This window comes from Neodiprion virginianus, chromosome 3 (assembly GCF_021901495.1).
Source record: "Neodiprion virginianus isolate iyNeoVirg1 chromosome 3, iyNeoVirg1.1, whole genome shotgun sequence".
Taxonomy (NCBI): domain Eukaryota; kingdom Metazoa; phylum Arthropoda; class Insecta; order Hymenoptera; family Diprionidae; genus Neodiprion; species Neodiprion virginianus.
Genome location: NC_060879.1, coordinates 23,697,430 through 23,769,518, shown reverse-complemented (window position 1 = coordinate 23,769,518; position 72,089 = coordinate 23,697,430). Strand labels below are relative to the sequence as shown.

At 40.4% G+C, this 72,089-nt stretch overlaps 1 protein-coding gene across 2 annotated transcripts; it reads right to left on the bottom strand.

Moving 5' to 3' along the window:
- Positions 1 to 18,073: 18,073 nt before the first annotated feature.
- On the bottom strand, positions 18,074 to 71,765 carry LOC124300339 (uncharacterized). Of its 2 annotated transcripts, none has more exons than XM_046754306.1 (6): positions 71,663 to 71,765; positions 58,097 to 58,438; positions 27,466 to 27,609; positions 21,568 to 21,899; positions 21,222 to 21,496; positions 18,074 to 20,033 (listed from the first exon to the last, which is right to left on the bottom strand). In XM_046754306.1, the coding sequence occupies exons 2-6, from the start codon at positions 58,407 to 58,409 to the stop codon at positions 19,304 to 19,306; spliced, it is 1,794 nt and encodes a 597-aa protein (XP_046610262.1). In that variant the 5' UTR covers positions 58,410 to 58,438; positions 71,663 to 71,765; the 3' UTR covers positions 18,074 to 19,303. The 2 variants fall into 2 exon arrangements, with proteins under 2 accessions (XP_046610262.1, XP_046610261.1); XM_046754305.1 differs by lacking the exon at positions 71,663 to 71,765 and adding an exon at positions 66,462 to 67,086.
- Positions 71,766 to 72,089: the final 324 nt, after the last annotated feature.

Below are 72,089 nucleotides of genomic sequence, written 5' to 3'. Positions count from 1 at the left end.
TTATTTGTTGATGACCCCACGTACACGTGATTTACTTTATGGACGAAATAACATTTACTGACAAAAATTTTTCGCAGTCAATGTTGTTGAATTGAAAATTGACAAATGTCTAATTACTAATTGCTTTTATAATGTTTTCATTGAAAAAAGTATGAACCTTGATATTGCTACAGTGATTCTTGATTAGAAAAAAATGGTGTCGAAATTATATCTGTAGTGGGCAATGACCAGAAAAAACTCATTTACATACTAATTACATTTGTCATTCATGCACACAGGCTATTGCATGAAGAGACTTTAATTAGACGACGAACTCTTGCGATTAGGATAAAGTGATACCAGGAAATTAAAAAAATAACAAAGATGTTCAATGGAATTTTGTTCATACGTCACACGCGTATAAATTAGTAAAATAAGTAGTGGCGGATGTTTCGTTAATTACCTCCATCAAAAATAAACGACAAATAATTTGAAAATGACAGATTGCAAAAGTATAAGTTAGTAATTGGGTTGAAAATGGATTTGCAAACTTGGACCATAACTCTTAGTTTACGGCGAAGTTGTTGATCCGTAGATGCGAGTTCATTGTTCCGCCCAAGAATTACTCACTTGCACGTGACTCCTACGAGAAGCGGAAGGACGTAAGAATAAAAATGTCAGATTAAACGCGTTTGATTCTGAACTCCTATTTTCCAGGTGTGTCCACAGTTTGAATATTTGTAGAAGCTAGTCACCGGGCACGCATTCTCCGCCCACACCGCGACGTCCAATCTGACTGTACCGAATCACTTTCTTTTTCACCTGCATTAGTGCGCTGACAAAGATAAGAGTCATTCACAACGGCGCAGGATCGAATCAGCATGTGGGTACCTTTCAAAAGTGCTTGGCAAAGACATAATCACGCCTAGTATCATTACACTCTGTGCAAATATTTCAACTTGATACTCGCGGTGCGAGAACTTTCGATATTATTGGTACGCGAATCTTGGGAAAGGGATTTGATGACTACTTAATGAAATAAAATTCGGTGTAATATCTATTCAACAACAAGTCTAGTATTTTCAGTAGTTATAATAATTTATATTACAGTGGTTTAGTGGGAATAACTACAGCAATTCGATACGCGGTTCACTCTTGATTTGTCCATGGCGCTATAAGAACGAACCATTCCTTTCCACGTTACTGTAAGTTTCATGCTTTACTTTTGATCCTTTTGTTTGTTTTTTCCGAAAATTTTTCGAAACATGTACTACGATGTAATAAATTAGTGGTATACGCTTTGATGTTCCTTTCAAACACCTATCATCGAATCATTTTAGATCTATAGAATTTAAGCGTTTGAGAATTTTAATACCACATTTGTATGCATACACCTACAGGCCAAAACATCGATCGGATAATATTTCGACACTTTTTCCATTGCAGTAGCCCGAGTAGATATTTGTTGGGATACTTTAAACCTGATTTTGGATTGGAGAACCTTATACCTTCGAGCTTGACCACGCACTGTAAAAATGTGGCGGTGTTGAAGCTGACCAAATCTTTTACCGGTGTGGACTGCTGTACAAAATTTTTTTCTACTTAATCCGTAAATTCTACATCGCACAGTATTTACAGATTGACGCCAAATTATATAGTCAATAAAAATCCTCGGTGCATTTTTCTCGCAGTACATCCTATTTATCCTCCCCCCCGCCCCCCTTTCCACCCTCGCCCTCTCTCTTGGTATCTTCACGGCTCCTACGTCCAAGCATCTCCTCTCGCGATCTGGTATGTAAGATTTGCCGATTCGGATAAGCACTACAGCCGAACTATGCCGAACGACGTAACAAACGAGTCAGCGTCTAAACGAAAGCGCACGACCGCGTCTTCACTTCAGCTTCTCCGAGACTGGATGGGGTGAGCAACCTTATTTGGCGAGGAGTGCCCTCGTCATAGTGAGAGCTTCGACCTAACCGACTAACCTAACTACACATCAGTTCAAGGAATCCTTCGTCGACTTCATTATCGATCGAGGATTTCAAGATCTATTACAACTATTATCACAGAAATGAATCTTGCTGTTTGAAGTATTTTTTCGTACTCTAAGGTGGGGATGACTTTCTTGTCACATTCCCTGCCACGGCTAGACCGCAGTCAGAGTAAAAACTGTTGCCCAAAGAATTGAGATCAACCACGGTTTAGATTTTAGATCCTTCGATTTTCAATTGTTTAGATGAGATTATTTCATGGATTGTGTAAAGTTTTGAAACGCTAATTGCGTATCTGGCATCGTACTTATGCCGAAAACAACACGACTACTCTAATCACGAGTGTTTGCTATATATCCGAGTATATGATACAAATAAAGATAGGCCTGCAAGATTTTACTTGGCTTTGAAACGGTGATCCAATTTTCTAACACAGTTATCGCCGGATCGTCGAATTTGCCAGGGAATTGTCAGCTTTTGCTTGGAAGACAAGCCTAGGAAATAATTGAGAAGTGGATTAATATCGACGACTACGATATAGTTACATACCTACAATTTCATCGAGTCCAACTTTTTAAGATACGACGGGTATACGAGTGATTCGAGTTTTCAAAATTACAACTCAAGCATATATATAACGGCTTCTGTCTTGAAACTTGCATAGATAGAAAAATTTGAAAGAATAACGGTACACTTTGTACCATATTGCAATTTGTACACTTGACGTTATAGTCAAAAAAAAAAAAAAAAACCACTATGAACTAGCTCGAGTTTACCTGGTCAGCACAAATCGCAATCAATGAATAGCATTGAAGCAAAAATCAGCAGAGACCTCATCATTTTTGAGCCACGTGCATAACCTTAATTTTAGTTTTAATTGGCCCGCGATTGCGAGAAAGATGAGCGAGTTTCAGAGAATCGGTTACCCGGCTGATCGTGAATCGCGGAGCCTCAGAGGCGAGGATTTAAGAGGATTTAAGGAGAGGACCGAAGGGCCCTGCAGAACAACCAGTTGGCGAGATTGGCAAACGTGGGCGCAATGACCACTTCACAATACCTCTAACGATCCGCGAAATTCTTGGCCGCTCCTCTCCGTCGTTGGAGCGGCGTCCCGTCGCGCTGAATCGCGTCGGGCACCCCGAAAGGATTTAAGACCGGATTTTAGTGACGGAAAGTTGAATCGTCCCCGAACGAAGGGCGATGTCTTAGCGCCCACGTAATACCGTCTCGACATTAGAGCGTTGAATGGCCGGGCACTCGGCTCTCTCGTGCTTTTCAAACCAGCTAAACGAAAAAAAAAAAAAAAAAAGAAACGGTAGATATCAACCGAGAGCGAGTTTTGCAAGCTGCCGCAGACAGTCGCAGCTTCGTTTCGCGTTCAATGCCCTCGTCGACGCGATTCTTTCAGAGATTTGGCCAGAACTTCCTCTTAAGTTTTAGAGGCCCTTGGGACCGATGACAAGAAGAGAACCGCTGTGAAATGACTAGCAATATTGTTCGCGTGTTATTCCGAAAACTACGAATGCCCGTTAATCTACATGAAAGCTCACGGATTTCGGAATTTCTCGTAATGCAGTCAACAATATTAGACTTCTCTCAAGTGGTTAACGAGTACACGTACCTCGTGTTTGCTGCAGACATTGTCTGACGCATATCGGAATATTTATAGGGGAATTAGTTTGAGGAATGGCAACACTTTGGACACTTTAAACCATAAACAAAATTGGATCCAAACTTGAAAGAATTTAGAAAGTACGTTATAGCTAGTTCAATTAATTTTAGTGGACTATGGTAAAATGCTTTTCAAAAACGAAGTCTTTTACAGACTGTCGTTATACGACTTCTGCAACGACACAATCACGTGATATTTCGAAAAATAACTGCTCTATTTTCATCTAAAATTCTGATAGCCATACAGTAAGATAATAAATGTTTGACTCAGTGAAGAAAATTCTCTAAAAGTTTGGTACAAAAATATATTATCTTTAGAAGGAGATGAAACTGGAGAGAGCCAATTAAGCCGAGCCATAAATTCAAAAACTGATACGGATAAAATAGAAATTATTTCGAGTCCCTGCATTATATTTGTCATTGCGAAAAATGCTGCTTTGACTGTTTTCTAGCTTTTCCAAAATGTATTAGAATCAAGAATTCCGGGACACCAGTGTCATCAATTTAGATGACCGTTGGATGAAACATAAGTATTGGGTGGGGACGATACATGAAACTTCTCGAGCGTCTACCATTTCCGGTTACTGACACTAATTTTTCAACAATTGTTTAATATTTTCTAAATTACAGAGAAACATCTCCACCGATTTGAACCAATTTCCAGCAGGCGTTACATCCAATATTTGGTAGATACGTGTCACGAAAGTTATGTTTCACGTAGTAAGCTATGAATTCTCAACAACGCAACGGTTCAGAATCATTTCAATAAAGTATGGAAAGCGAGTAAGCTATTTAGTGGAGATGCGACACCGATTTTTTTTAATATCTTCCGATTTTTGGTTACAAAATGGATTTAGTATAAACTTCGAAAAAAAATTTAAATTATAAAAATTGGTCACGTATTTTTTATTATACTTCACTGCTACTTACTTAGATACAACTGATTCCAAACCCTTTTGTTCGTTGTACTGTTATTTATTTACGTATCCTCGGTATCGGTCAGCAGTTCTAAATTTTTTTTTTTTTTTTTTCGTAAAATATTTTGCCCCGGTCTCCTCCATTCTTCTACATCTAACGATTTAACCCGAGCTATCGAGAGCTAGAAATGCGATCATCCAGCCATATCTATTGGAAAAAAAATGAATCTTTCTTTGTTCGTCCGGCTAGTTTTTACACCCGGTTTTCTCGGGGGATTCCCCTGCGGATTGATCGATACCAAAGTGAGTCTCGTAGCGTACTGACACACATGCAGGGAAAGCGTAGAGCCACCAGCGAACAACTAGCTATATACGGCTGCGCCGTGCAAATCAGGAGCAAACAAGGGGCAAACGGGATAAATGGAGGGGGTGAGCTCTTCGCGCATTGGCATTCTACGGCGGCGGGTTCTTCCGGTTTGTGTGCACCGGTTCCCGTTACTCCCTAAGATAGAACGCGCGTTAGACTCACGATTGTGCTAATGGGTCAAATTGCGGGTAAGACTGCCTCCTGTTAGACGATCTACGCTCGACGCGCGTGCGACTACGTGTAGCATGTTTCGAACCAAGATGCCCGCCTTTATCGACTGAGCGAACGGTGTCTACGTTGCTAAACTTCCCTTCTCAGTTACGTCACTCCGGAAGGTTTCGGTCGAGTTTTCCTAATTTTAAAACCCGGGTAATTTTTTTTATTAGCTTTGAGTCAAACTCCAGCCCTGTTCAAAGGAACTCCTTATCTGCAAACGAACTCGAGAATAAAAACTAGAGATTAGCAAGGGGATCGCGTTGTGCGAAATAATTTGTGACGATTGATGCGTAATAAATTTTAAACGAGTTACAATGTTACAAAATTTCTATTTTATATTAATCAGAGAAAAAAAAAAATAACATAATTTTTCATTCATAAAAAACATTTTTTAAATTACGTAACGTTAGTTTACACCGTGCTTGTGATTAGTACATTATGTTTACAAAATATAAAACGTTAACCAAAATTTTTTGATACCCGGCAAATGATAGCCAACAAATAGATTTTATTGGTTTTAAACCATAAATTAGAATGATTCATTCGCTTTTCATGGATGATCGTTACTTCTTGATGATTTTTTTTTTCACATGTATTCTGACGGACGAAGCCTGTCTGTGATAAAACACATCCAAAACAAATAATAACCTAGATATCATCTTGGAGAAAGGAATTGTTCTCATTTCATCGCCAACTCCTATTTTTTCCAAATTCAATCACGCGAATGTGAATATGCTAAGTGATTAAAAATAGTGGATTGCTTTTCACGTTGTAGATCCATTTAGGTAGGGTTCAGTCCTACGTGGTGAAAATATAAACTGGCCTCGAGAAGTAAGTTTAGGTCAGGAGAAATATGCTTATACTGTTAGTCTGCAAAGTCCGAAGGTGATATTTAAAGAACGCGACCAGCATGTTGAAAATTTAACTTTACGTGTCATTTGAAAGTGCAGAAGGAGAGCATTTATGTACGTATGTACATACCTACGTCCAAAATCATGGAGGCAACCGGAATGAAAACTACGATAAATCAATCACTGCTGAAAACGGATGACGAGGAGTAACGTAATAGCTTGATTACCGCATTAACATCGAAGTTAATGCACGCGGTATTTCTGTACCTACCTAATGCGCAAAAATTCTAATTTGGCGCGCAATTCAACTCTCCACTTTTATCAGCACGCCAATCTCTCGATCAATCATCGTTAATCTGCGAAATTTGTTTTCTTTTTCTCAGGAATTTTTTCTACATTTCATTTTTTCGTGCCTTATTCAGATTCGTCGTACAGCTGACGTGGGCTAAATCGCTGGATATGTGTTTGACCCAGGTCTCAATGCACAAAAACACGATGATTTTAAAGCAGTTCGACTCGTGTCGATATACGAAATTTTTTTCCCGTGCATCGTCGTTTCTTTTTATAAGAATACGGATTATATAACGTCAAACTTCGGATTCACGGAACTTCTTTAGCTGCACAAACTGTAGGCTGGACCAGACCGAACGCGTATACAGATCGATTCAGTTGAAACGATCATTGCGTTGGAAAAATAAAATGCAAATGTGATTCAGAGAGTTGACAAGTTGAAAGAAATACGTAAGACTAAAAACTGAGAAAATGACTACGATTTTCGTCTAATTTGTGAATAAGAAAAAAAAATAAAATAAAACAATCAAAAAAACTGCGCATTTTCATATTTCAGTATCATTTTCAACGATGGCAGTCAGCGTATAACATCGACACGTTTTATTAATTTTACTACGAGACAGTTGTTATACGATGAGTATTTATCGAACAACCATTTTCTTCAGCTGTCAAGATCTCTTCAAAAATACAAAAATAGAAAATACTTTAATCAAAAAACAAAAGTTAAACTTCGATGTTTCATTTCAAACCGCTTCAAAATGTTTAAAAATCTAGTAACAAGATTGGTAATTTACCGGATTTTCAACAATTTAGAAACGATTTAAAACGAAGTATCGACATCTATCTATTGATTATAAATCTAGTATAATCTATTTTGAATATTTTTATTAAGATCCCCGCAACACATACGAGTAGGTGTAACAATAGTTTATGACTATCCGGTACGACAAAAGGAATGAAAAAAGCGTCGATTTTTGGCGAACCTGCGACATCTCCTTATGATTTTGCGAGGGGCGCCATTCGCTCTTCACTTTCTTAAGATCATATTCATCTAGGCGAGAGGATGCAAAGTCCTGCATCTCTTCGAATGGACCAGTCGCTACGTACACGGACTGTAAAAGGCAAACCCGTTGTACCAGCACCGGCACCATTCGTGGTCCGCAGGCATTCCGCTCGACGCCAGCCCCCCGTCCCCTAACCACGACGTCGCCGGTCCTCCCGGAGACCCCTTCTTCCACTTCTTCTTCTTCTTCTTCTTCTTCTTCTTCTTCTTCTTCTTCTTCTTCTCCTTCTTCTTCTTCTTCGAGGGACACGCAACACAACGCAACCGCATGCAGTCACCTTATCGATGGTATCATTATCGTACTCCGTACTTTTAGAGGTGAGATATCGATTCTTCGTTACTGCAGCCGACAGAATTATCACTGATTGTGAATTAAGATATGTCTTGCACAAACCGGAGTAATTGACAATTTATTGATTTTTGCCTACAATAAAGTACAAATACGTACCATTAGGCGTAGAAACATTTCAAGGTAAATAACCGAGCATTTATCTAAAAATTGTTAAATTTTCTACGCACTCTATGGAGATAACACGATGACTGTATTTCTATTTAATCAATTATATGCTGAATAATTCCAGATGCCTGATACAAACTGCCCTACGAATGTAAAAAATTCTAAAGAACTTGTAACTATGTAACGATAAAAATAGGCGATCACCGAATGTTTGAGAAAATAATAACAATCGTAAAATTTGTGACAAATATTGACAAAAGAACTGTCGTAAAACCTAGAGGAGGTAGGATAATATTTAGATAGTTCCTGCAGGCAGTTTTCCATTTTCCGTTTGATTAATCGTAACGCTGAATACTCCGCAGTCCTTAATATCGCTAAGATGTGAAAATAATTAGCCGTTTATAGAATACATATCAATTTGAGCGTAAAGCATCTAATCACTTGGATACACCAAAAACCTCGTTTTACCGGTTTCGATAGTCTACGATAAAGCACAAATTCCGTGAATTTTCTTTCACCGATTTTCTAAAAAAATGTCAATTTGTTAATCATTCGAAGTAACTTGACCATACTTTTTGATATTCATTCTTTAATATTAATTGAACAGAATTTCCAAACAAGTTTCAAAAATTTCTATATAAAAAGTGTTCAGTATCAGTGAGCCTAACTCCGATTCCCGTATGGTAATTCATTCAATGAAGATAAGTGTGAATAAGTTCGTCAATACAGACCTGGCTTACTATGACGATCAATTCCCGACTGATTTTCTCAACACTGTTTAGTATGCATCAGGCATATCGACACGTTACGCGTGATGTAACGGAGCTTTCACGCCACGGCTTTATCCTAGAAGCCTCCACGTTGCCGAGGTTAAAATATTCCTTTTTCAAAGCTGGTAGAGGTGTATATACGATTACGGACTATGATTGATGATGATCTTTCATTCAGAATCGATTTTACGGACATTTTTTTAAACCGATACCGTATACATGTATAGGGTTCGGAGTCGTCGAGTTTCAATTTACTTATACTGATCTCGTATTATCTCGGCTGGCCTATTTTCTTTACACGGATATTGTTTCGTCAATTTTCATCGATCTTGATTACAAAATTGAATACAACATCTTCAGACCTCTGAAAAAGATTCTTAGGCAGTTGAGAATAGAAGCAAAATTGTATCTAATTGTGATGGATGAGTAATTATCCAGATTAATTAAATCCGCTATACCTATCAATCACGCTTAAAATCATTTATGTCATATGCTGTTATTGCTCGCGTCAATGAAGTTCGACTAATGATGCAGGAATTCATCATTTTTTGTTTTCTCTGCACGCTCACAAAAATAATGTTTGTTTTTGTCTTTTTTGTCTAGCCACTTAATGGGAAGCTGTCAGGCAGTTATTTAATTACAATTATTTTCAAATTTTTCATCAATCCAGGATAATATCAATGAATCTGATGTGAAAATCATTCAATAAACTGAAATAAAAATTGACAAGCATTACTACCGTAACCTATAAATGTTACAAAAATTTTAATTTTGAAAAATGTATAGATCTCAGGCTCCCGATACCCACACACAAACCAAAAGTCACGTATAACAACATATACCTCAAGAAGCGAGAATACATTCGTGGCTGAAAGGATTGACGGCCCAGCGGTTTTCGCCGCAGATCCTTGTTAGGCCAGATTGAAAGAAAGGGGGACACTCGCAGAAGGGGATTTAAAAAAAAAAAAAATAAGGAATAAAAAGTAAAGGTAAAAAAATTTCACCGAACCCAGACATTATCAAAAAGATCTTATATAAAGCGTCGAACATCTGGTGATGGTGTTGCGTTACCGGGTGAGAACGAACGTGGGTCGAGGATTTATTGTGTAGATTCTCGAGTGGAATTATACGTACACGCCTATAATATACTTTATACTCGCTGATATAACATGTCTGCTTTTGAATACGATCCCTGCATGTCATCGGCGTCTCTTACAAACCCGACGTCTCTATTGATCTTAGCTCGGGTGGAGGCGGTGCCTACTAATATTGATTGAAAAGATCTTCATGGTCCATGACCTAAAAATTTTCTCAATGAAACATTATCTTTTCAAAACCTCATATGGGTCGACGCATTCCGCGCTCCTCAAAAGGATACAATATGCATATCAATTCAGGACAAATTCTTTGTCAACTGGATCAATTCGTCTTTTGATCGAAGGAAGGTTTCGATTATTCAACTAAGTATATATACATATACCAATGAAAAGATATGGAATGGCTGAGTGCAATATTTATCTTCTCCACTGAAATCAAATGTGTGTTATTAGATATGAATTCACTAAATATAATCAAAATAATTACAATTAAAGCACAATCGATTATTGAGGAAAAAATTGTTGTCATTTCACGACCCAAGATCTTACGATTTCTTACAAAATTGATTATTTTCAAATCATCACGAAAATTGTTCATAAATCACGGCATATAGTCTCACTTTTAGTCTCGGAATTGAACATATTTTTCATACCATTCTGTATCGTTTTTTAAATAAAATTAAGAATAGTTATAAAACACAGAGAGCAAGGCTTATTTTTTTCCGACGATACCTACTGTTCAGAAACCGCTTCATTATTAAACATAAGCGTATCGAGAGTTTATTCGACTTGGTCTAAGGTCATGGAAAAATCTAATCGTCGGTTTTCATGTATTTGAATTTTAATACAACCACTGTCAATGATTTGGTGACGGCAACCACCTTAAGCCGGGATTTCCGGCATTCTTCTCGTTCATTCGCAATTACAGGGAGTAAAATACGTCCGAGTTGTAAAGATTGTTCTGGTAATAACGGCGACGGACATGCCAAAGCGGAGACACAGATCGCGTGTTATCGCGACACCTTTTCACCTCTCAAGAACAGGGAGCTTTGTAAAACCAGACCCATTGACGTCCGACTGCCTAATCCGCGAAACGTCCATAAATCTTGACCACACGTCAGATTTTAGATCGCACTAGACTAGGAGCACGCGTGAAAAGTGACAGTTTTGATTTAAGTTGTACGAATATCAGCTGCAGGTACCCACACCGTGGCATGAATGGACCTCCCAACAAAACGGTCAACGTGTGTATATAAGAACGATTAATTATAATGCGGGATGTGGTTACGTTTCTGTCACAGTAATCTAGTTTGTCGTTACGTTGTAAGAACAGTCAACTCGGCCGATGATATCAGACCTGCATTGCGGGCATAGCCCGTAAATACGCGTATAGGTGTACAGAGCTGCCTACCGGCTCGGGACAAGAGAAAGTAATGATCTGGCAAGTTTGATGTGTAGAACGTACAACGCACGTTTATTGCATATACCCACACGGGTGAGGAATTTTGCTGTCAGATGGGAGGAAAGGTGGAGTACTTCGGGCAGATACGCGGTAACCTCATAGAATGAACATTAAGGCGTTTCGTTTGGAAGTGACATTTTTTTTTCTCCCACACGAACAGCTTGTCGTAAGTAGCACAAAAAAATCCTTGCAGAACGATATCGCTTAACAAGTTTCCACCCCTTCTCTGGCAACAATGTTCATATTGTAATAAGAAATCGCATTAATTAGTTATAATGAGAACAAGTTGATGTCCAAGTTTCATGAATTAGAGGAAGCTTGATTGCGAGCAATTCCACGAAGCTCATCGTCCGCAAGAATTTACAAGGTTTCAGAACTGTTTGACAAAAGTATCTTGTATTTTATAATACCTTTTGCACTGATTTTATGATACTCATTTTACTTGGTGTGATTTTTTGAAAATCTTATCCCTATGTTTGGTCATTAATTTTTCCGCTAGTCTATTTGTTAATTTGATATTCTCGACTGGCAAACCTAGACTCCTTGGTTAGAGATATCTTTAAGGCTGTTTATCGTTGAATTGAATTTTTATTTCGAACCAATTGAACTGTAAGAAAAAACGTATTAAAATTTCGCGAGCAACGAATCTCTTGTCCAATCTTTAAAGGTCATTGTCGGCATTCGAATTGGTTTTCTTATATTTGCGGAAGTTGGTTGGTCAAAAATCGACACTCAAGTCATTTTATGCTACACATTTTCATGGATTCTACTCCCAGCATGGTGTTATACATAGGTATACATATACTATACGTATAAATACGCATTTAGGTGAGAGTTCCTGTAACCCGTTACTGGACACAGAAGTTGCACGTGACAGAGTCAATGATCGGAGGCCGAGGGATCAGACTCAGCTGGCGACGAGGAGTCTTGATCCGAGGAGATAACACGGTCGTTGTAGAGTTAAAAGAGGATAGGAAATAAGGTATAGAACAAGGCATTTTCTCCGCGTAAACGGTCCGGAGGTCAGGGGATCAGGGGCCGTGAATTAAATCACGAGAGACCTATTACGGGCAAGTCGAGGGAATTTCAATTGAACCGGTCAACAAAACCACACGAATTACATACGGATTACGAGCCAAGGAATACTCGCGTGTGATCGTCCGAGGTAAGAATAACTCTGCCTTACATACACTGGATCCAGAGACCAGAAGCCCCGGGTGGAGGCGATTTTCAGTATCAATTAGCACCACGAGAGTGCTCGATTGCGTTATATATCTGCCATTCCGTCACGGGCATTTACAGGTACACATTATACGTTCGTTGAAACCACGTCAGTACGGGAGATGTTTCGCGTGTTGAATGAAAGAAAAAAACATTCCATACCTCTCAGGCGTGCAAATTCCATGTCAATATTTTGTTTTATTTTTTTGAATCTATTCCGCGTATAAGATTGCGGTGTGATACCCGTTTAATTATTCGATAAACCGATGCATATTTGAATTCTTCATAGGTATTTTTCGCAATAACTCGCCGCTCTCGGAAACGTCATAATCGTTAAATATGTGCATATACATATAGGTATATATGTATAGACAGAGTGGATTTCTAACGGCTGCATGGTCCGTCGTCTACTAAAATTTATTAAGCACGCGCCACGATATGAGAGTGGCTTTTTTTCAGGGCAACCAACGTCAAAAATTTTGACATTTGTCGGTATTGAGCACAACTGCTAGCGACGAGTGTCAACATGTTTGAAGTTACGTTTACGACGGTTTGCCGGCCTGTTCTGATGAAGGAATCGTTCGAAAAACCGAAGCACGCTATCGATGTTTTCTATCTTATTCCGAATAATCGCGTGAGAGAAGAAAAAAAAGTTATTAAAAATAGAGCAAAGCTTACGTAGACGGAAAGGGGGATGCTCGAGTTGCGGTCGAAGACTCGAATCGTCGATCAGCCACCGGCACTGGGTTGATCGTCGATCTCCGTTCCAGTGGGGGAATTTATTTGCATTTTAATTTGCATATTAAAACAAGAGTCGTCGATCACCGAAGCAAGCTGCGAAATATGATACTCTCCCCGCTGCCGTCGCATTAACGTTGTAAAGTTGAGTTACACGACCGCAAGGAAACTCGACGGCCATGAGACGGCCACGCATGCCGATCTTGAAATATGCACCCGCGCCGCCGGATCGCCGCTGCAGACACGCTTACCAATCGGTAGGGAGAGAGAATCGGTTGATCCTCGAAGGGGGCTGGTCTCGACGATTTCGGGGCACCCTTTTTTTCGAGAGATCGCTGCTGTACCTCAAACCACAAAAGCTGAAACGCACGAGCTCAATTTTCCAACACAAGTTTCTGAACGTGTTTGAGGAGATTGGTTGGTCAAAAATCCATACTTTCAAGGAACCCTGGGTAGGTTGACCCCTCCGATTTTCATCTAGTTCATACATTTTGTAGTGCATCGAAAATCAAGAGACACGTATATTTTTTTTATCTGCTAATAAACGGTTTCGTTTAAATCCATCGAGCGTATCAAGAAATCACCCCGTTGGATGCCCATCTTTGGGGGTTGTTTTCACCCCTTCGGACTGTTTATTAGAAGATAAAAAATATACCTGTCGTTTAGTTTTCGATGCACTACAACATATTTGAACTAGATAAAAATCGAAGAAAGCCAAACTACCTAGGTTCCCCTAGTGTTAATTTTATTACGAGATCTTCGTACATTGAATATTCGTCAAATTATGATATTCACAAGCTACGAAGATTTCTTTGAAGAAATCCTTTCCTTAATGGAAGCGTAGAATTTGTTTGGTTGGCTCTGGGAATATTTTCGTAAACAGGGTGAAATTACTAAACGAATTTCTTCACCAATCGTAATTCCCTATTAAATTGATCTATATTACGTATAGACCCGGTCTGCGTTAGTTTAGATAGAAAGTGAACGATAATATATAAATAGTGACATGCCCATGGGCAAGATATAAAACGAGTGATATAATCAATTAAAAAATTGGAGTGCTTAAATCGGCTGGCTACTGGAGTGAGTAATTCGATCAGTCACGTCTGATGATAGTTAACGGGCAGGTGAACGACTTATTCAAGAAAGTTTTAGGTCCTCGGTTTCATGGAAGCCAAGGAAGGTTCGATTCCGAAAAATTTTCAAGCGATGACAAATACGGGTTCGAAACTATTGATAATTAGGGGCTGCAATATGGAGAAACAAAATTTTAATTAATTTATAACCCTTTTGAAGGTATGATTCAAAAAAAATTTCCTCATATAAATAACAGATATCTTTTTCGGAAGTACTGAGAGTGAAACATATTGCAAGGCAATTTTTGAACAAAGAAAGCAAATTCATTTCTGAGTTTGTGCTAAAAGAATCACTGAAGTTAAACCTATCAACTGTCATGCAAAGATAGCATTAGCTTCTTTTGTAATTAAATTCTGAAAGATTTCAAGGAGTTAATCAACAAAGCTAAACTTTGTTATTACTTTTTTACATAGGGATTATTGGAGGTAGTCCTAATTTGAAAGGAGATACAACTGAAATCCCTAACTGCGACATTTCTCTTTAAAATTAAACTGACTGTTCAGCCACTTGTTTTGAATCCTTCAAAAGTGCTCACAGTCGCTTTAAAAGCAAAAGAAACAAAAAAAAATTAACACGTAAAAATGTTTGTAAATTCTTGTTTCCGTTTTTGATAAGTTTCGGGTTCCTAGTGTTATTTCTTTAAACTAGAAAGATATTGGGCTGTCAGAGCAGTGGTTCCTATCGTTCTCAGCATCCGTTAGAAACACGCGATTCTAAACATTCTCATAGCATTTGAAGCGGTTGTTTTTACTTTTGCAAAACCAGAAGCAAGTAGCTAAATTAATTTCCCGGTTTAATTCTGTTGAGAAATGTCAGACTTAGCCTAAAACAATTCGAAATTTATTCCTGTCCTATCATATTCGTGAATTGAATTCTTCAACTTACGCCCTTTTTCTATCCTCGCGATTCTTATAACCCCGACACCCATTCCAGCAATATCAGTCACCCCGTAACGTCAACAAGTATTGAATGTTCTACAACGGAAGCGTGAAATTGATAATTAATCATACCACTGTCGAGTTCTTTCAAACTGAAATGACCTAAATTTCGATTTGTGGAAGCCGTTTACGAAAACGTAACACTTCATTAAAAACAAAAATAAAATAATGTACGTCGCCGGGTTCTTCAAGCTTGTTTTGATAAAATCGCGATTCAAATGCAATTATAAACGAGGTGAGCATGCAAAATTGCTCAAGTGTCGTATGATCTGAGTAGCTTGAAATACCGTCGGAAACTATATTTGACGATGAACTGGTTTATACCGTCACGTTGGAGATGCCTGGTCTCAACCGGTTGACGGACTCAAAACTCCGTTGTATTTGGGGCACTTCACGTAAACTCGACCAGATCTTGACCTCATAATCTTTAATTTAGTTCAAGCTTTTCAGATGATAGTACAAGTTCATTGAAATCCTCGATTTTCGAAATTTTATCTTATTTTAAGTAAAGCAGACGAAAAACTACCAATGAAATCACGAGATTTTGCGCATACGCATTTGGCTGTTCAGTTTGCTGACACTGTCACGACAGAATAAACATGTTGAAATTAAGCCAATGGTGAAATTAATTTTTTCACTATCACTTATCGGAATAATGATAAGTTTATTCATCATCAATATCGCTTTCATCATACATATTACAACATGTTTCTCATGGAATTGTCAATATTGCAAAAGTTCTCTCAACCTGCGCCAATATTTTACTTCAACACGGTTAATCCTTCACTTTCATGCAACTGTAATCGTATGCTGGTGCGGAACCGCAGTTCAGCAGCCATGAAGTTTCGAGAGTTTTTCGTAAGGTAATGACAACAATAATCTAATCTCTGGTGTCCCCAATTGACAATTTTATGTCAGAACCTAAGGACAACAATGCAAGGAAAACGTTTGGACTTCGGGAGGGGTAATAATTTCGAACATTAGTTACGCTGACGCCTGACAACTTATATCTATTCTTTTTACTTTTTATTCCCCCTTTCTTACCGCCAAAATTCACCATTATAATGTATAAACGGTAGTTTACGGTTCTTATAAATTTCTCCTTGGCATATATATATATGCAACGTGAGCGGGCAACAGAGTAATACCGGAGCTGCACGAGAGGCGTTAGTAGGTACAAGAATAATGACTTAGGATTAGCTTTCCTCAAATTAGTGTCACACGTCCGGGGTATTTATCCAGAGTTACGTGGTTAAACACCGAGGACAATCTAGTTAAATCACAACGTGTACCGAGTGTAACTCGTGCAAACAAACAGCTATGTGCCTCCCGGATATGTTTGCTTCTAGGTTGGTGTTGAGGCGTTGCGGGAAAACGAGAAAGATTGCGACCGAAAGGGTATAGTGGAATTGGAGTATTACTATTATTGCTGTTATTGTATTATTATTATTATTATTATTATTATTATTATTATTGCCGCCGATAGGCGGCGCTGATTGTATGGCTAAAAAATTGTGAACTTTCAACATTATAGATTCAACGTTTTTCCGTTTACGGAAGTGTTTTATAAAGTCTCATAAAAGCGCCTAAATCTTTGAGATTATAGAAAATCGGAAACTGAATTATGACTCGCAGAGCGGTTTTGTAGATTCAGGGGTTCAGGCTACAGGCGAAAAGATGCGTACGTTACGCGGGGTGGCGATTTTCAGACGCACGATGAATTTTAAGCGTGACTTCATTAAAGGACGGTGAAAGCATAGATTCGGGTTCTATTACAGGCGGAAATAAGTTTAAATAGAATAGTAAAAAATGGACAAACGATGTCCAGTATTTTTATTTTTAAATCTGGGTAAACTCTCCAATTCGCATATCCTTCTGATCCTGCATACTAACTGGAACGCGTTTAGATACGAGGTTTGTGTGGAATTTTTTAATCAAGTCAGCTGATTATCGGATCGCAACGAATGTATTTGACTAATTCGGTAGTCCGACATGTACACAAAGAGTCGTAACGCGTCGAGGCTGCAGATCTGCCGCCTCGGGCGGGGCTTTTTAGTAAAAAATAACATTTTGACGGGGCTGATCAGCCGCTAGATCTGCTGAGATAACAGTGAAATCCGAAACGTGTTTAATCGCTCGGCGAAATCTCGTAGCCATGAATCTCTCGCCGAGAGAAGTTCTTTGCCAAGCTGACCGGGAGTCACAAATTACGCTACGCCTAGGCCGACACACCGCGACCACCTGTGTATGTGTAATATGTATATGTATATGTATGTGTATATACCTACGACTCGGAGTAATTGAGACTCGGTTGCGAATAAAATTAAGCTACTTTGCTCAACCTTATCTAGATTCTCCCCACACGCGAGCCTGCGAACTGGGTATAGCAATATTATTTACTGCGGACATCCACTATGTACGATGATGAGGAAAATAACCGTGGTGAAAAGCCTGAAAAAAGTTAGAAAAAATCTGCTCGTAAGCTTGGTTTTTTCACGATTTTTTCAGACAACACGGCAAAGTATTTTTCTTCATCGGTTCCAATACTTGATCCACGAATCATTTTGTTTCTCAATTCGATGAGAATTAAGAATACCTATAGGCACGATTTTTTTGTGCTTTCTATATTACTGTGCATGTTATGCGAAGTAATGTTACGTTTACTCACCGGATGCTCTTTGAACCGTGGCGACGATATTTCCTAGCGAACGTAATCGCGTTAATTGATATATGTCAATATTCGTGGATTATAGAAGATTGAATAATTTTATTTCACAACTTTGTCTTTGAATATACACATAATATACAAATATTACAATTTCTATAAAACGACAATAAGATAAGATTATTAAAGAAGTTTTCCGATTGTTTCTCATTTACGAAATATAATGACTGCTGGATAATAAGTGATTGTTATACGAACGTTTTATTCAACTTATCATAACGTAAACCTGAATTTGAAAGATCGTACGTACTAAATATACTATTCATTAGTTGGTTAATCTAGAGTTTTTATCTCGATCCGTTTTGTTTATTTTTTAAGCTTGTTTTTGTTTTCGTTTTCGCTGATGTGATTTTATTGCAGAACTTTTTTCTCGACAAGTTACATCATATAATGTCTTCGTACCGATCACACGGCCGAATCATCGTTCAGGATATTACGATACATCAATCGTGCAGCTCGAAATGGAATTCGCTCGTACAGATTTTTATTATAGATATACACGTTACTCGCGGTAAGTCACGGACTTTAGACGATGACTTAAGCTTTAACTCTAACGCCCATGTGTGCGTGTGGATCCGAAGGAAAAAATTGAGGAGCAAAATTTTTCAATGGCACCGTCATATTACGTACATTATATGTAGAATATTCCTATGTGTACTTACGTACGTCGTTGCCATGGAGTTACGTGAGAACTTTGAAGCACAGTAACACATTTTCGTTTGATACGTATTTTTTTTAACTTTAAAATATCGCCCTTCGTCGCGTTAATGAAATTTGACGAGTGCACTGTTCAGTTTGTGAAACAACGTTTGGAATATGCAGAGAGTAATGTTATCATTTCGACCAAACAAGGACGGTTATATTTTGAGAAATGTTATTTAAATTTACTTTGTAAATAAAATTTGTGTTACAAAGAGTCAAGGGAATTTCCGAGCCGGTCTCGACGAGGCTGCGATGAAGACAAAAAAAAAAAAAAGACACAGGAAAAAAGATGAACCATGGCCGCTGGGTTGATAAACCTACAACAAGCCACTCTCGGCAACTGGTACGTTATACATACATATAATACCTATCAGCGTGGAAATCTTCGGTACACATCCGTGCTTCTAAGGTAGAAATCAATTCATCCGTGGGACCGTAATCTCGTTCTGCCAGGCGGATCGCACGAATGTGAGCGTAAGTAGATGCAAGTGTGAGTGCGAGTACGAGGCGAGCTGGACACGCGTAATTATACCTGAACGCATTGCGTGGATATAAGAGGGAAGAGGGCACTCCTCTAAGCGCCGTTACCTGGTCGCGCCCAATTACCGGGGCGTTTCTTCTGCTCCGCCGTGGAGTTACGCAGCGATCCCTTCAATGACTAATCACAGTGGCGTAATTTCATTGTCACAAACGTACGGGTAAAAGGTCGTTCAACAGACGGTGTTGTATATCGCCTCCTCATCCTCGGCGCTCCCCGAGGTCTCGGAGATCGCCGAATGCGAGGCGAGCTTGACGTACCCTCGGTCCCGCTCCTTGGTCCCCTTAGCCTCCTTCTTCCCTCCGGATCCGTGCAGCTTATCCCTTCCGACTACCTGCAAAGCTACGCTACCCGTCGGCTCGCATATCTCGGCGTAAATGTCCTCCGCCTTCGGCGGCGGCGTCGCCGGAAGCGGAGTGAGGCTGTCCCTGACCCTCGAGTAGGGCGGGTCGAGGTCCGGATGGTTCTGCACCTCGAGGACGCTCGTCGACACGGACCTCTGGACCTGCTGTCTGCCGGCCGCGGCCCCTGGGAGGAGGGAGGTCGCCTCGGACTCAAGGCTCGCGTACCGTTCCGGCGACCGCATCCCGATTTCCGGTCGAACGGCGAAGGTGAAGGAGGCGGACTTCTTCGCGGGGTTCCGGCTCCGCCCGCCGTGAGCTATCCTCGATATCCGGTCGAGGAAACCACTTCCGTTGCTGCTCTGCCGTGACTGGCTGCTTCGGTCCCTGATAGTCGTCTTCTTCATGTGCTCCAGACCCTCCTTCAAGCTCTGGAGGATCGGCTTCGTCTCCGGCTTCGACTTTATCTCCTTCAAGTGGAGCTCCTTCAGCTCCAGGTTCGTCCCTGCTGGCTTCGGCGGTGCCACCCTCGGCTCCGTCGCTCTCTGGTCCAAAGCTCGCCTGCGAAATGATTTCAACGGGTTTCAGGCCTTGAGGAACGGGAGTTCGAGATAAGGTACGTAGCTTCGGACTAGGGCTCTGCGATTGATGGATTAATCCTGGACTTCGATTAATTGTTTTTTCAGTTAGTCGATTTGATCGAAATTTCGATGTTAAAAATACGATTAATCAAATTCTATGATTAATCGATTAGTGGCATAGTCCTACTACGCGTGGAACCTCCAAGGAAGACACGTTGCGGCTCGGATATTCACTGCTGCAGGATTAAGCTTTTAATCAATCATGTACGAATTTTTGACGATGTCTGAATATTGTGTGAGGCAGGAAAAGAAATCAATGATTCTGAAAATGGGGCGCTGTATTAATCGACCACCAAATTGTAACCGTAAATTGACCTTTATCATACGAGATGAATACTGTAATTAGTTTCTCACCTAAAATTAATCATCAAGATGCCTTTACTTACATATATACTGTAGTAACATATTGACATTGTCCAGTAAATGAATACCGTTCATTCATCGAATCAAGAAATGCCTGCACGACGACACGTTCATCACCAAATTACGCATTGAAGAAAAGCATCATCGTTATCAAAGTGCAGATAAGAGACCATGCCTTCAAGTTGTGTTATGATTGACGACCTTCGTCGTCTAGGGTAATCATCGATATTCAGAATACAGCATATTATTAATCAAAATTATACGTATGCACGTGTAATTAATGGATTTCATCACTTAGTGCACTTTTGTAAACATTTTTCGGTATAGTTTTTTTCATTCGTAGTTTTTTCAGGAATGAATATAACATCGGACTATCAAGAAAAAAAAAGGTAATTTCACGGAGCATTTCCTGAAATGAAGCTGCGGGCACAGAATATGGATGCGATAATTATCTTCAGCCTATAACATTACGTACGTACCCGAAGTCACTGCTGTAGCAAAGGTCAGTCATATCGAAAATTATTGTGGAAAATATCATGCTATTTTAGATGATTCCATGGAAACATTGTCAAATTTTGCAGTATTTTTTACAAATCTCTTTTGGAATATCAGGAATATCAGGTGATTTACAAAAATTTCATGAGGTCCAAAACACGGGTGTAAATTTTACATACCTACAACGATCCAACGTTCCGTTTCTAGCAACCTTGCCTTAACCCTAACTGTCCACTATCGAAGTTCTCACCTGCAGGCCGATAACAGTCGTTGCATCTTCGGCGAGGCCAATAACCTGGCCTCAGACGGACACCCCAGCCTGGCCCTTTTGACACGAGGCGCAGTTGGCCCGGTAGCGAGAAGCTCCAAGAGTTCCGGGATCGTGGATCCCGGCAGAGGTCTCTCGGGCAGCAGCGGTACCGCACAACCTAGGACGATGGGGCCCCGAGTAGTTTCCTCGAGCTGCATGAGACCCGTGTAGTCCCGAGGGAGCGGAATCGGCAGAGGTCCAGCTACGAGGCGAACCTGTGCCAACAGACCAAACAGACGCGACCATCTCTAGCGCTGCGGCGAAAGGGGTTCGTTCCTCCTCTTACCTTCAAGGGTAGGTCCCTCCTGGCTAGCTGGTGCACCCTGTAAAGAACGGCGTCGCTGTCCGTGTTGAGGTTTCCGCTTTGGCAAGTCGCATAGAACTCGCCCCTGCTCGACAAGGGAGCGAACAACTCGTGACCATGAGAGTCCAAACACTGGGCGTACTGGTCCCGCTCCGAAGACCTCGAGCTCTTGCCCTCCGGCATGTTGCCGATCACGCCGGACACCCCGGTGGATATCGGAGCCCTCCTCGTGTCCTGGAAAACGGCTGCAAGTCGAAGCACCTCCCCGGCTCGAACGGTGGTTTTGGTGTAGTGTGCTCGGAGGTTGCCGTTTTCTGTCAAAGAGAATATCATCAGACCGGGTCACGTCAGGTCAAAGGTTAAACGACTCGGTCGCTCGCTCGCTTGCTCGCATTTGTATTCAAGCCGTCCGAGGTGCCGTTCGGATTCAAATCTGGTGATCAAAGATAGTCCGAAGACGAGATACCGATCTCCGTGTGCCAGAGGAGCTGTTCGTCGTTCGGTACCGAGCTGTATATACCTTCGTACATAGGTAGGTACGTACTCCGCAGTGCGGAGAAGGCATGTGCGCGGAGGCCGGTGTATTAATCATGCGGGCTGTCCCATTTGAATATGTCGCCACAAATATCTGACTAGCGATCAACCGGCTATGCGGCCACGCCGTATCTACGAGTATGCTTCGACCGGAGCGGAATGACGCATTACAGAGGGCGCTACCTCACTCTGTACCGACTACGTGCATCGGCTATGAGGCGACGTACTCGGACCTCGGACCCCACGAGAGAACATCGAGCTGAGAATCATTCGTCTTCAGGCACTGTTTCAGGAATCCCAATTAAGTGAAATTCAAGCTTTGTCATTAATATGCATCGTGCTCTGAAGCGTCATACCCTTGCGAGTATGTTACGTTTGGATTTTTCTACGCTGAAAGCGCACCAAGTGAATAACTGATCGTACACGGTATTCACCATTTTTTCTACAAAGGTTGCGGTTGAAGTGTGTAATCCTTCAACCCTCAAACCATACGCATCTCAAGCCGTAGTGAACTCCGCAACTTCCAGATTGCATCACGCCCCTCATGCTCGACTGACAATGTGTTCATAGAAAGGGAATTAAATATATTTTATGAGGATGTAAAATGAACGTTGGCGTGTCGTAAAATGAGTATCAATGTAAGCTGAAGAACAATAAACATGTAAAACGTAGTAGAACGGTCATCGATAAATTATTTTTTGTGAGGTTGTCCGGACCCCAATTTACCGTTGTGGGATTAGATAATTCTTTGTAAGGCTGTTGCGGAACCAAATTTTACTACCATGTACGTTTATTTATGTACCGGTATTGAATATTCAAGAAACATGGTGAAGAAACTTTGGCTAATGGCGATTATTTCGAAACAAAATTTTTTGAACTGCGTCTTGACTTCCGCGGTGAGCCTATTTGTCATACTGATGTTATTATTACAGAAAGAATATTTTAAGAGTAATCGCAATTTGGGTTTAAACCATTCACGAAATTATGCCTAACGGAGTAGTTCCCACATCAATTTTCGCTTCCCTGCATGACTATCCATACCAGCCGCTGTATCTATTGATACATATTTATTTCCACCTACAATATGAGAATCTACGACGCTACACAATTTCCGTTCCCTGCTGCCTGACAACCAATAATTATGATGTCTTAAACTAAGAATGTTACGTTACCTGAGCTAAAAACTACGGTCTCTACATCATGTTATGTACATTATATTAGCCGTACGTGACCGGTCACGTTAAATATAACAAGACATGATTATGGGGGGCTGCTTTTCTACTTTGTTGGTTTTGCGGTACTAGTTTATGAAACGCCTTCGGAATTTCTGGCAGTATTCACACCTTGCGGTGATGCAATGACTACCGAAGGTACAGTTCGAATCATTGGCTACCGAAGATCCCATTCACAAACAAGCAGATAAAGAATGTACTTAAAATCTGATTTTTTTACGCCTACCTATAATCATTTATCGAGCATTTCGTGAATCGGATCACTGATGCAGAGGCACTCGTTGGAACGGTAACGAAAACGTAACATATACCCTTACCAGTCCAACAACAATAGTACTGTACAGGTTCTCAGACGGCACTTTTAGTTTTGCATAAACGATGAAAATAAAACCGGTATATTTTGTATTCTGCAACAGCGGACGAGGGACACTGATGTCAGATTTATTCGAATAGCCATATTTGTCATCGCGACAACGGTTTAGCATCCAAAAGCATTACTATTTCCCAGTCCAAACGAATTTCGCACGCGACCGGTACCCTATTCTTCTCAAGTAATCGTCCATCTCGCTTCACGCAACACTTCGTCACCCACGACGTGTCATTGGCCTTTGATGCATACGCTCAGGTCCGCCTCTACAGGTACGTACGAAGCCGCAAGCTTTTGCGACAGCTATTAGGTTACGCACGGTTCGCATCCGCGGATCTACGTGTACCTGCATCAACTTTCGTGTCACGGGCAAGCACGCTGCTCCTAGCCGCAGCAATGCAGGAATATTGCGCAGCGCGTGACTGTCCGTGCATCGAATAAAGGCGCACGGTGTGCGCGTATTATCCTCGGGCGAAATTTTCCTACGTGCTTAAGTCCCGCTTGATAAGTGTAGCCTTGGTACTCATGGAACCGCCCCCTGCGACGCGACAGATTATTGTAATTTTTATATCGAGTTTCAATATAATACGTTACGTTGCTTTTCTTGTAGGTAATTTGAATTTTAAACGTGGCCTCGCGTTTTAAAATTTATGTTTTCGATAAGCGATGTAATTATTTTTTTAGACTCGTTTCAGGAATAGGTATTTTCAAATTATAAAGGTCATCTTGCCAAGAGTAGTCGCTTCAACCATTTTCTTACCAGACTAGAAAATTCGACTCACTTGCACTTTTTTTTGTGTACGGTGCTGTTCTGAGCCATCGGTTGCTGTACCGGATTGACCAATTTCAAATGGCTGTAATTCGTAAACGACAAATTTCCCATTCAAAGTGAAAAACATATCGTGTTAAGAAATTTTCGTCTCTTCAAGCACCAGTAAGAATATAATGTGTGGGTAAAACGTTTACATCTGAAATTCTTGCTTCTTGATGGGAAGCCACGTAAGACAAGCAAAGCCGTCTAATGAATGATATGCGGATGTGCAAATCATTTTTTTACGAGAAGAATATTGTTGAAATAATGTAAAATTCGAAAATTTGGTGATCCGTCGTTAATTTTTCAAAATCACCAAATTTTCGAATTTTACATTCTTTCTAAAAAACATATTATTTATTAATATGGGCGGCGAAAATACATATGGGGAATACCATGTGAATTTACCCAGCGTCTGACCCACGTCATTTTTGATTGTGTTAAAAAAATTTTCCGCAATTTTCCCAAATCCGATACAGTACCTCGAATTTCTTCAGATTTTTCCTCAAAATGTTTAAATATTTACAAATATTGAGAGTGATTTCCAAAAGGACCTTTTTCAAAATTCTCAAAAACTGAATTTTCTATTCCAAACATTCCAAGACTGGGCCGATGATGGGTCGATTTTTAAAAAAAATTTCCAGAATTATTAATTTTTTCGATCAACTAAAACATTATTCAAACGCTCTGATAGAATTCCCAAAAGTTGAATGTGCCAAAAAAATAGTCCAGAGTACCTAGTTGAGAGTGAAAACTTCAAGTTCACAAAATTTTTTGCTGCACAACTGTCATTAAAACGCGGTTCTAGATCAGCACAACAATACCGAAATTTTACAACAACCGATTTAAGTTCCGATAACAAGAGTATTACTAGTAAAAATCTCCATACATCTGGGCTCGATTAACCATTCAACATTTTGTCAACAGTCACGACGCGATTGCGGGATTCAGGACCAATTTTTAAGCGAACGCGTTAAGGTTGTATCCAAGAAATTGCACGTTTTACGAAATAATTTTCCCCTGCAGATATAACTCTTCGTTGCCGTCACATCGTCCCTCTTTCACGCGCGTTAATCCCAGTGACCTTGGTCGATCGTAACGCTCTTCGTTCGCTGCACTTAACGCCAAGCCTAAATTACTGAGATCTTGATCGTCGAGCCAATTTCTGAGAGGTGAGAGGTGAGGCCCGTGTATCTCGCACGAACACCTCTGCGCCGTGGTGGCGTTGCGATACCAGCCTTACCGCATAGTAATAAGTGCAGCGGACGGCGGCAGCCGTCGTCCCTCCCGCAGGTTCGAAGGGTTCGCCCTCGAGACGAATGACGCAATTAACGCGACCTGCCCGCGCGGACGCTTGCGTGCCGTTTATGGCGAGCCGATCCAGGGAAACCCTTGACGCCCAGGCGACGATGTTGCCTCAACTCGTAAACGAAGCCGTTAAAACGTATGTAAAATAAGATAGCACTAAGGCTTACGGGTGAACCTTACTGTCCGACATTTTTTCATTCGACGGTAGAGCGAACTGGTGGTCGATATAGAAACTTTCTACGTCAGGAGCGTACGTAAATGCAAAATTATTTTTGGTGCCTATCGAGCTTCAAATATATGAAATTTATTGTTCTTACGCGAATATATACTATAATGTCAAATCTTGGAAAGCATAGAAGGTTTCGCAATAAGTTGTAATATATGTAAGTATTGTTGTTTTGCTAACTAACTGATGTTATTGCAGCTACGTGTTATTGCAACGACTTAATACTGCTATTGTATTTATTTTCAGACTCAAACCAGTTATAATGGTCATGCTCATACTAAACGGATCTGTGAAATTTCAATTCAATTGGCTGTTTTATTTCATAGTTACGTGATAGTAAAATTTCAAGATCTCAGCATAGGTTCTCACGGAGAAATTAAAATTTAAACCAAAATTTCCGTGATTAATACAAACGAGTCTTTCGAACTTTGTGTAAAAACATAATCTCGGCAACGAAATGAATGTTACTACTGAATTTGAAAAACGATACGCTCATAAATTATATACTACAGGCACTATGACGCTGAAGAGTAATATTGAAATGAGTTCTAATTACTTGCGATAAAAATGAATTGTGATCAAAGAGTCCAAGTGTCCCTTAATCAACGAGAGACGTTTCACAAGCTGTACATGTTTTTGAATTTTATTCATCAAACATCTTTCAATGTCACTATCTTTTGATAGGTATGAAATGACCGAAACATCCTCATGCATCACCTGGATGCCGCATTCGTTAGGAAGCGACTATCTCACGTTTTCACCGTCAATCAGCAGGCTTTACTTATTGATAATAACAAAAGACGTGCATTACTCATTTCTCGAGTAAGTCCTGAGAAAAGTAGTCATGATCGGAACACAGAGAACTTGAATTCTCCAAGTTTGCCAACTCTCGAAAAGGTCGGTATTTTTTTTTTTTTTTTGTTTTTGTTTTCCGGAAACGTATCGGTGGAGGCTGTTTTTCCGTTTCAAACCTTACTTGGGACTTGGCTGATTCAGATTGCAATATGCTTCTTGCATATATCCAACGCGTCGCAAGGTGTCGGTGAAGTCGTTGGTACCGCTCTAGTCGTTCGTCAAGCTTTGAATAGAAATTTAACGAGTCGGTTTCCACAATGATTACAGTTCAAATCGCGTCTTAATGTCGGGTGCATTTAGAAAAGAGAATAGCGCAGTGACAATAGCAGCGTGAGTCATTGCAGCGTCTGAGAGGAAATTGCGCACTCACCTTATAAGCGACCAGGGACTGCAGTCTTCGCGAGTTCTGAATTTGAGTGGGCAGGGCGAGGTGAGCGGATATAATAGGGAATAAATACAATACTGCATACACGGAGCTAGTTGAAAACTGTCAAAGCAGACGGAGCTCCATATTCAGACAGAATACAATTTACTAGCGGACACTTACCCATTTTTGAATGTGTCAGGGTGTAAGCTCGAAGCGGTTTTGCCAGAAGGAACGCCGGGACTCCGGCTCGAACCAGAGCGCCGACTCTTCTGTAAACTCTCGCACTTCCGGTTCCGCTACCTGGCGATACCACGGAAAACCAACCTGAAACACAAGGAAGAAAGTTGGTCAAAATAATTTGTGTAGTGAGGTTTGACGTGATACTGTTGAAGATCGTATTTTTAAATTTGAAATACTTTGGTTACGTTATCAAACACACCCACGATGTTCAGCATCAAGGAATAAAATATGTTGCAAAACTGAATCTGATTGAACGTGTAAATTATTCAATGGTGTACATCACTGATTAGAATATAAAAACAATGATTATAATTAAGAGTTAATTAAGAGTTATTAAGCAATTGCCTTCGAGTGACTCGGCATGACTTCGACTTGACTTTTTCCGTTCTGATAAAATCAATTGCCATTGATTTCGTGGTACGAATATTTGTAAATTTTCGTCAAGTTTGCGGTTTAATACACTTTTCCAGGAATCTCTACAGCACAGAAATACGAAAATTAACTTTAGAAACGTGTTAATTTCAATGACAATATTAAATGTACACACGATTCATCTGAAATGGGGTATATAAGTGAAGTGAATAGGCAAATAATATAACCACGGTGTAAATAAGGGTCGTATTGATAGAACGTCGAGATTCCTTGGATCGTCGTTAAAACGTAAGGGTATGGGCGGGTATAACATACATCTACCTAAAACATCACCGATGGTACATACCTGCGGTAATTTAAATAAGAAATTTACTACCGACGCAGCACAACTGAGACAGAACAGGTCAAGATAATCGCGAAGTAATTTACAATCGGGGTTACACATCCGTTTCTTGTCATTGCTATTTACTATTTACTAGTAGTATTCACTGGGGCTAAGGCTAGGCGGGCCAGGGGACGCAAGGTATATTACTTCGAGTCCGATCAGCAAGCCAGCTTGCGGTTTATGGTACGCTTACGCTGCCTCTGCCACGCCGCTCGATTGACTTACGACGCCGATCGAAAGGCCATGTTACTTTTATTGGAGTTCAGAAATTTGTCATCGATACTACCAAGTCCAGCTGCAACTATATTACTTGTCCACGGATTGAGCGTTAGACTTCGCATGCGCGAGCTTTTTTGGACCTTCGTGCACGGCAAGTTCGCCACCTCAAATTTCAGCTGTTAAACACGTTTCGTGAAGGTTGTGTAAGAATTCTCTTTGGTTAAGCAGATATTGAATAGCTAATTTTAGGGTTTAGGAAGGGCTTGTAAAACTTTTGTTATCAAATGACCGACGACTGGTGACTCCTGCGAATCGTCACAACGCCATAATTTCAATTCGCCACTTGGCTCGGGAGATTTTGACACTACCTACGAGTAAGTTGGCCCCCCTTGCTTTTCACATTAAAATATTATCGCGTTATGATTTTACCGACCTTAAAAGTTCAACTATCTTGCGCGTGCGCTATTCGTTAATCAGCCTTCCAAAGTTCACCGTTTACATACGGTAAGGCTTTATGCTCGATTACAAAAGACACTGGAAACAATGAAGATGATCACGAAGCCAAAGTAGAAGAAAAAAAAAAAAGGAGAAAATCTAATCAAAAAGAAAACACGCAAAGTGAAAAGTAGTTATCCTGGTTGAATGCCCTGGCAGACTAATACAACCCACCATTCAGCCTTTTCGGATGCCTCAGGGAATACCGCGAGGTCTGTCGATGAAATCTAGGGGAATCCTCAATCAGTTGATACAAGAATTTGTGAACGCATCCTCCAGATTTGCGATATCGGTATTTACGAAAGCCGTGCTTTATTATGTTCAACCATATTTCACACCATTATACATATACCCGTGTACGTTGGGTGAGGGCCTCTGTAATTTGATTACAAGGCATTATTACCATGAAACCACGTTGCGCGATCATAATTTTTTTTTATTATTAAACTCGATTACAATTTTTTTTTCTAATTCGCGTACCTCCATGATCAGAGAGTTTAACTCTGTAGGCTGGCGATTGTAGTGAGGGATAACGAATATTGGCGGTAAATTGCCGCTGCTCGCTCGTGAAACTGCCGATCAAATTTCATCCTCCTTGCGCACCGTCCAATAGTATTAATTTGAATGTTTATTAGCAACGCAAGGTCCGGCCATCAGTCGGCGTGTGATAAAATTTTTCCCATGGTAGGTGAAGAAAGACTTCAAGTCCTATCGCTCGGCCTTGCAGAAGAAAGTATAAACAATGGAATTGATGATCACTATTTTATAGTCAGGTTCGAAGTTTCTACAAAGGTTCGCCATTCGGTCGACAATAACACGTCTATTAATCAACAAAAATCTTTATTCCAATTTTATATTCTGTTTTATTTCCCTAATTTTGTAATACGTTTAATTGTTAACCATTAGAATTTCAAATGTAATTAAATTAACTTTGATAATAATCCGAGGTAACGTGCAACCGAGTAATAACAATTTCGTTAGATTCGTGGTTAGAATTCCAGAAGTCTCGTCGCGTTCAACTATTCTCAAGCGGTCAAGTATCAAAGGTGCTCTGAAAATGCCAAATTGTTCACAGGCATAAATCGATTTTCAAACGGTAGCTTTTTCTCCTATTTTTAACGAATTCCAATACATTTTTACAATTTCATTCTTAATTTTCCAAATGTTCAATTCGAACAGTTTTCTCTCAAAAAATAAACCGTCTATTTGCTTAAAATCGCCTGTATCACGCCAAAGCACATCCACCTTACGGCATCGCTTATGCAACAAAAATATTGACCCGGATCTTCCTTCGGGCAGGAAAGGGCTGAGCATGATCGGCACGACGCGAGTCGAGCTGTCGAAACGATTGTTTCATCCCCCGGGGTTGGAAGTTGGCGTGACTTTAACGGTGGTAGTTTGCAATTGATGCAATTGCTCGGAGGTCGATTCACCTCGACTTCGCGGTCTCGCAGGGATGGTGGAGAAGGTCAGCGAAGGTACAGAACGACGGCCCCAGCTCGAGTCTTGAGGGAAATTTTTATGCGGTCGCTAACAAGCTGTTATAAATTTTATACAATCTCAGTGTTTATAGCCCGCAAAGTTGCCTTTACGAGGCTCGAACTTTGCTATTATTTATTTTTACGACTGGACGTACGCCGCAAGGCTTGAAACGATATGCTATGCCTTACGGTACACGGATAGGTAATCCCGAGAATTTCGAGCGCGGGCGGATGAGGTGCCGTATGGCTATTAGCCGCGGTATTAACCAGGGCTCGAGATATCGTGACGGGATCGGATTCGCGGTGGATTTAAAGATCGGAGATCAATCACACGTCACAAGCCGTGTTCGTTACCTCTCGGAACGAGATTAGAGCTGCCCACGCGGGACGGGAAACGAACTCGAGTAGGTGGCTATTGGCGATCAAATTGCGATTCCGACTCTTAACGGACCCTGGAAGAAACCCATTAAATCTGCCAAGACCTCGTAGCTACTCAACTAAACAATATTTCAACTCGGCGGCTGACAGCCGGGAACGAAATTAAAAGACAATGAAATTATACGCACAGACCAATAACAGGGGGGGGGGGAGGGATTTTTGTCTCGTGACTGATTAATATCTGAGGTAAAATTTTTCGCGGGCGATTCTAGTCCTTCGTTTCACGTTTCCTTTGTGTCGCGGATGTTGGCACAGAAATTTGCAAACTTTTTTTGTATCACCATTTGGGGCGCCTTGACCCGGATTCGGGTAACTCAATTTGGCCCACTTGAAAAACAAGTCTTAGAATAGATTAGTGCGTATTTTAGAAATTGAAGAGTAAAGGTTAATTGGATATTATCAGAGTCGCGGTAAGATATTCAAAAATTGCCTAGTGGAATGAAGAATTATTGATTTCTGAGTCTATTTCACTAACCAGTTTGCGTTCTTGAATATTGATTTGTATCCAATCAAGATATTCATAGATTTTCAAGAATAAAACTAAAAAATTAATAGAGAATTGCGTGTACTTCGACAAGCCACGCACGCCGCATCTTGAAGTCATCGCCGTTCAATATTGTCGAAGTATAAACAACCTGGAAGCAGTTTACATTCCAATTTTAAACATTAACAGTTGAAGCATCGAGATGGATGAAGCAAAGAGAACATTAATAGCCAAGTTTGTAAATATCTTGTTTCAAGTTTCGTAAATAGAGAAAAAAATATCCGATATCAACTGAAATGGCTGGATCAAAAGTAGCAAATTACTTCAGCAGTTTTTTATATTATCTTCATTCCATATGAAGATTAATTTTTCCACCGATCTGCATACGCACGAATCAAAACACATCACAATTAGAGAGACACAATATTTCATAGCAATAATGTATGCAAGAGAACGCATTTTTTTATTACCGTTCTCAACACGATAAAAAAAACGAACTATAAAGCAAACAAAAGTGAGACGTATATATGGCGCTTGGCGACTCTTCGCAGCAATTAAAATATTTCGAGAATATTGACCGCATAAAAATGTTGAAAATAGTCAAAAACCTGTACTCCGACATTGATGAAAACAAAAAATAACAGTCGAGTCGTATCATAAATTCTGAAACACGTATTTCGGCACGGTTTGCAGTACCTACGTGATATATCGTTAACGCAAAACTATCGGGAATATATTGCCGTATGGTATTTATGTAAGCACATAGGCGATAGAGAGTCGACGGCTCGTAGGCAGTTGACTTTTCAATCACGGTAACACAATGAGATACAAGAATCTGGGTCATTAAGTAATACCTACTGGTTGGTTTTTTTCGACTACCGGCCACAGCTCTTGGTCTAACACGTATTCCTATCCGCGTCTATATTACGCTCCGTATAGCCCATAGCTTCACGTGAAGTACAGTGGCGTTCACACATGGGTGGATCCCGAGCGAAGTCGGCTTCTTGGGTAACGGCGTTGGCGTGTAATTGGTTAATTGTAACTCGTCTAATAAGTTTGCAGTAACGGAGTCTCGATCCTTCCGTGAAAATAAATAACGCCGACAGAGAGCACAGAAGCACAGTTTGGAATGTAATACTATATTCTCACTGTATCGATAACGTACATGACTATCACAAAGTCCGAACGATAAGAGCGATGCACGAGAGAATTGAGAATTTCGAATCTTAAATTTCTAATTTAAATCTCTAATTTCAAATCTTTGTATATAATTTGAAGTAAACGGACAGTGATTCTTGATATTTGAACACAGTTTCTTTTTTATCGATTAACTCGCAAAAACGACTAGTCAACAAAGTAGGAACTCTTCGAGTATCCGTCTGACCATTGTCCGCGGTAAATTGATTTATAAGAAGAATGGCTACTCTGGCGGCAAGAGTTCATAATGCGTGCGATCAGTAGCCCGCGTGATGCAGCGGATTCGATGCTTTTATTCTTTACGACTCTTAGTTAAGTATTAGCAACACTTAGATGTTGCTATACGGCTGTGACAATGGTTCAACTTTCTCTGGCTCGTCAATTGATTCTGATTCACTTTCTGAACAGAACAGTTACTCGGTTGTAAAAAAGAAAAGTATAAATTAGATTCGTAATACGGATCTGCAGGGATTCTGTTTAGTCATCGCGGATCGAAAGAAATCACTGCAGAATCCCGTCGATGTAATAAATAAGGGTCAAGTAACCGTTCGGCACATGCTGATAATAAAAATATCTTCCGCTTCTTCTTTCCGGTCTTTCTATCATCCCGCTTCGTTTATACGTAGTTTCTCCCCACGTCGAAGGTTTGGAGGCATATGAAAATTGCTCAGGCAAGATTATACCTGTATATATTTTCACAAAGATCATTATTTTTGGTTGAGCCTTATGATGGTCAAATTATACGTATTAATGTCAATTTGATTTTGCATACCTCCGGCGGACAAGGCTATTTTATTTTTTCACGGATACAACCTGTTTCCCAACGTATTAATAGATTGCGCAACAAATCGGACTAAAAAATATAACGCAGCACGGTGAGGTCGAAATTTAATTCGCTTGTAAATGTCGACGCAAGCGATACCATTAATCAAGAGTATAATATAGCACCGGATGACGAAACGAAAATGATAACACTTTGTTTTATAACTTTTCATACGTTGCATCGATGTATGAATAACATACGCGCGATCGCGCGGAGCACAATCTATCCGATGATCATGTGTAATATATTCATGCAGGTATAAGATGTAAGTGCAAAGATACCTATAGGTGAAATTCTCAGCAGCAGTCTGACGGCATCTGTCGTAACCTTCGAGGGTCTTAAGATTAACCGGTAAGTGGACGAAAATAAATCACGCTTTCTTACAATATACCGCATGTATTTTAGCATGCCTTTGTAAATGTAAATCGACCCGTGGTCAACGGGTATAGGTTGGCGATGCCAAATTTGCGATTGTAATTCTTACGAAAGAAGCGACAGCACCGCTGTCCGTTTGCAACCGGACCGGTGCCGAAATGGCAATATGGGTCTTGGCTCTTCCAGGTATGGATGTGCAAACACGTAACGCGATACCTCCTCAGTCGCCGTATCAAACCTGTCCAATGTGACCGAAATATTACCGCGCATGATGTTCGCCGTATGGGTGATAATTATCACCAGGGGTTGATTACTGTTGAAATAAGGTGGACGGTTGGGAAAAGATCTTTTCAATTCATACGTATCCTTTCAAAGTCTATTGTACTCGTGAAATTCACTTAAGGTTATCAGATGTCGTTTAAGTTTACGCGAAGTCACGCAGTCACGCGTAGGTATAACCTAATTGAAATTCATGGCGTCGTTTTGAGTGATTCGAAGCCTTTCAAAATACTTTCAAGCATCAAAATCTTTCAATACTACGTGTTTCACTATAGGTAACGAATTCTTTGGATTACATTAAAATACTCTAAATGTCTTTTGAAGTCTTTTGAGATATATCAGTTTTGAAATCTATTAAAGTCATTCGAAGTGTGTTCGAATCTTCTGCAATATTTGATATCGTATAGACGGTATCTTAAAATCACTTCCTGTTACATAGTCACTTGAAACAATTTAACGTCACTTAAAGTCGTTTGAAGTCAGTTCAAGTTCTTCGACGTCTTGTAAAGTGCGTTGTCATACCTTTGAAAGTATTTGAAAAGCACTAAGAATCTCTGAACGTCAAAGTTTTGAAATCTTTGATGATAATTCAAAGTGTTTCACGGGTTTAGAAAGTCTTTAGACACAAATTATGGGTGACGTATGAAGTAGGCGTCTCGTATTTTTTGAAGTCTCCTTAAATGTTCGTAATTCACGAACTTCAAAGTCATTCCAAGCTGTTTATAATCGAATAGAAGTTATTTTGACGTGCATTCAAAACGAGTTCCAAATCTTTAGAAGTAATTGGAGGTGATTAAATGGCCTGATATTCTACAATTTCGAATTCAAGTACCTGCAACTAGGTGTAATGGTTAACCGCTGAAAATATGAGCTAGGATAGTAGTCAGTCGGTAGCTTAGGAGATCCCCGTTATTCCACGATGCTTAGGCGATGGAGGTAATGTTGGGCCAATGGGACCAACCGATAAGCGATGTAACCACACCGCCTGAGTGTTTCATACGTGTAAAAGATACAGCGATGCAGGCCGCGCGTGTGCTGCAGCCAGCCTACCGGTGAAATACAGTTACCGTTACAGTTTGCCATTAATATGCGATTAAGTATCGCGTCTCGAAGCATAAGAAGCATAAGAAGTCACGGTAAGATCGTATGCTCGTGGTGCATATAACGCATCGCCAAGATACCCACAATAATAGCACCATACCGGTTTTGAAATTGGAAACGGAAGACGCTCGCGACACGCAGGAAGTAGTGCACGATGTCGCGGTCTTACTTTCAACGACATAAACACGTGTCAGAGCTTCGGTCAACGGGACAGCACGAGTTACTCAACGGGGACCAGGACAACAAAAAGCAGCCAGCATGGCTCGTTAAATGATTCCTTGAAGAGAACGATGTGTCCATTAAATCGCTGGAGCGAGGAGGTCAGGGCGATTGGCAGCAAGACTAAATTCCTTCCTTCACTTTCTCGTTGGGCAATCGCAGCGTAATATCGTCTATAGGTAGGCGGTTATACCGCACAACGCGTAAGTGAGATTCGTTCAAGCCCCGTATAGCACACGCTCTACGATCAGCCGCGGTCTGGCACCAGTTGTACTCTACAGGACTCCATTTCGTTCGCATGAACTTGAAAAAGTGAACGACTCGAAAATCGCGTCACATTTCGGGCGGCGACGGAGCCGGGCGTCAAAGTTGATGCAATTACGGTGCATCCACTGTTGCGCCACATTCACCGCGGATTTTATCAGCATTTTCAACCGGTTGCAGGTGAGCGCGTCACGCCGAGGTAGGGCTGGCGCAACAGTGAAAATTGTACGTTGTGAGCACTGAACGATTGGTAAAATGGTACGGAAAGAGGTCCTGCTAGTTCGCCGCCTCGTTAAACGATCGCCAGCTAGCTGAAACAATTTCTTCTAACACAGCTCTGCAGATATTACGTCGAGACCTGCCCACTGTTCCAATGGTACATTGCGCAAGACTATAATGAGTCTCTCTATCTATCCGTCTCTCGCTTTCGCAGACTTTGGCTCTCTTGTTCTGCTCCTTTCCTCCTCTATTTGTCCCCAAGCGATTTGAGCTACTCGCGATTACAGTACAAGCAATTTGGTATGCTAATTTTGATTTAGAGGGAAAAAAAAACACGCCCGAAGGCGAGCGGAACAACCTTGGAATTTTATGATGCGGCACGCAGGTTGTACGCTTTATAGCTTGTTAAACTCTTTCGAATGAGAACATACGGGTGTAATACGCTTGTGGTGCAAAACTGGTGGAAAGGCAGATTGCAGCTGGGCTAGTAGGCAAGTAACGGGGACAGGGCGACGGCGTCTTGTCGTATAACGTACGCCTTTCGAGAATTAGCGGTAAAGGTGCACTTCACTCTGTAGAGGAAACACACGCAATAGCTACAGACTAGAGCCATTGACCTAATTTTAATTGAAAGTGGTTCGGCGATCAGAAGACTCCTGGAAAATGATACGAGTTTAATATAAAATCGAAGGTAAACAGAGGTAAACGAACATAGAGTCGACACGGGATCGAGAACGTGCTCCGACTGGATAAAAAATAAAAATGTACATACGAAAGACGGACAAAGTGTTTTAAAAAGTCCTCGAACGAAATTCTTCAGTATAATTGATCGAACATCATAGCCTGCATCTTGATTCGCATTCCGATTCGTTTGTGCCGTGGTAAATACGTCATCTGCTGATACAAGGACATCAGAAAGTGATAGTCTTCGTCAAGGTGCATAACCTCGCTATCCGAATTCATTCTTAGTCCAACGGGTTTGCGTACTTCTAAAATTTCAACTTCAGGTAGCTCAGGACCGTAGAGAAAAATGATTTCGTCATTCTCTTCGACGTTAGGATCCACCTCCGAAAACGTTTGGGAATAGTTTGCATTTTCTTGAGTAGTTGTGTCCTTCTCGCAGTTTACACGGTTCACAAGGTGACTCTGATTCACGTAACTTTCGTCTCGAGAGATAGAAGCATTCGGTGGGTTCAGTGCGTTTGCATAAAGATTTTCTGTAAAGTTTGAAAATATTTCCAACCTCGCTTGGCGCGACAAGCCTGGAAATTTATCGTCCTGAAAATCTGCATTCATGCAGCATACCGTTTTCTTGAATCCAGCTGACTTCAAAAATTCCAAAGTTTCACTGTTATATTGGTTACTACTGAATAACACAAGTAATTTTTGTTTTAAAAAACAAACCAGCTCGATAATTGTCTTCATCCTGGATGAAAAATCTTCTACAGTAGTGTTGCTGGTCTGGAAATTCAACATTTCTTCAAAATTTGGTAGTTTTTGTTTCAAGCCAGTGCTTTTTGAATCCTCTGAAAAATGTGTGTGACAAAAATCTAGTATACGTCGTTTCTCATTCAACCAGTCTGGTTTTGACGAAGTGTTTTCTGCAGTCAGTCGTTTCGTCAGAGGTGATCGGGAATTTGTACGCAAAACAGTACGAGTACTCTTTTTTCTCGTAAATTTTGAAGTGGCTTCCTTTGGCATAGCCTCGACGTTTGTTGCCGATACTGACTGCCAGGATCGAAGTCGTCGGTGAAAATTTTCTGAATCGGCTTTAAATCCACTGCTTGAAGCCTGGTGATCAGTTTTCATAGAGTTTTTTTCACCAGACCGTCTCAGGAAAAACTCTGACGAGGAATCGATGACTTTACGTCGTACATTTTCTCTGAGTCGGATCGGAGTCTGCAATCTGCGATAAGATCGCTGTCCAGAAGAATCTACTCCAGGTTCCAGCACGGAATCATTACCAGATCGCAGCGACGTTTGTCTATCCACACTCAAATTGGAAGTTGAACATGTCGTGGGTCTCAGCGAAGTGCAATCCAAAAATAAGGAACCAGGACATGTGTAAGGCCGACGTGCGTCGATCCATCGGTGATCTTCAACTGCATTCTTGTCAACGTGTCTCGTCGACCGGCAAGAGAGGGTCCTCGCCTTCGGTGGATTTTTGTAAGGGCAGAAATCAAGCGCCTCGTTCACCGTAGGATGATTATTGTTCTCTGATGGGCTTCCGGATGCGAGTTCAAAAAAGAAGGGTCTATGCACCGATGAGGCTGATCGCGTGTTACGAGAAACAGTGTCTTGGGAGTAATTCGAATGTGTTTCAAGGGTACTTTGACCTCTTTCCAAATTTTTCGACATCTCAACGACTTCTCGGTGATTAAACCAGGTTGAACCGAACCCGGATGAGCCTTGGTTTTCAGTCTTGGTCACCGGTAAGAAACTGTTACGTCTGTAGAAACTTGGCCGGGGGATAAGGTCACGACTGCTCATTCCCCTCAGAGACTCCTTCCTGGCCCACCACGCTGGATAATTTTTACGAAAGTACAGAATGCTCTCTGACAATGAAGTCTGAGAACCAGTGTGCCGTTGAGCCGACTCCCGTTTCGGTCTTCGCAGTCTGGAACCTTCGCGTAGAAACGCCAGGTTTCGGTAGTATCGCCAGCTCGATCTACGCCGGAATTTTTTTGAGAATCTGTACTCTCTGCTGTGCGAATTACGGATACGGTTCCAACTATTCCTCATCAGTTCCGCTACAACAGAGTAGTACAAGCACATTCATCATAAGACGTCGGTACAATGGGGAAGAAACATTGCAATGGTGCGCGGAACGGAGTGAACTGCGCCCGTTACCTGGCTGGTTCAAAGTCTTAGCGATATCCGTCCAGGTGTTATCGCGAATCGTGCGCCTTTTGTAATCCACGTGAGTAGGATCCCACAGTAAATTTCTTTCCCTAACCTTTTCAATGAGGTCACGGTTTTCCTTTGGGGTTAAAAATCCAGTCATATCGGACTGTCGCCAATTTAAAACACTCCGCGATAATGTCAGGCACGAACCGAAGCTTGCCGTCGGAGAGTGACAATCGAATTCGTGCATCTCTTCTGTTTGGCCCGAGCATCATACGTAACCTTGGCGAGCATCCATCACTGATATTGAACGGTCCTTTTTCGTTCCCTTTAACGTGTCTCGAAGAGCGGAGTCATGGTGGCGATGCAGGCAAGCGCTGTAGTAAAGATCGTAGGAAAAATACTCGCACCGTCATTTGTCAACGTTGGTTGGAACCGGGTTAATTGCAGTGTCAAGACTACAGGCGGCGTTTACCAGCTACGTCACGCTAGCGTCACGCGAGCCGTATCTCAAAGTTGCTTGCATCTTCGCCGCGGAGGAGTCGCTCCTATACATTATACGTGTACCGACTAACAAAAGCTCGATTGTAAAAACCAGCACAATATCATCGGTTACCATAGGCAGAGATCGACTATACATACACTGTACAATAATGCCTATAAAAAGATACTGCCCGTTGCGGCATGCTGCTTCTTGCTCGCGCATGCAGGGCGTTTCGACTTCTCGCGTTCCAGGATTGATGCACGCTACGTGACACGGGGCGTGCTTATTCAATTGCATAACTCACGTTACACGTTCGCACGCACACCCCAAAGACTTCCTCGTTAACCTCTCATCACCTTGAGAGATTTCCGAGTGAGCGCATTGTGCGTACCATTTCTCCGCTGTGTGGGCGCAATAAGTCCCATCGTATTTATAAACGCAACGTGCAACGAACGAGCAACGAACGTCAGCTGCAGCGTTGAATAGTTTCGGACTCAATTATCATTTCAGCATCAGCGTGAAAATATCGGTTCGAGTCAGCAATGGGAGAAGACATATCCAACTACTTTTGATAGTCTCAAATTTCCGATTCAACGAACAAAATTAACATTCTACGTTAATGTTAACTGTTACAAAGACTTTAGTTCGCGAAAAATGAAGTACTTGTGATGTAAACAACAAAAAATTTTAATAACGCTTTCTCATTAGTACACTCGACACATCAAATGAGACTGAAATCGAATTGAAAGATTAAAAAATATGTATATTTTCTATCTTGAAATATCAGTTATCTTTAATGTCACCGACGTAAATTGTTAATGGCCAGAAAACTAAAACCAGTTTCACAGTACCCAAAATTCTAATTCCATGGTTTCTGTCTCATTGGTTTAAGTCATCAGGTTTTGCATGGAACGATCAAAACAAAGCCTTTCATACCGGTCCCCTTAAATTTCCACCAGTTTCAACCAGTCCTATGTGAGGTCTAGATCTAGTTCAAGGAACTTTAAGTAAAAAGAAGAGGCTCTCTTAGCGACTTGACTCGCGCTGACCCAAAACTCCGTCCTAACGGCCCGCCTCACTATCGTTTCTACCTCTTCAACGGGCATGACCACGACACGTTGGAGTGCTCGTGAGCGGTGGTCGTCGTGGTATCCAAGCTGTTCATGCTGGTGGAACAAATAGCCGTCGGTGCCCGTGACATAACGTTGTGATCGGCGGTTACGAGGTAAAGATTTTTATCGAGTCGTCGGTAACCGATCGACGAACGGCGAACACGCCAAACATACTTTCTCCCTCGTGGAGCGTGGCCTGGAGGCTCACGAGGCTTACGGAATGACCTTGTGCCTTCTCCGCACCTCTCGTTGCGCCACTTTCCATTTCTTCCGGGTACAAGCCGATCGATCGCTCTTCGTTCTCTTCTCAACTCACCGGGCCGTGCAACACCTTCGACCGACGCCCGTTCACCTGGCGAATCTTCGACTTGCTCCCAAAGACCCCCGTGTTTCTTTCCAACTTTCATTTCAGCGCGTCCTAGAGTACGCTTACGGACTATACCGATTCTGCCCTGAACGGGCGAAGCCCTGGGCGCATGCCGGCATTCCTTAGAAAGCAAGCCGGACAGTGCCCGGTTACGCACGAACAATGACCAGCGCCCGGGGCCGATCTCTCGAACGTTGCCTCCCCGGTGCACTGCCCCCCCCCCCCCCCTCCCCCGCCTTTTGCCGGTGGCGATCCGGACACACTCTTCCGTTCCCCTCGACCGAGGACCCGTTTGGTCTTAATCCGGTCTGGATCCCGATCGGTTCTTGGCCGATTACGAATGCGATGCCCCGGGAGAGCACGACGTGGTCAGGTTGGTTCGAGCTGGCTGCATTTACATTTCGATTATACCACTGCAGGTACGTAGAACACTGGTCCAGCCCGGATCCTCGAGATCCTGTGGCATTCTGTATACTTAATACCAGCTGCAGATCGCTTGCTCAACTACCCTGCACTCCTTCCCGTGACTCGATACCATGGACTTATCTGCACGATACCACTCAAATTTTCTCAAGCAATGATAGACTAGCTCGGTTTGTGCCTTATACATATCTCGTAAGCGCCAGATGAAACGATCTTTTCAGATCGCGATCTGTGATACAGAAGCCTTCAACAATGCTCATTTCGAGCACCTTCGAGGAGTACTGTGCTCTTCAAGGATCATCCGTCGAGACAAACAGAGCGATGTATACGGCTCCTGAGTACGCAGCGAAACCCTCGATTATAAGTTCCCGCGAACGTGGGCGCCGCCGTTTTTTGAAACCGAGTGGTAAACAGTGCGTAGATCTTCACGCTGCGGATCTACCACTTTGGAAAGAGTCGAGCGTCGAGAAGTAACGTTACTTTGCGTGGTCCCCGTGCCACGCTTCTTGGAGAAGAGCTAAACCGGAGGCGACAACTCACCGATGCCTTGGCTGACGTGTTACGCTTGTACGCAGTGTTCCGCTTCCTTCTACAACTTGGCTTTGCACCGTCTTCGCGACGATCAAGAAACAGTCAGAGTTTAGATACGCGTTTTAGAGTCGTTGCTCTTCACGTTGACATGGTAATTATCTAAGGTTGAATTCCAGTAGCAATTGCGCTTCACTGTTATACAAACCAATCATTTTTTGATCAAGCGACTCCTTTGTCGGACTTGGATGGCTCAATTTAATCGGGCATTGATGGATTGTCGACACGCGAGGCAAACTCAAATTATGGCTATACACGAATCATATCGTCACCTTGGCTCCTGCATGGCTAAACAAACCTCTTGTTCAGCGAATCATATATTGATAAAAACTCCGGTCACGTTCTCATTATTCTAAGCCCGACTTTGATAGGTTAAAAAATCGTTCGCCATAATGACACGTGACTTTAAGTATTCAGGACAGACGATTCGTTTATATATTTGACCTCGGATTGCTGCAGGAATCAACGGACAAGAATTATGTGTGCAAGATCTTATGAAAATGGAAGGATACGTTACATTTATTTTTTGTTAACGGAAAAGAAAAAATTGGGGCCGCGAACAGGGTGCTTTTTCTCCATCAGAAATAATCTATGAAACTTCGTGCACTTCAGGGTGAAATAGCCGACAGGGATAAAAAGTTGTGGGAATGATACGGGACCGTATAGATTTCGTGCCTGTGTTACAAACATTATGGTACCTTTGCACGAGTCACGATCGACGAATGTAATGCACGAATTACCATAACCACTCCCTTTGCCATGACATAGGGCGTGACCAAAGTAAATTGAAGTTGCCTAACTTCGGTCCATTAATCGATTCGTTTTTCTCTTTCACGATTACAAACGCTGAAGACCTCGTGCCAAGAAGCGGGGTATTATTAAACCTGGCCAAAACACTCCACGCCCAAATAATTTACGTGAATATAACCGGAAGAAGTGTCGTTAGAGCGAGACCCAACATCGTTGAGTATATTATGAATATCATGATGCGTAGGTAGTTTTTTTTCACCACGTAATACGATCTTAAAAATCGATCGATGGCTGAAGCAGCGCGGAATAGAACTTGGAAAGAAGAAGCAGTGCCCAGTAAAAGGTGAAGAAGACGTTTCCGATTAATCCTCGAAAATCGCCCAAAAACTAACCGATAATTGAAGGTCATCGAACAATTGTATAAATATCTGTAACTTTGGAAGATCGGTTAGCGTCAAAGGAAAAATCGGAGTTCGAGGTCACCGTTGATCTTCGGGTATTTCAAGTCTCGGTCGATAATTATACTCACAACCTAGTTCCGAGTATTTCTCGAGCAGAATCAGTTTTTGCGTAACCCTTAGCTGCCACCGCGTTCTTGAAGCGGGAACCATCGCGCCAGCTTCGATCTCCTCTTCCAAAGAGTCAAAAGAAGTTGCTGTCCTTGTGGACGTGAGCACCGGAGGAGCGGACTCCTTTGTCTGTAGGTCAACCATTGTCTCCCAGTATCAAATTGGCCAGTCTTTTCTTACATCACAGCGTCGAATAAATATGAGAGAAGCCAACTAGACGGAGGCTTCTTAATTGAATTAGATTCTTTTTCGCCTATTTCTTCGGCCACAACGGTACCGTCTCTTCATACAGATTTACTTCTGAGATATCCGCGTTAAAGTCCGTTTAGACAGTGGCCAGTTGATTTTCCCGGGTTTTAAATGAACCGGGATATAACTTGTAACTTTGACAATCTAACGATGCCATGTTTTGGACTCGTGTAATTTATCTTGTCGAGCAATTCCGGTTTCCGAAAGTGTCTCCTTAAATGAAATCCTGAAACTTGTGGAACCCTCGGTGCGATCCAAGGTCCAATCAGGTTCCTACACGAGTTGTGCGTAGTTTGGCGTGAATCACGGACCATTTCAGCCGGCCTCGGATGAAGAAAATGACGGAATATGGAGGCATGTTTACGCGTGGCATGCCTGCCGCTCGGATGACTTTTTGCACAACTTCACAAACCGAACGAACCGACGCCTTACCGCAGAACGAGCCTCTGCGCTACGAGCTGCTCAGTGTGCTCGGTAAATAAATTATTATGTAGAACATTAAAGGTGCGGCTGAGTTGCGCAACAACAACAGGCAATTCCTGCTCCTGAGCCGTTTTAGCGGCCGCAGTTCCACCGGGAGGTAAAGCTTTTTATTGCGTACTTAGGACTGAGCTGCTACGCCAAAATTTAAAACAAACGGACGTTGGCGGTAGACTTGGCCACCATTTTGAATCTCGATGCTGAACAAAAAGATTTCTACAAATTGTTCACCCGGATTATACGAACAAATCATGCGCGTCGAATATAACAGAATCTACAACAAACTTGACGTAGTTTGGAGTGAATCAACACGTACAATTAACTCTCATGGAACATTCGCCGAAATGCGAACGATTCATCGCATTGCAGTTGATAATTTTTCACGACTACCGTAGTTCGCGGTACGATTTTAACCCAAATCACGATAACTTTATAGATTTTACAGGATTTGGGCTATATTAAAAACAAAGAAAATACCGCCTGAAACGTAAGGTGATACAAGTTTGAAAAGACTTTGCGCATTCGGTACCCTCAAATTTCGGCGAAATATTCAACATCTTAATCTGTATCAATCTATTTTCAACAAATTTCACCCGGATTTAGCAAAAAGTGAGAAAAGTTTTGTAGTCGATGAGTTCGAACAACATTCCAGGGTCATCGGAATGGCGGATAAAAAATCCGTCTTCGGATGTCTTGTTTCATGGAATCTCGAAATCGTCCCTTTTGGCTGGAAATATGCTGGGCACCTTAAGAAACGGTGCAGCTGGATTGGATACAAATTATATTCCGCAGGGTTCCGGAGAGTCATATAGCATTCGTTTATGTGTCAAGTCGTGCTAACCGGGTGAGAGAACCGCGTCTGGATGCATAACGCAGGTTATTTCTCGGGCGTATTCGCAACAGATGTAAATACCTTCAGGGCATAAGCCATCTCCTATTAAATATACGTTATCGTACCCGACAAATTGCTCGGGTTGGTTAGAATAATTAGCATGGGGGCCGAAGCGGCCCGCCGCGCATAATGTGCATGTGTATAATATGTATGTATTTATGTATGTACATGCCCACGTGTAAATGCATGCGCGTACCGAGTCGCATAAGAGCGCATGATGATCCTCTTATTGTGTTACCCAACACAGCTACATTTAATCAACGCACTGACTTAATATATTAGCATGGCTTGTTAAGAATGTAATTTAATATGTGACGTTTGCATGCCAGCTTCTGACAGCCTCCGCTGCCTGTACGTGAGCAAAGTCTCACATGGCTTAAAAGGCTCGAGTAGGTATTCAGTGCTCGATGCTCGTGAGCTTTGCGTCATTTAGAAAATAGTTTCAGACAGATCAATTTCCAATTTTATACCATACAAGATGTCCTGTAACTCCTTGACAGTCATTTTCTTAGCGGTGTTGCGCATAAAAAATGGAAAACGTGGTGGTTTGAGTGAATTCGGTGTATACGTTTCGCCGTACTATGAATCTATAGGCTCAAAATTCGGAAATTTCAAATTGCGGAACCATTACGGTGAACGAGAAATGGAAAAAGTTATACTTGCTTTCGGAGAAATTTTGGTACCCGTGGTGGGAGTTATTGAGGTCACTGATTACGAATGTGAAATAAAAATTCAGAAATTCGGAATAACTCGACCCGTTGTTTGAGAGTTCGTTTCAAAGTTCAGACACGTAATCAGCGTTTTCAAAAACCTCCGGATACCAAATTTCGTCGAATCCGTTATTTCGACATCTCAAATGTTTAATTCAGATTTATAATTGCCATTGCAATTATTATACTTTGAGAGATACTCGTTTTTCGAGATATTACTGCCTACTGCCAACACATGTCCTATCGCTATTGCCTTTAATTAGTTATCGATGTTACTTTTACGGTTATTTATTCAACTACGAGACTTCTATGAATAAAGCCGTTTTCAGTCTGCTATTTCCTCTTCTATGCCTACTGCAATCGCCATTATAATAATGATACGGCTGATGATGTCATCGCCATTGCCACTGCTATTTCTATATTTCTCTTCCTGTGCCTGTTCCTGTTGCTAATAATATCGCTTTCGCTATTATCATGATTACCTTATTTCATGCGGTGAAGCTATTTCTGCACTATCACGAACGCGTTTAGTCCAAGGATGCGTGTATACGTCAAAAGATGCGGTGCAATTAAACTCTTCCAACAATTCAGGAATTCATTCACTACAGCTACTCTGCATTCTCGGATAAAACGTACGTATAACGTAGATCGATCGATCAGACCAAGATGAGAAAAAACGTCTCATGCACGCCATCCAAGAGCGACTGCATTACAACAGCTAGCTGATCCCTGCAAGATGGCTCAGCTCCGTGCCATTAAGAAACTAATCGTGCAGTAAGATAGATTAAATTCACAAAAACCAACAATAATTTCAATAATTTTATCGCAAAGTTCATTTGCCATTTGCGCAATGGATAGTTCGAACCTAAAATAAACACAAATAGGAAAAAAGAAACAGAAATTGGTTGATACTGGGCGGGGAACTGTTCTTAATGCGATTTTAATTATGAGTTAACTATAAGCGATTAGTTTTGGTGAATTTTGTGGGCTAAATTCTCAGCCTTGAAAATTTAGTCCACTGTATTAACGCATACTTCAATTCATTTTACTATCATTTTGTTTTGCTTGAAATACTACTTACAATTAGCAGCTACACCGAGTTCCCAAAATTGAGCCTTGAGCCGAAATTAAAGTACCAGGGTCTTAACAGTGGCCATGTTTTGCACCAGGGTTTAATTCACCTGTCGAACACCTCTTCTGTTTAATACTCTGGCGAATAATCCACGCCGAATATCGTCATCCACGAGATTGTTTTTGAACTAATCACTCGAAAAATACCGAATCGTTGTCGAAAATGTATATCTCGAAATATACTTGTACGTGCGTAAAAGTGTTGGCGAACAGGAGCAGCAAACGAGATTGATAATTCAAAAATCAATACGGTTTCCCTTATTTATCACAAGTCACACTTTAGGGATTTATCAAATCCGTATATTTGTGTGAAGCGAAGATTTCCCAAAATATGCAGCAAAAAAAAAAAAAAAAAAAACTAACGAAGTGTAAGGATTAGATCTCGACTTTTTGTTTCAAATGACTTCATAATGTTTGAAATATCAAATTGACGAACAGAAGAAAATCTGTTCCAGTTAATTTGCGATAAATAGTTTTTCCAAGAAAATAAGCCGTTGTGAAATAAAATCGAACGAATCTGCTAGATTTTGAACTATCTTTGAAAGAGAGAACGGGCAATCTATATTTGGAAAAAAACTTTAGTTTTGCAATTTCAGTATTTCGCCCACAGTTTTCCATTACACAAATCTATTAAAATCTCAATGTTCGACCATATCGTTTTGAAATCAACGAAAAGACATTGAATTTCGACTCACCAACAGGACCGCCTGAATTTGTCCGATCGCGAGCATCGCAGCGATCGATTAAAAAAGTGGTTTACCATCTGATAGCGAGAATATCAGTGCGCGCCTTGGGGCGAATAGAAGTAAGACGACTCGATGATCGGGAAACTGTTTCGGCCACCCAGAAGAAGTTCGGAGTTATAGGAAGAAGGCGAGCAGCTTGAGAATCAAGTTGTGCAACGGGCCGAGAAATAGCTCCGCCGAGACTCCGCGGGTGATGGAACGCCGTCCGTAGCAAGCACTGCAGCTAGAGGGGCATTCGATATAGATGCAAATCGGTACCGAATACAGGTGAAAATGCAGCGCAGCTCGGCCGATCGTAACTCAAACCCTGCTCGCTCATTGCGTCCGCTTTGGCTCATCGGCCGGGGCTGGGCGTCCTTTTCCCTACCAGCGATCCTCGTAAAAGTCCGCCTGGATGGCGAGAGACTTTCGATTTCGTGCGCCGCGCGCTCTTAGAGACCGGAGAAACGGCGAGGATTTATATGCGAATCTGCTCGAGCATTCGACGCGATTTTAACACGCCGCGCTCTCCTACAGGCGCTGCGCTCGGCGCGCAGGCGTCAGGTGCGCCGGCTGAGAATCGCGATACGCGCTCGCTTCTGCGCATGTGCGTGCGCTACGACGCGCGAGGAGAACCGAAGGGCTGAGCTCCGCGTATCTGGCTGTAAATCAAGGGTTTATGCATTGAAGGAACCGAGCGAAACCACTTCCGTTGTATTCTCGTGGTTTCAACGTCGTTTTCACCCATCGCTGAGCCTGTAACCAATTTTCAACGCGCTTTTGCTAAACATATTAACTTCTGAACTGCACAAATAATCATGGTCGATACTGCAAATTTTTCTTTGGAAGACAGAAAAATCCGCCAGAGAATGTTTCACACCAGTGTTAAGAGCCCGTTGAATGAATTTTTTCTCAACTTTGGCTGCGAGTTTATGCATTCGGAATTAACAATTTAGACGTATTTTCACATTTCTTTTCCAGGATCTTTGAGGTTCTTTTTAACTTTAATCTTACTTTTCATATACGTGATTCTAATTATACATAAATTGCTCTCAAATATGATGATGCTTTTCAGTTCTCGGTCATATTATATCAAAAATCCACACCAGCAAATTCAAACCTATCTAAAACATTGATGTAATTGTAATTTTTCTACATACGAATAGTTGACTTGTTGACAAAAACTAAAAGTCGGTAAAACCAAATCGTCAGATTAATTCACGCGCCTCGACAACTGATACGAAAATGGATTCAGTCGAATTTCATAACATTATTTGTATTAATGAGTTTTTAGTACATGTCTACTCATTACATACAGTTAATCGAAGAGTTTTCAGCAACGGTAAGAATCAATGCAAATATACCTTCAAACGAACTCCATGTTTTCGCATATGACGGAAGAAATCCGAATACACATAAGATTTGAATTTCACGATAACAATATTTCAAAAAAAAAAAAAATATATATATATATTTACGGTGGAAAATGTGTAGTAAAATCTGTAAAATTCTCTCCAAAAGATGCAAATCCTGTGAAGAAAACTGTAATCCACGAAGAATTTCTTTTAATATTTCTTCGATTTTTATTCTTAACAGATTGTAGTCATAATTCACAGACTTTTAAAAGGATATTTTGATGAGACACGCAGATTGATTTGCACAGTGAGAAATATTTTGTTGACTTGATTACTGTGTCGACTAAGAATTTCCGTTAGAACCTGGAATAATAACTACCTGACATAGTTAGGACGAGTGTGTAATTTAGTAACGGGATGTAGGCCGTAAAAATGTAGTAACACTGATGCTGCCGCGTTCTGGTAAATTATTTGAGTAAACACACGATAGTGAAAGTAACTTCATACTATCCAGTTATTGCATCCAATTATGTTTATTACAGTTACTGGCATAGAATTTTACCAAAAAAAAAAAAATAACTCGCAAGTTTGCCGAATAAGAATGTCAAAGAATTTGAAAGATCGTAAAGTGGCAAAACCAATAAACTCCGGTAATCCTAATCGTAAATGTATTAGCATTCAAAATTACGTTGATCGTTACTGATCTATTCTTAAAGATATTTTTACCATTTTACTGTAAGATTGGCAAAGTGAATTCGATCTATAAGTCAAGTCTACTTTCAACCTTTAATCAAGGCAAAAATGTTTGTAAGCAAAAACATGATTAAACAAATGTTTAAAGCGTGCAATTGACGCTGATAAAATTAAATCTAGTAACAAAAAGTCCTGGTGGGTGGAAAAAAAAAATGTAAAACACTAAATCTCAACTGTCTAAACGTCGAGTTAATGATAACATCATAGGCAAACGGAAAAATCAATATATAGTTTTTACTATTCTAATAAAACATAGCTAATTTTATACGCCCACATGAATTCCCTGTAAATCGTCTGAGATGGATTTGTTATCGAGCACGTCGGTAAAACACGATATTTACAATCCTTATAATTTCCAGATGATAAATATGTGATTCAGCAAGCAATACATATTATTATTGCTAACCAAAATCTAACTCAGAAAATTTGCGCAGAATTCATTTTCAAATAAGACAAAGTATTGTTTATCAAAATCGGACAATCTGTGGTTTCTTCGACGAAAAAATGGTGGAGTAATGCAATTTGGTTTTTAATGGTTTAAAATGGTTTTATTAACTGTTTTTAAATTTCTTCGCGTAACACGGAGACTTTTTCCACAGTTATATCTGACTAGGTTAGTTTCACTGAAACTTTGAAACACTCGCTTTATCACGGCTCTACCGTAAGCCCGATCGAGGTAAGTTTCACAATTACTTTTGTCTGGAACCTGATTTATGGCATTTTATTGTAATTTCAATTTTGCTATTAATATCATTGGCGAGTGCAGATTATCTTAGACATCAAATAGGTCAGAGTCCGAACAGTCACGAGGCTTCGACCAAGTTCTAGACCGAAGCGCGTGCACGCTTAATTTTACACCTGTCTCTCTGCACAATATTCTGCCCTTGATTTGCATCAATCTTATATTATACTACGAGCAGCTATTGCAGCACCACTTTCAGATGGCGTGATCAAACCAGCGTAAAGAATTTGCACCTTTCATTCCTCCTTTATGGTATATCTACGATCAAATTGTAGAGCAGCCACGATCTCGCCGTTTCAAATTATTCAATTATCCGCTATCTCTATGATTAACGACCACACGACATTATCCCATTACCGCGAGTAGAGAATAATTCACCATTCACATATTGTGTGCGGTTTTTTCCCTGTGCGCGTGCATGTGATCGTGTCTATTATTAAATCTTCATGAATAATTTTGTTCGTCCATGTGTAAAGCGTATGGTAAGAAATTTCAATCATGATTCAAGTTCAAGAGCATAAATTAATATTCTATCGTACGTTGCACTATTTGCAAATCAGCTAAATAAACATGCGAAAAAAAGCGTACGAATTAATGAACTTGGTTATTAAAAATTGTGCGAAAAAAAGAAAGGCTGAGTGAAATACTTCCAAGCGATACTCCGATGTTTACAGTAAAAACTTTGGATTACGAGTTCAATTAAATTAAAAACGTAAGCAGATGGTAAAATGACAAAAAGAATGTCATTTCCAATCGCGTCACTCGTCTTACAATCGGTGGACGGAAGAAAATTTCGGAAAAGTATCCGGTCTCGACTGTTCTGTGTAAATTACAACTCGGATCGGAAGTTTCTTATATTTTTCGTCTCATCCCTCACGCACGAATATATCGGCGAATTGAATTGGACGAGAATTACAGTCAGCCTGACCGAGACGAGGGGAGAATACAGGCCTCACAATCAGAGGTGAATACCGTCCGGGTTATTTGACGTGGGAGATGTGCGTGCGTCATTAAAGAGATCTCTGCAACGGCGGTGAATTGCCTTGGGCAAACTTCTGTTATACACGTGAACTTGGATAAGTACCTGGCAAACTGGTCTATCTGTTGCGAGTCGACGTCACGCCTGGTGACCTGTCGAGGTCTGACGTTGAATCAACCTAAGGAGGTGAATCGCTCTGGTAATGCAAATTTCCGGACTCCAGGCGAACTCTGATTCGTATATAAGTTGCGTGCGTTATGCGGAGGCTTCGTCGCTTGTTTCCAGTAGATTTGTTGAACCTAGCTTCTCTCCACGGACTTGTAATACGGAAGCTGACTAGGGCCCGCCGTTTAAAACACTCGCCGCGAGACGTGGCAAAAAATTTTTAACCTTTGACCAAATTGGGTAACCTACTTCCGGATTTTTACTCGCGTTTCAAACTCGGGATTTTTTTACTTTGAAAATGAATGGGACCGACAATAATATAAAGTTGAAAACGATTGAAGAATTCTATTTGAAAAGTCTGCGGTAACGATTGGAAACACAAATGCAACATTCTTACTATTGAATTGAGAGAAGATCTTGAAATTGGAACGTTTAAAACGGTAGGTCTTAAAGTTGGATAGTTAAAGAAAAGCGTGCACATTACGGTGGGTCAAAAAAAATCAATTTTTTTTTTTTGGATCCGACACACGAAAACTAGTTCCTAGGTACCTCTAGAAAGTACTCACCAAGTATGAGCTCTTAATATTAACGGGAAGATTATGCTCATCATAGTTTTCCATTTTCAATTTAGTATCATACAAAAATGGTCATATCTTATCAACAATAGATAGTTTAACCAATCGCAAAGTCAATATTACTATTATTAGGAAATTGAACGCTCTACAAAAATGGTCTCTTATACTTTTTTCATTAATCCAACCATTTAGAAGAAGGCTTTTATTTAAGAAATATCATTTAACATGTCGGGAGAAAAAAAATTTTATATGATACTAAATTGAAAATGGAAAACTATGATGAGCATAATCTTCCCGTTAATATTAAGAGCTCATACTTGGTGAGTACTTTCTAGAGGTACCTAGGAACTAGTTTTCGTGTGTCGGATCCAAAAAAAAAAAAAAAAATACTTGATTTTTTTGACCCACCCTAGTGCACATGAAACGAAAATAGAAAAGCCTAATAGCCGGTCGGAGCATCCCGCCGCTATCCTAATACCTGCAATAAAGATAAGGGAATGCTCCAGCAATGCCCAAGTCTAGCTAATGTAAGTACCAACATAAAGTGCCTAGAACACCCGATAGAAGAGCCCCGGACGATAAGATTCATCGCATGTAGTAGACTTTCATGTATGCAGTTATGTGTATTATAGCGCCCGTGGAAAGTGTTTAGGAAACGGTGGGTAAGGTCGTGGTATCTTTTTCTCCTCCTTGTCCCATTTTTTCTTACATCCACGCGTCGCGTTCACACAGAGAAATTGTTGTCTCGGGTCAGGAAACAACATTTCGCACTTGCGGTGAAGTCGGCGATCCCTTTTGCAAACACTGTGAAGGTAGAGTAATGTTTATAAGGAACATCTAGATTCTAGACTGTGCTATAAACGTTTAAACGGGGAGTTAAACTCGAGAAGAAACGAACAACTTTCTCAACTGCTTGGACAATTTACTTAAATGCGGGCGTGCAACACGGACTCGTTTCTTTCTTCATTGATACAATCATCCTACGCGACGATCTATTAAAATATGAAGAAGACGTTATCGCGACGAATGATTTTTCAACGGTCCTACTTTTTCGAATGAACTGCATTTTCGGGAAAAGTACAAAATATCAATCACCCCGATGATCCAAACTATAATTTGAAGTTATGCAATGAAAGTAAGAATATACAGTACAAGTATACACAATAAATCTCGTTGCCTCGCCAAATTTTGTTGAACTTTATTGCAATTGACACTATTGTGATCGGTCAATTGGTCAACGAAAATGAGCACGACGTTTTCCACATTTTGTAGAAATTCTTCTTTGTATGCACATTTCTTTTCCCATACTTTCTGTAGTTTTTACGAAATTTTACTTCCCATCGAACGAATATCAATCATTTCAACAGATTCGAATGAAAAGTCGACATTAGGCTCTAGTTTACAATCTTTATATTCTCATTTCCCTAAACTTTTAGAAAAAAAATTGGTAGCTTGCGAATACGTGGATTCGACATATCTTAAATGTGCAACTGTCGCGTACCAAAATAAGCCTAAAAATACGTATCCTTGCCTAATCGACTCCATTAAAACTGAAGTCAGAAGTCCGAATCAAACCAGCACGATTGTATAATACAGTACAAAAGTTTAGGACAAGATGTATCGATCGAAAAAATAAAAAACGCAAATTTTTCTCGGTCACACGGCAGTGCGTAATAAATTGATTGAACGAGAAATATGTTATAGGAATGAATGGGTTTCTGAACGGTGTTCACAGAAACATGTAGAAACAAATATAATTCGAACACCCACTTCCGGGGCCGCCTCGAGTGATTTACGTTTCATTCATTGTCATTCAGGCATTCACCACCCCGCGTACATATCCATGTAATCGCCTGCGTGAGCGTCGGTGTAAACGCGATGGTAATATGGTGGCTTATCCCCCTTATCCTTTACCCATATGTCACTGACCACCTACCACGTACTTCCACGCGGCTAAACAGCGAATTGCTAAGGGAAGATATATAGTGATGCCGAGTCTTGGGAATTCACTGTATCAACGTACACGCGAGTCGACAATGCTCGTTCTGATATTAAATTATAATTCACGACACGCTCGCTCACCTTACCTCATACTTTCCTTCTCTATTTATAGATACGCGCGTGCGTGTGTGTGCACACGCATAAAACACATGCGACTGCTGTTGATACCATGGGCATTTTCATAGCAACTTAGACGAACCTGTAGTGGCGATGGTCGCGAACAAAGATCCCTTTTTCGATAAGAAAATGGGGATGAGTTAACTTCTAAGGTGACTTCGAAAAGGCAAATTCAATTACTTTCCAATAGACGTAATTTTTCAGTCTGATAGCACAACAATCTCTTGCTTTGAAACTCTCTTTCATTATTTGACCATCAGACATTTGTATTAATTGTTGCACGGCAATACTCGAGTTACAATTTTTTTAGCGAGCATTTACTGTAAAATTTACCATTTGTGAAGAGATAATTTTTTTACACGACCAGTTTTGATGGGGCTGTTCCCAAAAGAAGCCCAAAAATACTTTTCAATCTTTCAATTCAAATTGCAATACCGTTGTCGAGAAAATTATCATCAACGTCGCCTCTGATCCAAGAGATTGAAATCTTGGAGAAGTCTTAGAATCATATGAAATTATCTGAAATCACGTAGAAATATTTTAGGAAATATCATCGTGAACGTACGTGAAATCCTTTTAAATATCTTCGAGTCTATATGGATATCACATGAAGTTGCTTATAATTTTCTCTAACGGGTCGAAATACTGAGCTGGAACATGTTTCAAAGGTAGTTTAAATCTTTCGTAATACATGAAAACTTGTACAAGAATCTACTGGAATGCAATTAAGTTATTTGGAGTATCAAGAATGACGCAGCTTTGTAATCCTCGAATCCTTAAGCCCGATATACGCAATTTACAAATCACCAATCTCTCGCTCTGATCATATTGTACAAGGTGAATCATCAACTTCCGTTTAACCATCACCGATCTTTGATGATTACTGACCCATCACTTTGTCATTAAATATTTCTTCGGATGTTGCGATTATCAATATATTTTTTGTGATCTATATATTTCTACGATTTCAAAGGGTCTATTAGTTGTTTATTTACCTAATTTTTTCGACAACTGACCCTGAAATTTCGTTCACATAAAGTACTGTACTATTTGATTAAGTCTTTAAAAAGAGAGACATACCGTAAGCCAGTCGAGTAGCGGAAGAACCACCTTAAAATAGCGATCCTTCAGCTCGGCGTCAGTTTTCCGTCCAATCTATCACCCACGATCAGTGCTCTAACGTATCACACAATTGACTTCCGCTCTTTATCAATGAAACTTAGCGTAGCTCACGGTAGTGTGGGAATGAAACGTATACAGACAGTCGATCTCAAATTCTGCACCGATGAAAACCTCGTTCCAACATCTTTTTTACCTTTCCGAACCAATTTAGCCTAATGACGATTGAAAAATCGCCAAAGACCAAGTCAAAACGCGTGGGCAGAACTGGCAAACGAGGTTTGGACGCTCCTGGGGTAAGAAATAGACAGACAGAGTGGATATAAGGAGCCGATAGATTTCAGTTGAAACGCGGAAGGTGGACGTGAATTATTACAGAGCCTGAATCGACGCAGTCCGCATGGCTTCACGCAGCTCTTATCTTTTGATCGTGATCGCGCGGCGCTCCTTTTCCTCGCTGGCTGTTAGCCGCTTGTTCGTTTATCCGTTTGTTCATTCCGCCGTTCGGCGTATATTTCATTACACGGCAAACCCTCCGTATTCTACTCCCACGTCCTTTTGTCCGTCCGTGGCATCTGTTACCGACTACTTTCGTTGGACCGCCGCATGTTGACTTAGGTTAAATCACAGCGACAACCAAGCGCACATAGTAGGTACCTACTTATAATTTACCGGTTGTGTACAAGCCGCGCAGAGCATGTGAATCCATCTTCGCTGGATCCTCAGAACGGCGATTATAAGTGTCTGCGATTCGAGGGGTGCGTTAAGTACACTTGGCGTTAGAGATTCTAATTGTCAGGCGGCTAATTTCGTGGACAAGTCGGTTAGGTTGGCAGTACAGAATCATATCGCAGCTGAGTATACAAGTTGAAGTTGAGTGTAAGAAGTTGAAAAAAAAACACTAAAAACATCTGGTTTTTTGATGAAAATTGGTACTCGTCGGTTCGTCGAGTGGCTGACCGCGTATCTGAAGTCAGATTGCGAAATCGGAAATGGTGATCTAATATGGTGGAAAGAATCTAAAAATATTTCAATTTTGGTAGAAATTGATATTCAAAGGTTCTTTGGAGCACCGATAACGAACCCAAGGTCAGACTTGCAAAATTTGCAACGGTGGACCCATTACAGTGGTTCGAAATTAAAAAAAATCATCATATTTTCAGCGTTAATCACGAATCTGAATTTGTAGTTCAAAATTCGAATTGGATATCATTCTTTTTTCTCTCTGTAAACTTGAAGCCTGCAGCTTGTGAGAACGAAAAGTTCAAGGGCTGGCTCATGGCCGGTCTAAAGCCGTTTGTTTTTACAAGAAGTTTTTCAACTAGTGATAAAAAAAAAAAACGTTAAGCTTCCAAACGAAACACCATAACGGAGACACGCGTCTTGTAGAAAGGCCGATTCATTTGTGATCGGTTTTCTGCCGACCAGATTTTGATCGAATACGTGCCTTCGGTGCCGCCCGTACGTGGCCAAAAACGTTGCTCGTTGTAATTACTATTTGTCGAAGCTTTGGCTATCTGGAATTTGATCTGAAAAAAGTATCATATAGAGGAGGTTACGCAACCGGCAGCTGGTTTATACACACGCCGGACCAAAAGAGCGTTTCTCGGTGATCGGCGCAGAATGGATCGGGAGCGAATAAACCGTTAATAAATGGTCCTTCTACGGTATTAGTTTTTTGAACACGACAGCTCTATTCATCTCCAACTGTCTCGCAGCCGCCTCTGTAAGACGACTTTTATACCCGCCCGATTTGCTGTACGGTTACTTAACACGGAGTCGCGGGGCGACGATCGCTCTTCGTTCGATGCGGATCTACGGGGTTGCGTTATAATACACGTCGGAAAGATGTCGGTGCGTTGCTAATTTTTCGAATAAAAACGGATCGAGCAGCCTTCCGAAGTGATGAAAAAAAAAACAAATTTCCTATTTTCACCTGTCAACCGTATAAATTGCTTGCATTCGTTATTTACCCTTTTTTTGTTACAACGTTTATTCGTATATTCATCTTTTTGCGCCGCGGACTCGATATTCGGCATAATCGATCAAGATTTATCGAGTCTGAAAAATCCGATGGCAGGTACGAAACGCCAGCTGGAACAGTCTTCGAAACGCATGATCATCGTTCGAAATGAAAAAAAAAAAAAGATACGAATAAATCCCTGCATTGTTTCCTTAACGGTCACGTTACACGTTTTGTACTTTATTTTTTCAGTCAATTCGATTTGTATACTTATATGTTTTCAGCTGAATTTCGATGTATAGTCATTACATTTTTCTACGACTTTGATTAATCGCTGTTTCTTATCTCATTTTACTCGGCTGCCTCTTTGAATCGACTTGCGATTTGCTGCCGTCACACCGCTTAACACAATCGTATGCTTATAGAATTTTTTATAATAATCGATCTGCGTTTACTTTTTTAAAGACGTATAAAACATGATAGATACAACGGAAATTTTTCTCATGCTTTTTGCAAATCAAACTGAACTTTGGATCGACCGATTAGGTTGTCGAAGGACTCAAATACAGTCGTTAATATTAAACTCTCATCACAAGTTTCAGCGGTGTTATTGGAAACTTGTTAAACTATCCATCCAACAGCAAGAAATGGTAAATTTTAACCAGTCCGTGTATTACCTAAACTTTGTCAATGAAGCTCGACCGATCAAAACTTAAAGAAGAAAAAGACTGAAGAGTATGAAATACGATTTGTGACGAAATTGCAGTTATTTGTACCGTTGTTCTAGGACAAATCATTATTAACTCTTTCAGTCATGCATTTTCAGACTCGATATCATAACCTGAATTTTGTCATCCGACCTCGGATTTGAAGTCGGAAATTGATCATTTCAATATCCAAGATGTTGGATCAAACCATCAAAATTCGATTATTCGTGCCGGAACTTGTTACTCGGAGGTTTTTCGCTAGGACATTGAAATTTTTGTGGTGGAACGCTTAGCATCCCACCGTGACTAAAGGGTTAACAATCCCCTAGTAGCCGTGCAGGTGTTTCTCACACTCTACCGAGTCTAATGCGAAAAAACGCGTTGCGGAACGAACTTTATCGTTAAAAAATGACGACTCACCGGGATATCCTTCGGGGATGACAATTTCGGGTCCAACTTTGACCTCATGGCGGTATCGGTGCATCAGCAGGGTTGCGGTGACTCTCAGGGAGCGCTGCTGCTGCTTGTAGAGTAGAATTGGCCTTGTCCCAGCGCCTTCGATCCTGACAACTCTCGGCAGGGAGAATCTGTCGAGGAACTCGCGCAGGGGAACGTAGCCTCCTCCAGAGCCAGCAGCCTCGGCTGTAGCTTCCCTCGAGCTTGGCAATGAATCGTCGCCCGTGCCGGTCGCCTCGCCGCTCGAAAGGGTTGAAAACTCCCCGCTCGACGACATCTCTCGAGTAGATTTAGCCCCCGTTCAGACTGTGTGTCGAATAAGGAGATTTGGTGAATTTTAGTCATTTTTGTCATTTTCCTATTTCACGTTTCAAGTAGTTTAGAGAAAAATAATTTGACCATACATTTTATTTTAACGAATTTTTAACAACGTTTGAAACAAATACGAGATGTTGAAAGACGGTGAAACTCTATTGTCCACAACTTCTGCGACTATCAGTTTTAACCGAAATCAAAAAATATGGACTAATTATTTTTTTCAAATACTCTTATTACACTTTATGCACGTATAAGAAACCGGCGTTTTTTGCCATGAAACTTTACTGTTAATCGATTTCATGGATTGTGCGCGTGGTTTCTCATGTGCTTGCGTTATGTATACTGGGCTATAGACTGTTTCAAATTAGGGGAATGTTACTTTTTTTTTTTTTTACTTTAAGGAGGTCGAACATTATTTATTGCTGTACGAAAAATCATACTGTAGCATAGGATTTTTAGCTCACGTCGAATAAGTGCATTGCAACACGTGACTTTTTCCCATACATGTCAATATCAAATGTAGAGAAAAAAAAAAAAACAAACAAACAAACAAACAAAGAAAAAAAACACTTATTCCAGTTTCTTCACAGAATCTTGCAAAATAATCGCGAGCACGGTCTTACACGAATGTAATGTGTGATGATAACGTATCTTCATGTTAGAGCTAACAAAAACCGAGTATTAGCAAAACAAGGACTGTCTGTACCTTTGTTCAAAATGGCGGACTGAATCCAATCTTCCATGGTCGACAAAAATTACTGTATGATTATGTATCTTAAAATAAAGCCAGTCTATCTGTCAAACCATGAGATAAAATTATTTTTGCAAGTTCCGCGAAGAAACTGATGTGACTATACTTTCTTACACAAGATATGTAAATGTCAAGGAATCACGTGGTGTATGGGCCGAAAAATATCTATTCAGAGAGATATTATATTATGAGCTTTTATGTTCGTTCTTATGTTGAAAATGCAAAACAACAAAAAAAAAATGCAGTATAGACAACTATATTACAGTTATTTCCTTACGGTTCCAACAGTATTCACAGAATTATCATAACGATGCCCATTTGACTATCATTTTTTTAAAGTGCACTAAGAGGCACTGGTAAAAAAAAAATCTTCGTGTGAATTATTGCAGAATTTTAAATCCCGCCGATTACAGAGTGCAAATTTTGTAATTTGACAAGTGCTAATAAGACCAAAACTTTTTCGTCACTATATGTTTCTTTTCTACAACCTGCACGGTCATTTATCGGTTATTGAACACTTGAGCCGTGAGCGAGCGAGAGCTACTTAAATATGAGTAACAGGTAAAATCAGTAGCGTTAGTCGCGTGTTCAACAACCGATAAATGACCCTGTATTTTTTGAGTTGCCTTTAGTTGAAAACAAAAACAAGTATATTATTTTCCAAACAATTGAATTCATAAAATCTCAAACAATTCACATAAAGTATTACCCACTAATTCTACTGGCAAGGTTTGAGAAAAATTCACGTGATGAACGAAAAAAAAGTGAATTAGTTCAACGAGAATTATGCTTCGCATACAAAGTTCTTATCGATACCCAAACGAGCATCACCGGTTCGCCAGGAAACGAGAAGGTCTTTCGGTTATTAACATTATAATACAAAAATCGTGTTACGCGAGCATTCAGCCGTTGTTGCTCGAACAAATGAAGTGATTTGTCGAGGAACAAAAACGTTAAATATTAATTAGATTCAGAGCGTTTTTTTCGTAACAAGCTGCACGGTATACAAATTTATAAACAATGAGAACGTGTAAAATTACGTTTCCAGGATAGCAGCATAGAGATTTTCAAGGTTTGCCCGCGGTCTGCAAACCCAAATGTACCGAACGTGAAATCGCATGTACTTAGAGGTATAATTTATACGCAGTACCGAGCGTTGCGTAACGTGTATATTCGCGATTGAAATCGAATACTTGCGTCGATTTGTACCAGAAAGCCTCTGTTGATCTTATCTTACGACGGATCAAAAAATTGCGTAGACATGGAGAAGCGCTAGTTGTTAAAAAGGCATGCTCGTTCCGAGTCTAGGTAGTTACATCGTTCGATCAATGATTGTAACTCGGTACAGCCAAGTTGGACCAACAATTTTATCATTAATCATTTCGCCCTCGACATAATCACTTTCACCTGCAATTGTTGATTTCGGCAATGTATAACTTGTACGCGCATTTTATACGTACAACCAATTTCGCCATCGCCGTTAATTTTGCTTGGGTGTAAAAGGTATGCGTAATATACGTAGGTATACTTCGGTTGATCGGATTTAACCTGTCGATGTTTGCTTTTTTTTTTTTTGCCATCGCAATGAGCGCAAAAGTAACGCGTGTACGAAAGCAAAAACGGGGCTACACGAAATATCGAACAACTCGTTTCTTTAAAGTCGTGTTTTCTTTTCTCTTGTTATTATTGATTTGCACACGCGTGCGATATCCCTGCACAGTTTTCACTTGTCGACTTGAGCCCAAAAATTGATCGCGTCCTTTACAATGCAAGGTACTCGTCAAAGTGTAATTTTGGATCATACATTAATCACTCAGTTCTTATTGTTAACAATTTTCTCGAAAAATTAACAGAATTTGCAAAGATTATTTGGAGGTCGAACATTACTTGGTTTATAAAGCCGTAGATCTGAACCAGTTAGTGGAAATTTGATAAAAACTACTAGACCGAACCCGAATTCATTAATTTTGGCACACCGTGTGTAATTTTTATTCGAATTTTCATTCCATACAATTGACGTATTCGTCATTTCGATTTATCGAACTCGTTCGCTTATTTGAGTAACGCTGTACTCCGAATGCGGATCGATTTTCATCGCACGAATAACAATTCACGTTCAAAACTCTACTTAGAACTTGAAAGTGGGTTAATATTCCAATTTGATAACCCCTAATCTTGTTGCACATTTTTCAAACGCGTTTCTATGACTTTGCTGTGAATCAAAGCTGAAAATTCGCTTCAACGGTGTTGAAAGAAAATTTTGTTAAAGAAGAAGAGAGGAAAGATCGGTAAACTGCTTCGCTTATCGGTAAAGTTCCGGTTACAGGCCGAAATAAAAATGTTTCAGTTTTACCGAGAACACAGTTTGTAAGATTTTACTATATTTTCTCAAATACAATATCGCTCTACTTTCAACTACATATCGGCAAATCGCGTCATATAGTTTTCTTTTAATTCCGATCACCAAAGAGGCGTGCATTGACTCATTGCGAAAGTGGACATTGTCGGAACTTTGAAGAGAAGTGACGGCGATCAATGTTAATTTCATATTTGGTATACCAAAAACTGTTGGACCCGATTGCGCGTGACGAAATAAGCAAATCAGTTAAAATCCGACGTTCAGAGGGCTCCGGAATTCAAGCGTATCTGGCCGAGCTTTCACTCCACAGAGCAACTTGTTATATTCTCCGTGAAGCCGAATGAAGAGAGTATGAAATTCCAATATACATATATTCAAGTATTCAGGTCTCCTTTTCACTCGGCAAAAGCGAACCCCTTACAGCTGTCCATAAAAAAGCACAATTCGCCTTTGTTACAATGCCAGACTCTCCGAAACTCGGCTTCGTTTATTTTCCCTCGTAGGTACTCGAAAACTTCTGTCTCGTTTCGAGTTTAGGAAACCCGGCTCCTCACAATCAGTTATAACCCTGTTTTGTATTCGTCCCGTTCATCGTCAGACTCGTAGTTACGAGCAGCCCGAAACCTCGCCGTTCGTCAACCACATTCACATTTTATGTCGTATACGGATTTCAAATACTGGATTACGAGAAGAAGAAAATGAAGAAGAAAAAAAAAAAATGTTTCAAGCCGGGCAATGCGAAGCAAACACGATGCGTTTAGGTATTATAATATTTACGGAATATGCGGCAATAATCCACGTGCAGGCAATGTTTGCCTTTAGATTTGAAAAAGAGAAGAAAAAGTTTCTCATGCTTCTGACGTATAATATAGTTACCCAAAAATCCCTCACATTTACGCTCTCATATGCTAATGCGTGCGTGACCAGGATGGAAAAAGCTAGAATCAATATTATATGCTTCAAAATTTCAAGTGATCCTCATTTCGGTCGTGTCATACTTTTATGGGACAGTTTGTGGTACGGTTATGACGTGTATACCAAGACAAACTACACTGCTAATACAGAATTTGTAATACCGGCATTCCGCTAAGGTCAACGTTTATGCCGATTAGCTTATAAAATTGAAATTCAAAGTATAAGATATTTTCCCCGGCCCAAAATTTCGTCTCATTCAATCCCGATAGGAGCCGTAAGTGATTCGTAATACTGTTATATGAATTACTTGTCCTTTTCTGAATCTTCGTAAACTTTATCACGTAACTTTATTATGGTGGTAATGACGAGAAATTATTCAAACATTCTTTGCATTCACGTGTCAAGATCAAGGCTGCAAAACTTGATTTAAACGAAAAAATGAAGTTCGCGTGTTGTATTTTTACGAAAAAGTGTAGACAAATGATACAGATAAATTATAATTCATGCGGCTAATGGAGGGTCTGTTTTTATACTGAATAAAAATACAAATACGTATTTGCTGTTCGAAATTACCATTTAAATATAGATTCGTTCGATTTTACTCCACGATGGCTCATTTTATCGGGAAGAGTATCTTCCACAAATGCAGTGGACCAGATTTTTTATGGTCGGTAGTGAATTTGCTATGGCTATTTTTTTTTTTTTTTTAATAAAAATCAATACCTGCAATCCTGCAAATGTAAACGTGATTAAAAAAAGTGTCTCAGTGACACTTTATATAATATTTTTATTCAATAAAATAATCAATCATAGAATGAAATCGAATTTATCAAATTTTTCATCATTCTAAAGTAATTTTAAGTTAAAAATCGACATCTGAACTCTATATTGTAATTTCGGTTTTTTTTTCTTATACCTACATTGAGCGAAATATTCGTAGCTTGAGAATTCGTGAATTTGATAAATCTGTGATGATTCTTGACTCGCAAAATTCCTTAAATTGTGAAAAATTTCATAAGTAACCTTGTATCAAAAAGTGTGTATAAAAAAAAAACACTGGCGAGAAGTGAAAAAAAGGTACTCGATCATAAACAGAGAATTTAAAAAACAATCCGACGTAACCTCTGCTACAACAGAAAGATAAAGATAAAACAAATACACTAGAAGACGAGAAAGATGGTAATTGATATTTGAAGTAAAACAGAGGGAGGAAATGTACGGTCTAGATTGAATTGTGGTCGAGGTTAGGTATGAAAAATGTGCCCTCTAGGCAAGATCTAGCTCACTGGCAAGATCGGCAGCTGCCTTGGTCATTGGCCACTTTTTATCATCCACTCGGTCCTGCCCGGAGGGGATTTGTACCCTAAAGAACCGAGAACTCACTTTCCATTTATACATATAATTCAAACTTCCATGAAGGAGCAAAAAACTCGCCCCGAGTTATACGATCAACCGGTGAAATAAAACTCCGGAGAAGAGATGAGAAACGTTCACGTACAGTATCAGTGTACACAACTTCGCAGGTAATAATTATCATTCTCATATAAATATTCCCGGAATGAAACAAAATGCGAACAAGAAATAGGACTAACGATAAGAAGATAAGAAGAAAACTCGCTCGCTTCGGAGCTTTTCAAAGTCCTCGCTACTCGGCCCGTATCGCCTTTGTTTACTCAAAATTCCCGATGTTTATCTACAAGCACTTCGCTACCCGTGAAATCATCTCAAACAAGTCGCGCTGTTGTATAAAAAATGAAAATATCAAGACAAAAAAGGTTCAAGAGGCTCAGATCCAAGCTTAATCGAATTCGATATCATAGTTTAAATAATAATTTCATGACACGGAACCTATTTTTTTACAACTGCAGTCTGGAATCGCAATGGCTCGATGATCGGTATCTTTAAAAGTTTCAAATTTTACCATTGCGTCGCTACGTGCATCCGATTTAACGAGGCATAGCTAATTTTGATCGCTTGTGTGTTTTTTGAGAACCGCCTGAAATGAATTTTGAACAATTTCTGACGATTTCCAAATTTTTCACGATTTTTTCTCATCACCTGACAAGCTTCAGAGCAAAATGTATCCTTACGATTTTCAGAGAGTTCATTCGCGAATAAAAGGATCACCGACGTGGTTTGCGAAAATTGGAAAATCGGTTCGTTTATAATTTAACATATTTAGTAAGAGTCCGTAAGTTTGAAGCGATTTTCGTTTTGAGGAGACACTGTTGTAAATAAATTAAAGTCACCGAGAACGCGCTGTTGCAATAATTTGTTCATTTTTACACTTGAAATTGTATCAACATTCCCACCAGAATGTTTTGGAATCCCGAACCCAGAGTCTTATAATATCTGAATTCATGTATTGCATAACATATGGAAATTAGAAAGAAATTCAAAGTGTTTGGATCCAATTTTACAACAAATCACTTTCCTAATCTACCTCGAAGCACTTAATGATCAGATTCGTATATTACTAATTAACAGCTATAAACGTAATTTGCTAGAGAGGCACATTGGCCGAGGTAATCGACATTCTCTTTCATTCATTTATATGCAGTCATCATGATACTTATTTACCGGCTTCGATAGACCTCACATTCACAAAACGAAGACATTTTTTGTTTGCTTTTGAATAACAACGCACGTTATGCGATGAATAATTAATGCCGGTGAATATGTAATCATCGATCGTTTCATTTATTTAGTATCTCGTTTCAAGAAACCATCAATGTTGAACACATTTTTTGTTTTTTCTTTTTTCGAAATTAAACGCCATTCTTAGAGTCAAGTTCTACGAGTTGTCACTCGTCTCGAAACTGGATACACCCGAAGAGAACAGCTGTGTATATGTACAGTCGCCGCGTGAATTTCGATCAGAATTGTGATTTATACGGTACTTGGAAAAGTTTTTTTTTTGTCAATTTTAAAAGGAGACCGTAATTTTCCTAGTTTTTACTTCTTCACGGCGATAAAGTTTACCTTCAAAGTATACAACGTGTGCTTTTTTCATCAAAGTACCGTAGGTCAATTTCTTTCTATTGCAGACAATTTGTTTCTCAGGAATTCGAGGCAAACTGAGGACGATCCGAAGTTGGAACAGCGAAATTTTCACCACTTTTACCGACCGCAGATGAAGACTTTTACGCAATCTTACGCTCGGAGCGATCGTTCGACTGCAGGAATATTTCCCGAGATACTCGAGTTCTCGGAACTTGTCCGACCAACAAGGCAGCGGCAGGTGATTCCACGATTTCGCAAAGTGGATGACGATATAACCGCAATTTGCGAAAATGCGTAACGCCGATGTAACAAAGGTTGCGCCGATCAATTTCGCGAATACCTCAGCGACTGGGGAAGATTAACGAATACACGTACAAACGCTCCCAGCCATCGACAAGTTACTGAAAATTTGCATAATACCGCAATGAAGGAAAATCGGAAAAATGAATAGCCGATTAAGCGCGAAATCGGCCCGAATTGCTTCAATGAAACAATTACGCACGACTTCCTCTTACCGCATTAGCGGAGCGGTATCCGCACTGTTTGCGGTTAAAAAACAAATGTGGCGAGCGTAGTTGAGAATGGACGGAAAAAGATGCAGGGAGAAAGACTGCGGTGAGTGTAAATAGTGTTTTCCTTGTACCGACGTTTACGGAAAGCCATAAACTGCATTTTTACGAGCCTGTGGCTGTCAGCCGTCGAGGCAACCCGAGCACGAACGCTTCTGACGTAATAAATCGGCATTGCGCGTCAATTATCCGTATGAAAAGTTGGCCATATTAGTATAACCGTTTCCAGGCAAACCCCAATTAAAAAAGTCTCCGCGAGTATTTACAATTCGATCCGTTACACGAACGGCACTCTCTTCATTTACGAAGCTCCAGGTACCGGTGCCATCACCGTTCAAGTAAAACAATTTCATTATTGGCATTTATTTGCGATTTTGGTTTTACACCGCAATTTCATTCCTTTCATTCCATTACCTTGATATCTCTCACATCCTTGATAAAAGTGTATATTGCAGTCATTCGTAGCACGCATTACTAATTATTATATGTTTTAACGATCAAGAATCCTCATTCGTGCACTTGTACCTTTACATTTGTTTATCAACCACTCCGAAACGTACGAACGTGATGAAACGAACTCAAATGAAAGAAAGCAAAAAAAAAAAAAATGAAAAGAAAAGAAACAACAACGCAGGTACGACAATTAACTTGACTATTTAAACGCGTGTCCGATTAAAAATTTCCAATTAATCAAACTGCACAAATACAATTCAATAATAATATCTCCGTAAGATCCTCGGTTGATACAGAAAATTGTGATACAATTTTCCCCACGACGTTCGTTATTTTATTTTATTTTCTATTCATTTTATCAGAAGTAAAGTAATTTCACGCACGACCCGTCAAACCGTCTACAATTAATTCGGATTTTAGGAGCACATCAACGTCGAGCTGCTAATTATTCTCGGCGATTTAATTCATCAGCGAGGGACTTTCGAGCACCACCGCGGCACTTGATATGCGCACGTCAAGCGTGAGTTTTCCTCGTCGGGGAAAGCGCGTGTTGGACCGCGACGTCGGGCGCCTCGACGCCCGGGACGAGATTGTGCGACTGAGCTTAGAAGCCGCGCGTCGCCGTGACTACTTCCACTCCCCCTCCCACCCCCCCCCCCCCCTCCCTTACTCTCCTACACGTTTCAACGAGCCGAAGCGTGATGTTCGTAGTCACGTGTGCTGCACGCATATTCAACGCGTGTACTCTTACGCGTGACTGCGTTAAATCAACGGCGACTAGGAAATCACGGGGATTAGTTCAATTCGATGACGTTGATATTCGGAGTGATTTCTCTGTGACTTTTATCCCCCGATTTTAGGGGATTTCCAGCCTGACGAGTCATTTCCATGTATTTACGACGTTATCCGTGATTTCCGGGTTCGATGGAATCACAGGAAATCAGAAGAAATCAATGGAAATTCATCGCGGGGAAAACTTATTCTATGGAGCAGCAAATTTTAGCGTCCGATGCATATTGAGAAAAGTAGAATCTTAGCTTTTGAATCAAAAATTTTGCAAGTTAGTCGACTGCAGTTTTCAATGCGGTAAACCCGTTAGTTAAACTCCGAAAAAGCAAAATTCTAGCTTTTGTAACAAATGTTTGTGCGGAATAATTGATTACCGCGATGAAAAGGTGTCAACAAATAGAAAATCAACGAATGTGCTCGATAAGAGAAAAGTTAATAGGATGTCAATATTTGCACGATGATGCTCATGATTTTAATCGGTTCGATTGAACTCCAGTTATCCTTTGACACTGTGATTTTCAACATTTGAATTTGTGACTTGCTTCACCGGATAATCTCATCACATGTACTTAGGCAGGAAAATTGAGGTGCGAGTCCGTGATGTAAAAAGTTGCACAAAACAAACGATGCAAACTTTGTTTTGGGAACTGTTTAACTTAAAATGGAAACTAATTGTTAGTAATCAAATTTACTCCAAAAATAGTAGTCCTTACTATTTTTCTATGATTTTAATTTGAACGAAAGGAAAATATGAAATCTGCCGACTCAAAATTTCTGTCAACCGATAATAAACATAACTGTGGGCGCAAGAATTATTATTTCGGTAGATCAGTTAAACCTGAACTTTGGTACGGAATATGCGATGAAAAAAATAAACGTATGGTTATGTTATCTAGTCACGACTGGAGATACGGAATGTAAAAAAAGAAAACGTGGTTACAATCAACTAACTGATCAATGAATCAAAATTAGCTGATCCGGGTGTTTCTTTTGGAGCAGGTATAAGAAACTGGCTTAATTGGATGCAGGAATTGACGGAGTAGCCAATCATCTATGCATGTCGTCGGCAATTAAGAAAAATGAGACAAACGATCCAACCGTGTCTCGATTATTATTTAATATACATATTAATTACATCGTGCAAAAAAACATGTCAGACATTTTTTCTATAAATAACGAATGGCCATACATTATTTTTTAGAAAATGCTATTCGAGTCTCTTGTCAACCGGAATACCAAAAGTTCAAAAGCTCACAATATCACACCTTGTAAGATATTCAAACTTTAAAATTCCTACAAACTACAAAATAAACATAAGTTAACGTGTCAATAGGTTTTTGTCGAACCGTTTTGGAATTATGCCAGACTTCGAACCGTCTACGCGACTCATCATCTTGCCTATAAATTACAAAAATTCAGGTTCAGTTAATTTCTCGAAAAATCGTTCAATAAATTGCGTACTGAATTATTTCAACAACCGCATGATAAGTCTATCGGTAAGTTTTGAAACTATTCGAAGTTCCGTAAATCCTTGGTGTATAAGTTTTGTTCAGTAAAACTCGTCGGCCGCATTTGGTCACCGTTTAACATTCGATCGTCGCGATTAAAACAGATGGACGATCTCTGAGAGTACATGATTTTTTGTCCAAAGAACTCGGCAGGGTTTTGAAGAATTTGTACCGCCAAATTCGCAAGGTGAGTTTCAAACAAAGTCTCTCTGTGTCCGAGATGTGGCGTAAGTACCGGAGGACTGAAATCCGTGACGGATTATCAGATAAGTCGATTGGAGCGACCGCATCCTTTTGCGCCTTCTGCATCCGAGCTCCACCAGCTGTCGGATACCGAAACGAAGCGAAGCGTGTCGGTCCCTGACCTGACACACCGCGTCGAAATGCAAAGCTCAGATATAATGACACATTTCAACATAGTCCAGGCTCGTGCCTGCGGGATAATCTGCACTCGGCGAGTAGAGGTGTAATCAACGAGACGATACAACAATGTACCCAGCCTTACCCCCGATCACTGACATTATTATTCCGTTCTTACATTTCTCCATTAATTGTCAGGAATTATGGGGACGGATCGACCACCGTTAATTAGAGAATACCTGCAGACCTCTGGTACGTAGCTCTGTTATTACAGGATTAAACGTGCAGGCGCGTCTAGCTGCAGTCCCCTTGTTTTCGGACGAATGGGACTCACGGAGAACAAATCGTAAGTTAGGTAAAGAGAAATGACCATCAGCCAAGCCCTTGAATTTACCGTTCTCACACGCTGCACGTTCCAAGGCCATAGTGGGAAAAAAGAATAATATCTAATTCGAATTTCGAAGTGGAAATTCGGATTCGTGATTAAAGCTTTTAAAGCCCTCGGATACCATATTATATGAAAATATGACGGTTGTTTTTAATTTAAATCACTATAATGGATCCACCGTTGCAAATTTTGGAAATCTGACCTTGAGTTCCTTATCATTGACTCAAAAACCTACGCCTACCAATTTGTAGCCAAATCCGAATATTTTTAAATTTTTTTAGATTTTTAGAAAATAAATTTATACAATTAGGTACGGTACAACAAATGCTTGTCAACAATTGAATTTGCGGGTTATAATTATGCTGTGATTCAAGACTTTTTTTCATGTATTTCAGAGAATTTTTGAGAATCAGATCAATGAGCAAAATGAACTGTAAAATATTACAATAACATCAAACACACCAGTCATTGTAAATTATTATGAACATTGGAAATTTTATATCTCTTCTCAAACTGTCAAAATTTTATTATCCGTTACTCGAATTTTCGTATTCCATACAAAAAATATACTACACTATCGCAGATACTCGATACAATCAAATTTTCAAAGATCCTACACCAATCGATATAAATTTTACAGAAACATGTACGGGATCAAGTTTGTAAAAAAAATTACATATCAGCTCATGACGCACAAAATTGCGCGTAATTGTATGGGAAATTTTCAACAGAGTACAAGCTTTTTTCCTGATACTCGAAAAGACCAAGAACACAGTTGAGATCAGTGACCAAATAATTTTTTCGCAAAACAATAACGACTAAATCTGTATTTTCTTGGCGATCCTCTCAATTCACGAAAATCTCGATATTTTTTTCCGAGACAAGAAGAATCGTTCTTATTCTCAATATACCTGCCGAAGTCTCCGACAAAGCAGTAAAATAGCTTGTAAAAACGGAAAGCCCTGTATTGTCTTCAATCGGGTCGCTGTAGAAGGCAGATCTGCATATAATATCGGAACTTATCGTTCTCTAAAAGCCGATGACGGCACAAATATCCGACCGGGCATTACTTGAGAGTAACGACTTTACTCGCTGGTATTACTTTAGGGCTGTGAAACCCGAGCCGGACAATCACTCCCCGCGATCTTGAAATTGAAGTAGCTTTCAATTCCCGGTCGTGGAATTTTTTAGAAGCCGATACACGATAAGTCTTTTCCTTTGGCGCGGATATATACATAAATATATCTATATACGTGTGTGTGTGTGTGTGTGTGTGTGTAAGTATACATATACCGGTTTCAAATTTTTCACTCCAATTCAGGTGATTACGTAAAGTTACGCCGTGACCCCGCAAATATAGCATACCTACATATGCACACAGGGTAGGGTGTTTTGCTGGGAGGCGACATTATTTTTTGCTCCCTTCTAAACATTGCGACGCGTGCAAAACTTCCTCAGATACGGTATTTTAAAAGATAGGTCAAGGACGGAAATTTCGGTACCCTAACGACGAGCGACTTGACAGTTTACAGCGGTATAGGGAGAAAAAAAGAAAGGTAATAATAAAGGTGTTATTCGGTACGGCGAAATACTCCAAAGTTAAAGAACGACGCCGCGACGTTATACCGAGCAGCGATATTATTCCAGAGAGATTAGGTGAGAAGGCAGGGTATAATGAAATTAGAAAAGATAGATGCAAGATAAAGAGATAGATAAAAGGTAATCGGAGAGAAAAGGTAGCCGAGAAAATTTATAATCTAACCGATTTACCAATCACTAGAGAGAAGCGACAAATTATCAAATTCAGGCACAGCAAGGTAACGAATGATATTCCGATCAAACGTAAGCAAGAAATAGTAACACGCTGCTGTTCAGCGATATCGGTCAATTGGTCAATTAACTTCAAGAAAAATCACAGAAACATACAGTAGTCGCTACAAATTAAGTAACTAACAATAAACAAGCGCTAACCAGTCGCGAGGTTACTTGCGTTATTAGATACCGAGACCACGTGACTCGCGCAGAGTAAACGAGAGAAAATAGAGAAAAGAATGTAAACAAGATACGACGCAAGTAACTTCGTGGCTTCGCAAAATAACAAGGAAAACCTCACTTACGTGAATAGAAGATGAAGTAGCAACCAGGTATAGAACAGAATAGGAAAAGATCGTAAAGTGTGACGAGTCGAGCGATGCTCATCGCAATCCCGACCGATTTTCGACGTGCTGCGGTCACGTGATTCTCTCCTTATCCAGCACGATCGCTAATTGGTCCAGGCGGGTCACGTGATACGGGTCAACAGGCAAGACGGGCGGTAGTCCATCTTCTCCTTCCTAGTTGACATATATCGAATTATCGATCGGTCGAGCGATTTGTAGAGGTGTTGTGTTGAGGGTGGAAAGGGGGGGGGGTGCAACCCGCACGCTATAACGGCATGGATGCAGGGGTGGGGGTAGGAAATCAGAAAAACCGAAAATAAGAATGGCCAGAATTCCGAATATGCCCAATGAAAAGTTGCAGTTTACCTAAAATGTAAAGAAATTA

Excerpts from the sequence above, each read along its gene's own strand:
- LOC124300339 (XM_046754306.1), bottom strand. The coding sequence starts at position 58,409 with ATGTCGTCGAGCGGGGAGTTTTCAACCCTTTCGAGCGGCGAGGCGACC. Across the intron at positions 27,610-58,096 it reads CATCCCCGAAGGATATCCCG|GTTGGTTTTCCGTGGTATCG; the intron begins GTGAGTCGTCAT and ends CTTGTGTTTCAG. Across the intron at positions 21,497-21,567 it reads GGAGGGACCTACCCTTGAAG|GTTCGCCTCGTAGCTGGACC; the intron begins GTAAGAGGAGGA and ends CTGTTGGCACAG.